This window comes from Prionailurus bengalensis, chromosome X (genome assembly GCF_016509475.1).
Source record: "Prionailurus bengalensis isolate Pbe53 chromosome X, Fcat_Pben_1.1_paternal_pri, whole genome shotgun sequence".
In the NCBI taxonomy this organism is placed as follows: Eukaryota; Metazoa; Chordata; class Mammalia; order Carnivora; family Felidae; genus Prionailurus; species Prionailurus bengalensis.
Genome location: NC_057361.1, coordinates 30,490,415 through 30,562,503, shown reverse-complemented (window position 1 = coordinate 30,562,503; position 72,089 = coordinate 30,490,415).

Genomic DNA, 72,089 nt, shown 5'->3' with positions numbered 1-72,089 from the left:
TTAAGGTAAAAAGCTTTACTAAGGTACTTAGTAAACCAGTCTTTGGAGGAATTCAAGGACTTCGGAAAGATCCAATTTGTTGAACCCCCTGTGGCTTATAAGATTTTTCTTTCTTGCTGATATAAGATAGTGGGACACAATGAACTTTTAAAACTTCAAGTTTTAAAGAATATGCAGGAATAAAAGAGAAGATGCTTATTTATTCACAGAAGTGCAAGTATATAGATGCAAATTGGACATGTGGATGGAGATGACATCTGGAGACTACGTTTATTTCCCATTACCAAACCATCTTGAGATCAATGAAATCACCTATTCTAAAGAATCCTAGAACTATCTTGTGGGAATTATGTTAGAATTTTTGAAGATATTGAAGGATTTATGAGTATGAATCATGTTGTATCTGTGACTGTCTTTGAGTGTAAACCTCAGGATATGCTAAGCTACCAAACACCTTAACCCTTGATGTGATATAATTTTAAGAGGATGTGCCCAAACTGAAAGCAAAATGTATTCACTCAAAGACATCCTTAGAAGACTGACACTGAGTATACAAATGCCAGGATCAATCTGAATTTCTGATGATCTAATACAATTCTGGAAATATCTAGGTCCACTCTCTGTCACAAAAATACTAAAAAGAAATTTGAGAACCTTCATCAGTGATATGACCTCAAGATAGAATTGATATGAAACTTGAATAAAAAGACCCTATTGTTCTCAACAATGGTTTTGTTTTATTTCCAATTAATTCTCTTTTTATTTTAATTCCAGTGTAGTTAACATACAGTGTTATATTAGTTTCAGGTGTATCAGATTAATTCCCTTTGAATTAGTAATGATTGTTCAATCAGGCCTATATTATGTGGCTTAGTATAACTAATATTTTAAAATTTTTTGGCACCCCCACAGAATGGTATTACTACTACTACTACTAGTAGTACTACTACTAGTCTACTACTAGTAGTAGTAGTACTAGTAGTAATACTACTGGTAGTCTACTAGTCTACTACTACTAGTAGTAGTATATGGAGCGGTGCCTATTACAAGCCATTAACTAAAACTACTACTACTAATAGTAGTTATTAACCAGAGTTAATAGTAGTAGTACTACTAGTATAGTAGTTTTAGTTAATGGCTTGTAATAGGCACCGCTCCATATATTTTCACCTACATTATCTCATTAATCTCCACAAGAGGACTCAGAGATGGGTAAAATACCTCAGTTTTTCAAACAATAGTATTGAGGCTCAGAGGGTTTAGTGGATGCTCCGAGCGACACAGTCAAAGCAGAGACAGGAAAAATCAATTCATATCTACACACATGCTGTGTTTCCTCATTTAGAATGGATGGACTATGGATGGATGGAGGGATGGATGGATGGATCTAAAGTAGTGGTGTTTTTGCCATGTGATGGTGTAGTAGGCAAAATAATGGTCACCCAAGGATGTCCATGTCCTAATTCCAGAAACCTGTGAATATGTTGTCTTACTTACATAGCAAAAGGGACTTACAGATATGATTAAGGATCTTGAGATGGGGAGATTATCTTGGGTTATCTGGGTGGGCCCAATGCAATCACAAGGGTCCTTGTAAGAGAAAGAAGGAGGCAAGAGAGTCAGTCAGAAAAGAAAACGTGATGAAGGAAGCAGAGGTCAGAGTATGATTGCTGAAGGATTCAGGAAACCTCTAGAGTCTGGAAAAGACAAGAAAATAAATTCTCTCCTGCCTTCCAGAAGGAACACAACTCTACCAACACCTTAATTATAGCCTTGTGAGAATCATTTTGAACTTCTAACCTTAAGAACTGAATGATTATAGATTGTGTTACAATACCAGGGTTCATGGTAATTTGCTAGAGTGGTAATATGTAACTAATAGAAATAAAATGAAATGAGTTTAATTAAATGTATAACACAACAACCATTTAAAAAAATCTCTCAATCTTAAATCTACAGAAAAAATATCTGATTTATAAAATTTTTACTGACATCACCCACACTGTCTCCTCTCTCATGTCCATGATCTCTCTCTCATGTTCATGTTCTTAGCTTTTCATCTGACTAAACCCTTACAATCACAGTGGTCAAGCATTTTCTGCCTAAATCACCTTTGATTATCCACCTATGGGCCTTTGCACATGAGAATCCCACCACTGGCAATGCCTCTCACATCCTTTCTGCTTAAATTCTACTACAATTTCAAGGACCAATGTTGAATCTGAGTCCCACTTTGTCCACTGTATCTTTGCTGAACACCAGAATAGTTCTTTGTGAACTCCTATTTCTCTCAAATACAGTATAAAGACTGTATGCCAGATGATGTGTCAAGCACTGTCAATAAAATGTTCACTTTGACATAATTTCTTATTTTGAATATCTGTCTCTTCTCTGCAATACATCTATAGATTCTTTGAGGAAGGTGAGGGGTACTCGTATCACACTAAAAGTGATTCCTGCTTCTCAGCTTGTGACTCTGTAAACTTCATTTTTCTCAGTTGTCAAAATTAGGAACTGTATACAGGCCCCCATGGGTTTCTGTGAGGAATAATAGATATGGTATATATAGAATGTCTTAGGATAGGCCCAGCAGAGATACTCCATAAATATTAGATTTTTACTTCCTCCCTGTTTATAACAAGTGATTTCAGAATATTTGCTGACTTGTAATCATAATCTGTTCATCATTCTTAGTAGGGTCCATCCAGATTTTTTAGAATAACATGTACCACAATTATTATTAAAGCCATTTCAGATCCTAATAAATAAAATTTAAAAAAATATGACCACAATCCTGCAGGAAAATATGTACCTAGAAAAAAATCTGAAGGTAAATTTTGAACTGTCCTTGGGAGGATTCTGAATATGCTTTACCTTTCTGTTCTACTCCTGAGATGGCAGTTCACTAGTTTTATAGCTCTGGTTTCAAAGAACATACAGGATGCACAGAGGACATGATATTTGACTCTCCAATTTCCAGTTTGGCATATGTCATAGTATCCTTTAAAGAACTTCCTGGCCTTGAAATTGTATTTGCAAAACAGTCTAAAGCCACTATTATTTCAGTTCCAAATTTTCTTATAATTCCCTCCTCTTGACTCCTTACTTTTTATTTGAAGGTGCTCAAGTTGGAGCATGACTGTAACATCAAATGTCAAGCAAATCTATCAATGGCGATAGATTTTGTCTGTTTTGTCTCCAGGGCCCACCCACACTCTTCATGAAATAAAACTGCTGCTTTAGGGACCAGGAGAGAGTTTTGAAATAATTTATCCAACTCTTTCCCCCCCTTAGAAATGTGAATGTGTCTCAAAAGTGAGACATAATGTTTATCAACTTGTCTTACATTGGAATTTGCATGACCTGTACTTAATTATTACTGAAAAGTTTTGTGGGCTTTTTAAAAATCAGAATGCTTTTATTATTAAATTGGCTGCAAAAAGATAATAAATTTGTGGGGTTTTTGGCAGTATCCTTAACCTGGGAACCTCATATTTTATATCATCCAGGGTTCTGGTAGAGATTAGAGAACCTGTTCGCCATTTGTCTCATCATCTATACACATCTAGTTTAGATAATTAAAGGCATTAGCTTTATTTTTTTTCTCCTTGAAATGCTCAATACAAAATGCAAATATTATGTTTCCTGGGGTCAGTATATAACCTCTTTGCCCTATGTGTGCCCAAGTCACACTTGTCCTCTCAGCATTGCCAAGAATTCTAGGGATTTTTGAAAGGAATATTAATATCGATTTAATTGATCAGTAACATAATTAAACCATTAAATTCCAGCACAAGCTTGGGGCGCCTGGGTGGCTCAGTTGGTTAAGCGACCAGTTTCGGCTCAGGTCATGATCTCACGGTTGGTGAGCTCGAGCCCCGCGTCTGGCTCTGTGCTGGAGCCTATTTCAGATTCTGTGTCTCCCCCTGTCTCTACCCCTCCCCTGCTCACGCTTTGTGTCTCTCTGTCTCTCAATAATAAATAAACGTTTAAAAAAAATTCCAGCACAAGCGTGAGGAATAGACAACCAAACTTAATAATGAGCTTCCAATAGGATTTAAAAAAATGCTCTCGTGTGTTTTCTAAGTTCTCCTTTCAGTACAAAGAAGTGGTATAGACAAAAGACACTCTGAACACTGCCCATGGAATAATTGGACCACATAGCTTAATGCTGATGAGTTGAGTTTAAATTAAAAGCTTAAATATAATAATAAAGTTAAAGAGTCATGTTGATGTCAATTTGTTAGCCAATCAGGTTTTTCTGATCCTTCTGTAAATTACTGTTGAGAGTATTTTGGGACAGATGTTAAATCTGCTCTGTAGACAGTTTGGGGGAAAAAAAGTCAATTGCTAAAAAATACTCCAATCCCTTCCCCAAACCAAATTTAGGCACCATCACCATCTTCAATTATCTACAATAGCCACATAATTGACTTATTCACTTCCTTGATGTACATATGTTGAATGAAATATATCTGCTTATGTGTTTCAAATAGTCTGCACTTAACTCACAAAGGGCAATGTTACACACCCACACACAGATATGGATGTAGGCCAGACTGAGGAGGTTCATGACTAAATAAGAATTGTAGAAGATGTTAGTCAATATTTCCTCAATACTTTAACTCCATATTATTTCTTTCCTTTTGGTATCAATGAGTTTTGCTGACTGGCTTGTACCAACATAGTGCTGGATTACAAAACACAAATGCCCAATTCTACTCCTTCTTGGTAAGTATGTAATGATGTTATGTAATAATCGCCATTATTCTACTAAGGTGGAAAAATCCTCTCTATGTTAGCAGCTGTAAAACTTCCTACATCATTACTCTGTTCAGAGAGCACAAAGCACTAGGTTGAAGTGAATGCGATTTCAGTGGAGAGAGAGAGAGTGAACCCCACGACTGTACAATTGGGCAGACTCTGAGGTAAGCAGGAAAGGCTCAGCATTATCTGAGATCTATGATAATTTTAACAGTAGTTCATACTAACAGCACTTATTGAATATTTACCAGACCCTGTTTTAAGTATCATCTTAGGCTATACTCCCTCAGAAACACACTGAGGCAGAAGTTGTGCACAGTAGTTTTACCAGATCATCTCTTGTTACCAACTCCTGTGAGATGCTGAGGGAAACAGGACTGAGCAACAAGAGAATTTGAGCATAGCAGCTACACAGAGGCCACAGCCAATGCCACAGGGAGCTTGGAAGGTGGACAGCACTTAAGAGTTGTCCTGGTTCAAGGCAAGAGGAGCAGACAAAACTGAACAACGTTTGGCCTTGTGCTGGCCCTCAAGATGGGGCACAACCTTGTTCAATGCAGTCCCTTCATGTGAGGGCAAGTCCCAAAGAAGGTCTCATCTGTGAGCCATTGGCAGCCAACTCCCAGCAGCTCTAAAAATGAGTGCCTCAGTCCTAAAGTGGTTATGTATGGTAACCCTCAGCAGCCTCCTTCTGTGTCTTGTATGTACTATCTCCCCTAATCCTCACCACCATCCCACAAAGCAGGCACTACTTTCTCCACTTTACAGATGAGGAAACTGAGACTCAATCAATAGTAACTTAGGGAGCCAGTACCTTAGCCCAATTCAAGCCTTCAGTCCACACCCACTGAAGGCATGGTGTAGCATTCTACTACTCTCAATTAATGTTTGATGAACTTACTGGGAAGACAAGAGGAGAAGTAACAGATTATTTCAACTTTATAACTTGGGTAAAATGTCTAGCTTTGGGAAAGGAATTGAAATCCACTGGTATTGTAACATTTATTTTAAAAATCACAAATCATCACTTGGTGCTTCAATTTCCCTCCCAAGCAAAGCTCCAATGTGAGATAAAGCTGGGTGTGGGTATGAAGAGGTTCATAATATAATACTTTGTACTTTAGTAAAAGTTTAAATATTTTCAAATGACCATTTTTTAAAAAAAAAGTCACAAGAACCAGAGTGGTTCACAGGTGATTTCTATATGGTATTAAGGGGGTAAAAGTTAATTTTAATGTGATCCCAAGTATTCCAAGTGAATAGAAAAAGATGAAAAGCTCTCTAATGCATTTTATGAAGCCAACAAGACGTTAATGCTAGACCTGATAACAACAGTTAAAAGCATAGCCCAATGTCACTTATGAATAGAGATGAAGCATTCAAAATAAAATATTAGGAAATAAAGGCAGAAGAATAGCACATTATGTCCAGTTAGGGCTTATTCTAAATGTAAGGATGGGGAAATTATCATCAAAGATACAAACAGAATCCATTCCATTAAAAGTAAGGTAGGAAAACCTCATGATAATATCAATAAATGGTAATCATTTGATAAAACTCATAGCTTTATTAATAAAAGTACCACATAAAACAGGAATAAAAGAAAACTACTTATGGTAGGCTTCTTACCAAAAACCAACAAAATATACTAAATGACAGTCACTGAAACAACGGCCATTATAAATTAGGAAATAGAAACACCTGTCTTTAGGGAAACTACTCTTGCAAGATGTGTTAGTTTCCTAGGTTTGCTATAATAAAGTCCTACAAACAATATAAACAGACTTAAAACAAGAGAAATGTATTGTCTCACCGTTCTGGAGGCTCCAAGTCAGAAATCAAGGTATCTACAGGGCCTCATAAGACCTCCTTGCTTCAAGTGGTTGCTGGCAAACCCTGATGTTCCTTGGCTTGTTGGTGGGTCACTCCAATTTCTGCCTCCATCTTCACACGGCCTCCTCTGTGTGTCTGTATAAATGTTCCTCTTCTTGTAAGGATAGAAGTCATTGCAAGAGGGCCCACCACTAATCCAGTATGACTTCATCTTATTTTGATTACATTTGCAAAGACAGGTTATGAATTCAGCGTATTTTTTAGAGGACACAATTCAACGCATACAGTATATTAAAAGTTAAAATTCCACTAATTTTGGCTGGCTTCTGGAAAACTTTCCCATAGAAATGAGAGAGAGAGAGAGAGAGAGAGAGAGGGCGAGCATGTGCTAATATATGCTAAGGTGAGTGTGGATAAAAATAATGGATTCAAAGTTGTTAATATGGATTACTTTCTGGGAGAATACATGAAGGTAAGAAAGGAAAGGAAAGAAAAAGCAAACAAAAATCAAAAGAAAAAATTGCATCAAAAATCCTTTTAAGAAGGGTGCCTGGGTGGTTCAGTTGGTTGAGTGTCTGACTCTTGATTTTGGCTCAGGTCATATCCCAGGGTCATGGGATTTAACCTCGTGTAAGGCTCTGAGCTGAGCATGGAGCCTGCTTAAGATTCTCTCTCTCGCTCCCTCTGCCCCTCTCCCCTGCTTGTGCTCTCTCTCTAAAATAAAAACAAAAACAAAACAAAACCTTTTTAAAAAGTCCTTGTAAGAACAGATATCGTTCACATTCATGTAAAGTTGTATAGTTTGGTGTGTGTGTACGTTTGTGTATATAACTTCACTCTGCAGGGATAAATAAACATTGAGTTAAAGAACTGTACATAAAGATTCCTAAAATGAGATTTGGATGACTAGTAGAGGGGGCAATTCAAGTAATTATACTCCCTCATAAAGTGTGGTTGAAATGTGCAACATACTACAAAGATAGGTGGAAAATGGAAAAAATAATAATGAATGTATATCAATGGCAAAACTTTGGAAAAATAAATTTTTTTTCAAATATATACAGTAACACTTTTTACCATGTGCTATTATGGAAAGTTGCCGGGAATGGGGAGCAAACCCTGTGCCAGTGGATGAAAGATTACTCAACACTTGGCTGAGAAAGAGAGGAGAGGGCTTGGGGGACAACATTCACAGAGGAAGACCCTCACTTGTACTCTCATTTATTGGAGTGTCAGGCCAATCACAAATCTCAGTTGGCTTGTTGTATACAGAGGGTGTATAACAAACAGTTCAGGCATGCAAAAACAAAGGGTGCATGACTTAAAGGTCAACAATCACAAGAGACTAATCAAATCAGAGATACACAGCAAAAGTCTTGTGTCCTATTGTTTTACTAAACTTTGTATACAATGTATAGATAAGGGAGTTCCCAAGGACTGCAGAAACACCTGGGAGGGCAGGCCCCAGGGAATTAATTCCACGCTCAGGGCAGTTATGCTTTCCTGGGCATTCCAAGAGACCCACAAGGCTCCCAAGCTTAACTTCAGCCCACCAGAATTTTCCATGTTACATTTTAGCTAGCCAAGCATTTTGTATAATCTCGTCATCATCAGTAATAACCCCAACACAACAAAGTAATATTTTAAGAAAGTTAAATTATTTCAATTCCTATAATGGAATTTAGTAGAAGAATATGCCATGCTGTTCTGCAGATAGCACTGTGATTTCCAGGTGCCCTCCCCACTGAATCAGTATGAAAACTTCAGTTCTACAATAGCCCACACCGTATAGGTAAAGTGCGAAGTTAAAAGTGGTCACATATTTTGGGGGAGAAGGAGAGTATAAGATTAATTAAGACTACTTAGTCACTGTATTTTATCAGATGAGAGCAGATAAGGGAAGGTATAGTCTGAGCTGGAAAAAGAAAAACAAAATCTTAAAGCAGAAGAAAGAACCCAACCAGAGTTCTTTGAATGTATGCTTTGGTGAATTTACCCTAATTCCCTTAAGTCTTTGGGCTGGGTATGCAGGAAACAGGACTTTTAAGATTTCTATACTTTTTTTTCTCTACTGCATCCGAATTTACCCAAGCAGAAATTAACAGGAGCATTTAAGGCTGAAAGGGTCTTGCAATGTTGGAAACATCTTTTTGAGAATTAGAACGTAATAAAATCTACTAAATGTAATACAAACAATACATTTTCCCCAAAGCCACAGCACTAGCAAATACTCATGCTGATAAGCCTTTTTTATTAAGTCCTAGAAACAAAGATGAATATGACATGATATACCTTTTAAAGTGTTTCCAGTCCTGGAAAATGACTGTGTGCACAATTAACCACAATTCAAAATAGAGACAACAAACATAGTAGCAAAGCAAATACTGTAAGAACAAAAAAGGAAATGTAATTATGTCCAAACTGTGAAACAAAAAAGCTTAGCACACATAGTTAATTCCAATAAATATCACCTATTACTCCAAGAAAGTCCAATAATATTAAATATTACAAAATATGTTCCCTCTTGTTCCTGTTGCGTTTCCCAGTGCAGTCTTTAAAAGTAACAGCATATGAAAGGTGCAACTGATCAATGGACCACAATTTTGAGCACTCATTTTGTACAGGAGGTTGCTCTGGGAAGCACACTCTGTGAAACCGAGAGGCAGGTGTGCATTCTTTTGTACTAACAATAGTGCAGGCAGTTACATCAGATTGTCAGCATCATGCTAAAGGCAGCTGGTTTCTCAAGTGGCAAAGAGTCTGTATGCAGGCTAAAACTGTAAGAACTGAGTTTTAGTCCTGATGTTTTCCTCTGTTTCAGCCCCCTGTGTTTGGACAAAACATTTACCTTCTATAAACTCCAGTAGGAATTCAAACCTCACTGAAAATAATCATTCCATACAACTGGATTATAAAAATAAAAAAAAAAAACTATAACATATAGAAAAGTGTTTTTATCTGAAGACATCATTATTAAAATAACTACTATGTACAACAGAAGGCTGATAAAGCAATTAAAGATAAATATGTTTAGAATGACAACTTCTGGGAATAAATGTGATGGCAGGTAATGTGTTTTTTATCATCCATACAGTAAAGAAATCAGGCAGTAAGTGAGACCTTCACCTATGTCATGTACTCTGAATGACCTTTAGTGGGTGATACAGCCAAATCAATTTGAAAATCTCTAACATGAAAGGGATGGGGGAAATAATCTAACATGAAAGGGATGAGGAAATAATCTCTAAATCCATCTCAATTCTCAACTTAAATATAATAACTAATTCGATGATAGGTAAATATTTAATGGATGTTCTATACTGGGGATTGGAATAATGAATGTTTGAATCTTAGAAGATAGTAGAACCTGAATTAGGAGACAAGTAATCATAGATTAATAATTTAAAAATAAGATGCCATCATTTATTAAAACTTCATTGCAAAACTTTGGTTTCAACTCAGACATATGAAGAGCTTAGAAGTCATAATTCCCATCCTTACGATAAGAAAAAGCTGGACAAGCTATCAACAACTTTTCTTCAACACATCAGAGAACTGAGATTGCAGACCAAACTACCTTCCCCAAATCTAAAGAGATGGTCTCCTCCAGGGAAGCAACTCAGGCATATAATTATCTGGAGCAGAGGCCACTGGACAGAAAGATACAATAAACTAGAAATTTTGATGAACCGCTGGAGACTGAGCATAGACCATCATGAGAGTGAGAAGCTCATGAAAGCCCAAGTCATGGGGAGGGACCCACACGTTTATAGGTTTTTCTTCCGGAAGCCAACCAGGCTCTCAGAGAATCAAGATTCCTGAGAAAACTCCCCTCCACCACATGGCTCTAGCCGGCATAGAAAAAGAGTAGCCATTGTGAAATCCACCCAGACCCTTCTCTCTTAGGGAACAAAAGGTTTCATCTCCAAGAGGTCTGACATTGACAGCTGGCATCACGGAAAGTCAATTCAAGATGGGTGAAGGGAGCTGTGCTTTGCCATAGCCTCCCTGTGTCACATAAAGAAAAAACTCAAACGTTAAATGTATAGGGGACAGGATCTCAATTACAGAGACTGGGGATACTGAAGGACAAGCAGTGTCCTGGAGTAGGCAAAGGATTAGAGGGCATGGGATGAAAAAGTTCTATGTCTAAAGAAGAGAGAGCAACACTTGTGAAAGCCACGTGCCCTAGGTACAGACCCATAGCACATGCCCAAACTAGAATTTAATCAGATGATTAGACGAAGCTTCTCCTTGCCTACACCCCACCAATACCATAATAAGGTCTCCAGGAACAGTAATAGTGGATTATGCCTGGGACAACAGAGACAGACTCTCTCTGAAGAGCAGTGTAAAGGGAAACCCTTAAGGCAAAAGGGGAGCTGGACAGAGAGGATGCTGGAGGAATTTGAAACCTCTGGTACCCATAACTACAACAAATGCCAAACAGAACCCAACTAGTGGCCGGATTAAAATAAATCCTCCCACTGAAGGTCTATTTAAGTCAGTATTTAACACACTATACCACATATCTGGCTTTCAGCAAAATATCATAAGACATGACAAAGGCAAAAACAAACAAAAAACAGCCTGAAGACACAAAGCAATAGGCAGAACCAGATTCAGATATGACACTAATGGTGGAATTATCAGAAAATTTAAAATAACTATGATTAATACGTTAAGGCTCTAATGAAAGGGTAGATATCAGGCAAAACCAGATATCTACAGAAAGACGGTAACCATGAGAAAGTACCAAAAGTAAATTATAGAAACAAAAACACCATAGTAACAGAAAAGAAGAATTCCTTCTAGGAATTTCTCAGGTTAAACTTTGACAAGGCTGAGGATGGAATCAGTGATATTGAAGATAGGTCAATAAATTTTTTTCTAAACTGAAATAAAAAGAGAAAAAAATATGAGAAAAGAACAGGTACCTAAGAATTGTAGGACTATATGAAAGAGTGTAACATATGCAAAACTGTAATGTTAGAAGGAGAGAGAATGGAACAGAATAAATATTTGAAGTAATAATAGCTGAAAATTTTCTAAAATTAGTGACCAACACCAAACTAAAGATCAAAGAGGTTCAGATAATACAAAAGAGGATATATACTTTTCCCCTACAAATTCCCCTACCATTATTATATACAAACTGCAAAAACTAAAGACAAAGACAAAACTTGTAAAGCAGTCAGAGAAAAGACCAACAGAATTTATAAAAGTCTAGCAACCAAGGCCAACCAAAGAAAATTAAAAAGAGCAAATATATAAAGCTTCAATATCTAATAAAAGAAAGGTCACTGGGGCACCCAGATGGCTCAGTCAGTTGAGCATCTGACTCTGGATTTTGGCTCAGGTCATGATCCCAGGGTCGTGGGATCGAGCCCTGTGTCAGGCTCTGCACTGAGCATGGAGCCTGCTTAAAATTCTCTCTCTGCCCCACCTCCTCCCACTTGTGCTCTCTCTATATGCAAAATAATTTTAAAAAGGCAATCACTACTGATCCCAAACCATTAAAAGGATAATAAAAGAATACTATGAACAACCCTATGCCCATAAATCCAGTAACTTAGATGAAACAACAGACCAATTCCTTGAAAGACACAAACAACCAAAATTCATGTAAAGAGAAAAACATAATCTAAATAAACTTGTGTCTGTCAAACAAATTGAATTAGTAACTAAAAATCTTCCAAAGAAAAATACCAGGCCAAGGTGATTTAACTTGTGAACTATACCAAACATTTGAGAAAGAAATAATTCCAAAACTACAGAATCTTTTCCAGCAAGTAGAAAGGATGGCACTTTGCAATGTACTTTCTGAGGCCAGAAATAACCTAAAACTAGAAAAAGATATGCACAAAAACAGCAATTATATCCTATGAATCTAGATTAGAAATCTTCAATAAAATATTAGTAAATTAAACTTAATAAGGTATAGAAGGTATTATGTACCATGGCCTAGTAGGGTTCATCCCAGGAGGCAATGCTGGTTTAACTTTCATAAGTCAATCAATTTATGTGACCACATTAACAAGGTAATAAAAGATATCACATGGTCATATCAATAGATGAAGAAAAGTATTAAATAACATGCAATAAGCATTCATAATAAAAATTTTCAAAAACCTAGGAGTGGAAGGAAATTTTCTTAACCCAATAAAGGGCAGGTATGAAAAACTTACAGCTAAGATTATACTTAAAAATGACAGACTAAATGCTTTTCTCCCTTTACCACTCTTACTCAACATTTTACTGGAAATACTCAACTAGTGAAATAAGGCAAAGAGAAATCACTAAAAGCTATACAAAGCAGAGAGGAAGAAATAAAACTGCCTTTATTTGTAGATGAGGTAAACATCTACTAAGAAAACCTCAAAGAACCTACAAACCAAAAGCAAAGAGAGAAACAAAAAGCAGCAAAACAAAACAAAACAAAACTTCTGGAATGAATATCCAAGCTTAGGAAGGGCCAGGATACAAGGTAAATATGCAAAAGTCTATAGCTTCCCCCAAAGCAATAAACAAATGGAATTTGAAATTTTAAAAAAAATGTATAATTTAAAATAATCCCCCCAAAAGAAGTACTTAAGTATAAAATTAACAAAATATGTACAAGATCTATATATGAAAAACTACAAAACACTGAAGAAAAAAAAATACATATATCCTTAGTTTTGTTCACTGAGAGCGCCAAGAGGCAATTACATCTCAGCAGCAATGAACATAATCAGCATCCAGATCTTGGTTTCTAATACCATTCTCCAATAAAAAGAACAAGGACTTCTTGAAGAAATGGCTGATGTTAGGGCAGAGGGAGAAAATATACAAGATGAACCTGAAGTGTCTTTTAGCACCAGAAGATAAGGGAGTGTTTACAAAACCAAAGTATTGGGCATGACACAGGAGCTAAGAAAAAAGAGCTCCCGATGGCCAAAGCTGGAAAAACTGGAGCAAAAAAACAAACAATGTAGCACTGGATTGTAACCTAAAATATAAAATAACTTTCCTTAAGTCCATACTGATAGAACTAAATGCTTGAATAGATGAGTAAATGGAGGAGAATAGACAAATCTCCCATGTAGAATTCTAAATAATTTACATATAGGTATTCTGCCTTCAAAGAGGTGGAATATAACTCTGTACTCCTTAAGTGTGGGCTGCACATGATGACTTCCTTCCAAAGAGTGCAGTGTGACAAAAAGGGTAAATGAGTAACTGTACAGTAGAAAAACCTTACAAATACCACCTCAGCCAGTGGATTAAGGTCACCATCAATAGTGATAAATCATCTTAACAGTATATTCCTTTGATATGATGTAATGAAAATGGCACTTTACCTCTGTGGTTTTTCTCCCCCAAACCCATAATCCCCATCTGACCATGAAAAAAGTATCAGACAAGCCCAATCTGAGAGTCAATACAAAATATCTGGCAAGAATTTCTCAATTCTGCCAAGAACATAGAAAATAAAGTCTGAGGAACTGTCATATATCAGAGAAGACTAAGGAGACATGACTGAATGTAATGTAGTGTCATTGATGTGATCCTGGAAGAGGCAAAGGATGTTAAGAAAAAACTAATAAAATCCAAATAAAGTATGGACTTTACTAATGTTGGTTTCTCAGTTGTAACTGGTATACCATAGTAATATAAGATGTTAAGGATAGAGGAAACTGGGTGTGGGGTATACGGGAACTGTCTGTACTGTTTTTACAACTTTTTTTTTTGTAAATATAAACCTATTTGAAAATAAAATGTTTATTTAAATTTTAAAAAGAGGAATGGGGAATGCAGGATAGGGAAGGACTGGAAGTTGGGGGTGGGCATCACTGATAAAGTACCATTTGAGCAAGACTTGAAGTTAGCCAGACACATTTCTGAGGAAGAGTGCCACAGGCAAGGCGAAGCATCAACGCAAAGGCCTGAGGCAGGAGTGTACCTGGTATATTCAGAGAATAGTAGCAAGATCAGCCATATATGCATCATGGGGACCAAGAGGGGTTGGAAGCAGAAGAGTTGAGCAGAGGCCAGAAAGGTAAGTGGCTGTGGAAGAAAAGGTGATGTAGTACGTTGTAGTCCACTGTGTGATGCTGGCTTTTACTTTGACGCACTGATGAATTTTGAGCAGGGGAAACACATCATGCAACTTAAGTTTTAAAAGCATCCTCTGATCCTCGAAGAGGAAAATACATTAATGAAAAAAACTGGTGAAATCTGAATTGGGTTTGTAAACTACAGTTCATTAACAGAGATACATTGATGTTAATTTCTTAGTGTTGACAAATGTAATATAGGTAGTTATGTAAGATGTTAACATTAGGGAGACTAAGTGAAAAGTATTGGGCACTGTCTGTAATATCTTTGCAACTTTTCTGTAAATTTGCAATTATTACAATATAAAAGACTTTATTAAGAAAATAAATTTCAGGGGCGCCTGGGTGGCTCAGTCGGTTAAGCATCTGACTTCAGCTCAGGTCACGATCTCACGGTCCATGAGTTCGAGCCCCGCGTCAGGCTCTGGGCTGATGGCTCGGAGCCTGGAGCCTGTTTCCGATTCTGTGTCTCCCTCTCTCTCTGCCCCTCCCCCGTTCATGCTCTGTCTCTCTCTGTCTCAAAAATAAATTAAAAAAAAAGTTTAAAAAAAAAAAAAAAAAAAAGAAAATAAATTTCATACCAAGAGGCCATATCGATTAAGTGTTTTTTTATAACCACAAAGCAGGGGGATGGGAAATTTAGAAGTGATGGATATGTCAATCAGTCTGAGTGTGATGATGGTATCATGGGTGTATGCATATATCCAAGATTATCAAATTATATACGTTAAATACATGCAGGTTTTTTTTGTATATCGGTTATACTTCAATAAAGCTATTAAAATAATAAACTATACTATCATCTTTTAAAAAATGAAATTGCTGGGTAGCTGGGTGGCTCAGTCAGTTAAACCTCTGACTCTTGATTTTGGCTCAGGTCATGATCTCAAGGTTTGTGAGATCGAGCCCTGCATGGGACTCCACACTGACAGCACAGAGCCTACTTGGTACTGTCTGTCTCCCTCTCTCTCTCTGCTCCTCCCACAATCATGCTCTCTCTCAAACTAAATAAATAAACTTTAAGAAAATTGCATTGTAGGAAGGAAAGAGAGATCAATTATTCTAGTCAGAGGCTTTGACCTATCACATGCCAATCCTAAATGCCAACCCTTAACACACCAAAATCACAGATTTCATTTCATACAGTAAGTTGGCAAAAGACCCATTCCAATACTTTATGTTGTGACCAGCAGTGGATGGAATCTCTACTAAGACTCAGACCAGGAGAGCAGCTTCTGAATACTCAGCAGGACAAGGGAGGTTAGAATTGTGTAGGTCATATGTAAGTAAACTTCGAAAGACTATGTGAAAGGAAACAAATAACATCCATGTACAGACCTCCTGGTAAGTAACCAGTAGAACATTAGGATGGTGGGAAGGAGGGGGTAGGGGTTGTTTGCCCAGGGGAGGGAATACTGAAATGCTCCTTGGTTGATTACTGCATTTCTTCAACTACTGAATTCAGATTCTCTCTAAACATCACTGGGCTGATTTCTTCATCACTTTACATTTCACCACTTAATTTGTAGCCTTGAGACTCTAACCACATCTTAGTTTAGATAAACTGCCTTATATTTAGTACTGGCATAATACTATAATACTTTATCGTTAAGAGGCAGGGATCTAAAATGGATGGCCATTAACAGTTCTTTCAAAGCTTCATCTCCTCCGTGTCCATAGTGTACAATTAAATAGTCACTTGCTTGAGGTTAAAGCTTTTCTGAATTCACTTGGGTCACAATTTTTCCCTTTGGAAAGAGATGCTTCCACTCTTGGAATCCCTTCTTTGGATGCTACATTGGTCAAATTTCTCATTACTTGCAATTTAGCAATAACTAAATAATGGCATTTGCACTAATATATCATTGATACCTATTTGTGGAGGGTGGTAAGGAAGACTATTTGATCACAGAAAATCCAATAGATCTTTTCTGTCAAACTTTGATGTCCTCCTCATTGTAAGCAGTGAAAAACCTGAACTTGTCCCACTAAACTCACTAAACTCACACTTACATGTGGCATCATGTATAAGTGGGTGACTGGTCACTGTTGCCTTTTCTTTTCCTGCATGCCACACCTTGTCCTGCTGATCACTTAGATTCCACACTTATCTGCCTAAATAACCCAGAAGACTAGCAGAATGGACTCTCTGGAGCCAAGCGTAGACAAGAGGCCCATGGAGGAGGGTAGGAAGGGCAGAGAGGCAGTGCGCGCTACACGGACTCAGGGGAGTGAGCCAGGGCAGTGGAGGGCAGCCCGCCCTGCAAGGCAAAGCCCCCAAGTCTGGCGTGCAAAAGTGGGGCGGCTGGACTGTGTAAGTTCTGACAGCCAGCAGGACTTAACATCTGAAAGGTTAAAGTCAACAGCTCTGCTCAGAGAGCGGAAGGGCTAGAGGACACCAGGAGGGAGAGTTGTTGAGCCCCAGAAGACAGAGCTCAGCTCGGTGGGGAACAAAGGCACTGGCCAGCGCCATCTCCCATCGCCCAGCCAAAATCCCAAAGGGAACCATAGATGCTGGAGAGGATGTGGAGAAACGGGAACCCTCCTGCACTGTTGGTGGGAATGCAAACTAGTGCAGCCACTCTGGAAAACAGTGTGGAGGTTCCTCAAAAATTATAAATAGGTCTACCCTATGACCCAGCAATAGCACTGCTAGGAATTTACTCAAGGGATACAGGAGTGCTGATGTACAGGGGCACTTGTACCCCAATGTTTATAGCAGCACTCTCAACAATAGCCAAATTATGGAAAGAGCCTAAATGTCCATCAACTGACGAATGGATAAAGAAGATGTGGTTTATATATACAATGGAATACTACTTGGCAATGAGAAAGAATGAAATCTTGCCATTTGTAGCAACGTGGATGGAACTGGAGGGTATTATGCTAAGTGAAATAAGTCAGTCAGAGAAAGACAGATACCATATGTTTTCACTCATATGTGGATCTTGAGAAACTTAACAGAAGATCATGGGGGAGGGGAAAGAAGAAAAAAAAAAAGGTTAGAGAGGGAGGGAGCCAAAACATAAGGGACTCTTAAAAACTGAGAACAAACTGAGGGTTGATGGGGGATGGAGGGAGGGAAGTGTGGGTGACAGATATTGAGGAGGGCACCTGTTGGGATGAGCACTGGGTGTTGTATGGAAACCAATTTGGCAATAAATTTCATATTTAAAATTAAAAAAAGAAATATTCTAATTACAGAATGATGGCTTATTGAAAACTGCATAAATTACTTTCCTTTTTTTAATGAAAAGGGATACATTTCTTTAGAATCATACTGATGTATCCCTAGGAACTCCAAAGGCTTCCAAAGACATGAATGAGTTTCACATTACCATCAGTATTTTTCTTAAAACATCTATTAGTTATTCAAAGTATGCTAAGGGATATTTCAGAGGCACAACAAAATGTTTTAGTAGATACTTCCAAATATCTTGTATGGTTCTTTAATATTTATCATGTGTTCTCACCTTTATAAAATGCAATGACCCTAGATATCTTCTATGGAACATCACTTTCCTCACAATAAATAAATGGATTGAAAAGCTGGACTAACTAGCTTAAGTTTTACACCATCCAATTTATCTTTCATAAGATTAATGTCTTAAAGCAATGTGTAGAATAGAGAAAAGGCTAAATCCATCTAGTATTAACAAAAATAGGACCTTATGTTTTCAAGGCTTTGTAAATTATAAACTGCTTTTTCATAAATTAACTTGTTTGAGCCTTACAACTCTGAGACATAAGTAAAATAATTGTCTTATCTCCATTTCATAGATGGGGCAACTGAAACTGAGACATGTCATAACTTCCCTGAAGCACATACATTAAAAAGGAGAAAAGGAATAACAAAAAAAACTAGTATTAGATATTTAATCCAATGATCAATATCAGGCTATAGGACTTTGAATGGAATTACCTGTACTAATATTAAAATTATATCATTCTGTTTTCTCCTTTCCCAGAAAAGGAAACTGTAACAGAATTTAAGGGAATGTTGTAATCATGTATCTCCAATCTACCTATTAGAAATTATTTGCAAGTACGCTCACTTTTTTCACACCACTGTTAAAAAAAAAATAAAAGACCAAGGGAATTGACTGTGATATTACTTTAAAGGATAGACAACTGTCTCCCCAAATTAATGTGTCCAGAAGAAACTGTACCCATCTCCTAGATATTCATCTTTTAAGCCCACAGATGCCCAACAACTGCTCTAAATTTAATATTTGTAGAAATTCTGGTGTAATCTGTGTATGCTAAAGGGGTGACTTACCCTTATAAACACTCTAATGGTGGGGATTAAAGATGAGAGAGGAGGGTGAGGCTCTCACAGTGGCCCCATTTTCCAGGTAGGGTGACTGTAAGGATAATAGAAATAGAGGATAATAAAAGGAAGATCAAGATTATTACAATGCAGTCTTTCAATTACACCTTTTCATCAACTTTCATCCTTCACTACTCAAATTTACCCCGGCTGTCTCTCCAAGCTTGAGTAGAAACTAAGCTACACCCTACCTCTTGTACATTCAAGACAAACACTTCCTAATATTTAGGTTAGCCCAAATAGCTCACTATCTAGTTACAAAGGCCTAACTTGCAACAAATGACTAAGTGAACACGAAATATCTTGCCACGAGCTCTAAGCACTTCTGAAATAAAGTGACAGATCGTTATTGCTCATGTATTATGTACAAAATACTGCCATTCACACAATAATTATCATCACTGTTGGTTTTCAATAACGTTAATTAACAATAGAAACAATGTAAATTCCTGATTATTACATCAAAGTTCATAATCAGCTAAACTAGGATAAAATTAAGTCTTATCTTCTAACCTTGGAATCTGCTGAATCTTGATTTTTCCCATGATGTGGCTTTAATTTGTAGCTGTGAGGAAGGGCAAGTTTTTACTTGTTTTCAGCAAATAACTGCAGGTTATAGTGAAAAAAGAAAACAGTAACCCTAAGTAGTTTGGGGTGATCATTGAAAATTCTGTACTCCAATACATGAACTAGTGGGAATTTATTTCATTATCCCTGTTTAGAATTCCATTAAAGAAGATAGTGGTGGAAGAATCCATTCTATGAATTTTTCATGTTAAACTCCCAATGCATCTTTTTAAAATTTAGAAATAAATGTCTGATCTAAGAAGGTATATATCCCTTCCTGAAGTTAAATTAAAGGATATAATATTTCTTAGTAACAGGTATGCTAAAGATAGATTTTAGTGGCATCAATAATATTGATTGTCCTTGTAGAAAAAAAAGTCTGTCTCCACTTACTAGGGAATATTACTCAGAGCTCTTCTCTGTCCATAAATCTAAAAAATTCTGTCAATTTATACAGATTGATTTATTAAGCTATGTTAATCTTTCTTTACTATTTTTCACCCTTTCAGTATTACCTTTAACAAGACCATCAAGGTTTGCCATCTGAATACTACATATAACTTCCTCATTGCTTTGTCAGTTCCCTAAGCATTTTCCAAATATACTCATTCCTTAGCATTCCCTTGATAACAGATATTCCCCTCCATGTACCACCCAATTTCTCCTTTCCTCATTTGGAAAAAAATTGGACTTTGTGTGTCTACTACTCCTCATTAATTCAATTGTCAAAGGAAGATGACTTCCTTACTGCTAAATCCAACATTCACATCTGTTATTTTTTATGTATCTCTCAACAGTAGTCAGTATCGTTGACTACTCCCTCCTTCTTGAAATATTTTCCTTCCCTGTCTCATTACACTTAATTCTGCTCTGTGGGCCATTCCAACTCACTCTACTTTGCCGGCTTCTCTGTAGGCCTCCAAGACTCAATCAGTTACCCTCTAGTTTTCTGTATCATACAGTCACATTTTGTTTTTTTTGGCTTTTAATACCACTTATGTACTTATGACTCCCAAAATTACCTGCCTGTGCCTGACACATGCCTGGTACACCAGAGTCATTTATGCATCTACAAATGTGATATATCAACTTAGACATTTCATGTGTCAAATTAGATATCTGGTTGCAGACACACTTCACAAAACATTCCAGAAGAGAACTCTTGATTTCACCATCTACCATAACTGTTCCTCCCTAACACTTTCTAATCTTAATGAATGTACATTGAGAGATTACTGCACCAAACTCCTTGAATAGCAGAAAGAAATTAGATCTGCACAAGTGGAAGTGTTAATCTTTGCTGGGAGAATCACTGAAATAGGAAGCAAGGTCTTCAGCTGAGAGTCATTGTGGAGAAAAAGTTGAACATGGCACCAAAATCACATCAAGCTCTAGGACAAAGTAGTGAATGTCCTGTATAGTTATGGGTCATCCTTTCTGCAAATGAGACATGGATCTACCACTGTTACCTATCACATGGCATACTTTTATAAACTTACCAAGCAACTAAACCAAAGTACTCACTGAAGACGAAAATCTTTCCATGCTTTGTCCTTGAAAGAGTGCTAGTTCATCAATGTATAAGAAAAATCTGTTGCAACCAGGATCAATGAGTTTCAAGCATATTCCTTTAGGAGATAAATGTCACAAAGGGTGCATGGGTGGCAGAGCTGGTTAAGCATCTGACTCTTGATTTTGGCTCAGGTCATGATCTCAATGGTTCATGAGATCAAGCCCCACATTAGGCTTGGGATTCTCTTTCCTTCTTTCTCTGGCCCGCTGTCACTTGCTCTCTCTCTTTCTCTCTCTCTCTCTCTCAAAATAAATAAACACTTTTTTTAAAAAAAGGGAGTTGAATATCATGAACCCAATTGAGCAGCTCCTCATGCAGACCACAGTTAAGGCATGAAAGACAAAGGGAAATTGTAGGAAAGCACACTGGTAAACAATGAGGAGTGCAGCATTGTTGGGTGGCATGAGGAATATATTCTCAGGGAGTAGAATATTAAAACAGGCAGTATTTTCATTGAACAAAGAAGAGACTGAGCTGTCTAGAAGATAAAAACACTAATTGGCCAGCAGTAGGGATATACAGATATCTCTCCTAATACAAATGAAAACACAGAATTTCTTAATATGGCCTAAAATAAAGATCAAATGTATTACTCTTAGCTTGTGAACTAATGACTATGCTCATAAGCTTATCTCAGAAGCATCAAAGACTCATAATAATAAGACAGTAAGTTGTCAAAGGTCACTTAGAACATTCTCTCAACCCAGGCGTTACCACTTTTAACAGATAACCATGGAGATTACATAAGAAAATTTCCAGAGATGATGACCAATAATCTATCTGGAGAGGCAGTATTAGCTCAGTGGTAAAGAGTATGTTTTCTGGAGCTAGACTGTCTGGATTCAAATTATAATTGTTACTTGCTAGCTATGTACCCTTTGAGCAGGTCTCTTAAACTTTCTGAGTCTCCTGTTCCTCATCTGTGAAAGAAATAACAATAGCATCAACTGTGAGGATTGTTGTGACAATTTTGAATTAATCCAAGACTTAGCTCAGTGTTAAATCTCTTTAAATGGAAAGATCAGAAAGATCTTCATTATACTGCTTTTGAAAGTTTGTCTTGTTCCTTTAACCCAATGTCCCTAGGTAATGAAAATTTAATAACTCCTTCTTCATATGACCTCCTACCACTTTTCATGGCTGTATTTTTGGTTGAATTTATATAATTAAAACATGAAGTGTAATTATTATGCATATTTCTTGAAAAGAGCACCCCCTTCTTATTCATAATTACTCCCTTCACAGCCCCGTAGTTGCTACCTTGATGTGGGATATCTGCTCAAGGACTGTATACTGAATGACTGGCAACCCTTCCAATTTTTAAAGACAGTTTTTATGTGCTTTCTAGGTGTTCTGCTCTCCCAGCTAAACATTTGCAAAATTTTCACTAATTGCTCACATGTCATCATTTCAACCTCCCACTCAGCTTCCTTTGAACATATTCCAGTCTTTCAAAGATCCTCATAAAATGTGGTACCCACAACTGAACCCAACATGCCAAACATGGCCTAACAAATACTGAGTATTCTGGAATGGTCACTTCCCTAATGTGGATGTTATTCTTCTATAAATGCAACAAAGAACAACATACGTTCTGAAGAATAGCTGATTTATTAGTATTCCACCACTAATGTTTCTCTCAACAGATATAGTTCATATGGAAAAGCATTCATCATCGACACTTCTGTTTTATAAAGGGTTGAGGCTGCCTTGATATCTACACATCTACATGCTTCTAATTCATCTTGTTAAGGTCACCTAGAGAGTCATATGGTCATGAATCACTATTAAAGTATCTAAAACTATAAGGTGTACCTCTCTTGAGGGTATGTCTTCTGCCACTAAACATACATATACAATAGATAATATAATTTTTATTGAAAAATTGGGCAATACCCAATATTGGCTCATGAGTTATACAGGCCAAGATCTAATCAAACAAGTTAAGGTCTCTTCACTTCTTTATTTTTTTAGCTTTACTAAGGTATAAGAGAAAAATAAAACCATATATATTCAAGGTGTACAACATGATGGTTTGATATACATATATAGTGTGAAATGATTACCACATGACCATATGAATGTCTAGGTGACCTTAGCAAGGTGAATTAACAAGCATGTAGATATATTTTTTAATGTATTAAGACCTTTTAAAAGTTAGTGATATCTTGTGAGTTTGAGCCCTGCATCGGGCTCTGCACTAACAGCTTGGAGCCTGGAGCCTGCTTTGGATTCTGTGTCTCCCTTTCTCTCTGCCCCTCCCCACTCACACTCTGTATCCCTCTGTCTCAAAAATAAATAAACATTAAAAAAAATTTTTAATAGAAGTTAGTGAATATAGAAATCCTACCTTGTGAATTTCTTTTGTGAGAAGTCAGAGCTTGGACCAGCAGCAATAAGATCAAAAGTGTCCTTAGAAGAGTAGTAAGCGTAGGCTGAGATAATGCTCTCATTATAATGCAGAAAGTTTTCTATTATTTTAATTTGACCAGATATAAACATCTATATCTATTTATCTATCTATATAATGAAGAACACAATATATATATTGTGAAGAACAAACTCAAAATCCCTCTGGGACCGTCATCTATAGTGACAAAACAGAATAGAAACCACATTACTTTGCAAACAGGCTTACGAGGATATTATTGAAGTGAAATCTTGTGTTAAAATCTCCCCTGGACTAAGAAACATGAAATGCTATAATCAGAAAATGACATAAGTGAAAAACGTTACATTTATGGGTGTTAAGCAAGCATTTCGAAAGTAGTATAGGGAGAAAAAAAACATAAAAGAGAAAATTAAAGTATCAATGCCTTTGGCATCCATTTAGGGCACTATGCATTGAATAATGTGATTTTATAATGATTTAGGTCATCCTTCTATATGATACCATTAGGTAGAATGACAGTATTTCCCCTATGTCACTGATGAAGAGATTTGAGCAGCATTTCAACAGCCTCACTTCAACTAGCAGAAAATGTAAGGCTGCTTCTTGTAGCACAGTGTGGTGAATGGCCCCAATGCCCCTGCAAGTCTAGGAACATGAAAATCCTGGACAGAAGTGTTAATTCATAGCTTAGCTATATAGAGAGAAAAGGATATTTCTAGTTTCCAAAAGCAAAAAGAAAGTTGAAGCCACAGTGTTAACTCTACAGGTTGATATCATGGTACTTTAGGATGTTATCAAACCTGAAAACAGGTCCTGGTAGCATGGGGCTAAGGTTGTAACACCCAGAGGATGTGGTCTTGTGCTGGTATGAAGTCTGATATGAAGAAATGGAACTGAAATCTCTAAATAAATCCCTGTAATAAAGGGAAGTGGAAAAACTACACTTTCTGGAATAGAGAGGCAGCAAGCAAAATGGTCATCTGCCCAATCTTCTGGCTAGGAAATAATTAAGACTTCTTTGAGAAATGAAAATCCTAGACTCAGCCACTCATGTGTGGAGATTCAAACTCTTATCTCCTGTGACATAGAGGAATCCCGTGGTTAGACATTAATGTCAAACACTCATCTATTATGAAAACCCTAAGGTCCCTGTCAGAAGACGAGGAGTACACTCACAAACCCAGAAACCCTTTCTAGAAAAATAATTGCTTTAAAAAAAATGTAATTTCCTCAATAAATTTACTAAAGCTAGGGTAATTATGATATTCCAACCATTAAGAGATAATATGGGTGGGGTGCCTGGGTGGCGCAGTCGGTTAAGCATCCGACTTCAGCCAGGTCACCATCTCGCGGTCCATGAGTTCGAGCCCCGCGTCAGGCTCTGGGCTGATGGCTCAGAGCCTGGAGCCTGTTTCTGATTCTGTGTCTCCCTCTCTCTCTGCCCCTCCCCCGTTCATGCTCTGTCTCTGTCCCAAAAATAAATAAACGTTGAAAAAAAAATTAAAAAAAAAAAGAGATAATATGGGAAAACAAAATAATTATACCAATCCCATTTAGGAATACAATGTTAAATCCTAAATGGAATATTAGGGAACCAAATGTATCACTCTATTTTATTTATTTATTTATTTAATTATATGAAATTTATTGTCAAGTTAGTTTCCATACAATACCCAGTGGTCATCCCAAAAGATGCCCTCTTCAATGCCCATCACCTACCCTCCTCTCCCTCCCACCCCCATCAACCCTCAGTTTGTTCTCAGTTTTTAAGAGTCTCTTGGGGCGCCTGGGTGGCGTAGTCGGTTAAGCGTCCGACTTCAGCCAGGTCACGATCTCGCGGTCCGGGAGTTCGAGCCCCGCATCGGGCTCTGGGCTGATGGCTCAGAGCCTGGAGCCTGTTTCCAGATTCTGTGTCTCCCTCTCTCTCTGCCCCTCCCCCGTTCATGCTCTGTCTCTCTCTGTCCCAAAAATAAATAAACGTTGAAAAAAAAAAATTAAAAAAAAAAAAAAGAGTCTCTTATGCTTTGGCTCTCTCTCCCATTCTAACCTGTTTTTTTTTCTTTTTTTTCCTTCCCCTTCCCCATGTATCACTCTATTAAATAAATCAAGGATTCCATTTCCATTAGTATGTTGAGAAACCCTACCATGGAAAACTAAACCTGAGTAATATTTTTGTTTCTTAATCATCACTGAGCTAAGGAAAAAGTAATAAATCCTCAAATGCCAAAAACAAATTGGAAGAACTGCAGAGAGGTGAGCAACCTCGTAGCGCAGTTTTTAAATGGAGGCCTTTCGCTGAACTTTTGCTTTCTGGAGAAGGAAATATCCGCCCCCCCCTTGTAATTTCTAAACACTTATTGTAAACAGGTGAGTGTAGAGCTGAATTTCACACTACTCCCAAGGAAACATAAAACCTCCCCAGAGGAATGAACTGTACTCCAAGCCTTAGAAATACCCACACAAATACAATATTTCGAAGAGTAGGTTCATATAATAAAAATTCATAAGATGTTACACATGGAAATGACGCACCGTGATCAAGTCAGAAAAAGGGTAGAATTAGATACACAAAAAATTCATACATAGGAATCATCAGATACACAACAAAAAATAATTATGTTTAAAATATCTAAAGAAATAAGAGAAGAAATAAAAAATATCAGCAGGAACTTATAAAAGTAATGCAACAAATTATAGAAAAACAGCCAAATGGACTATCTAGAAATTAAAAATACTATGCAATTTGAATTTTATTTTTTTTTAATTTTTTTAATGCTTATTTATTTTTGAGAGAGACAGAGGGCGAGCTAGACAGGGGCAGAGAGAGGGTGAGACACAGAATCCGAAGCAGGATCCAGGCCCTGGGCTGTCAGCACCGAGCCCGACGCCGGGCTCTAACTCACAAGCCATGAGATCATGACCTGAGCCAAAGTCAGCTGTCCAACCAAGTGAGCCACCCAGGAGCCCCTACAATTTGAACTTTAAATACTCAAGATCAGCTAAGCAATATATTCAATGGAGATGAGGAAAAACTTATAACTGATAGACATGAAGAAATTATCCAGAATGTATAATAGAGAAAAAAGGTAGTGAATATTAGAAATTAAGAGAAATGGAAGATAGAGTAAGAGGGCTCAGTATCTCTGAATAATGCTCTTCTATTTTCTCTACAGTCTACATCTGGAAATCGAATTCAAGATAATATTAACAGAGAATTTTCCGGAATTGTTGAAATATACCAAACCTCAAAGTCATTCAATTATATATGAAACATTCTTTAATGCCTATACATTTTATCATGAAACAAATAAAAATTTTAATAAATTGCAATCATATACAATATGTTCTCTGATACAAAGTAATTAAGTCAAAATTATCAATAAATGTTAATTAGGAAAGCCTTGTATATTTATAAATTATACAACATATTTCAAACAACTCATGAGTAAATGAATTAACCATGCTGGAAAGACAATTAGATGATAGATACATAAGAAAACTACTTAAAATGCGGTAAGTCATGTATTTGTATTGGGAAATAGGCTATAATTAATGATCCAAATATACAACTGAAAAGCTTCGAAAATAAACAGACTCTAAGGAAGATAAAATGAATACTTAATACAGGTATAAACACAACTTAGTAAATTAGAAATTAGAAAAGAATAAAACAGAACATCAGCAATATTATTTGAAAAGATTAATAAAAGTGACCAAAAAAATAAGAGACCCAAAATAAAATAAAAAAAGGGGGACATTAAAAATGTTACAGAAAATAGAGTCAAGAAGATGAAATAAACAACTAAATGTCAACAAACGTAAAACTTAGCTTACATAAAAACACTTACAAAAATATTAAACAGTACTGACACAAAACGATATGGGAAATATAAATAATTTTTCAAAATAGCTAAACACTCAAGGAAACTGGATCAGACCTTTAAAATTTTCCATGTTTAGCAAGTTTTACTGGTGAGCTCTAAGAAAATTTTTACCAACTTAAAAATATTCCAAGTACTGGAAAATGTTAAATAGTCCACTTGATTATGATAATCAAAATTATTATAAACTTGATACCATAAAGAAAACCAACAAAGCAAAAGAAAGTGCTTTTTAAAATGATCAATCTCAACATCAATCCAGATAAAGAGTCTGCAGTATTTTTCTGTAAAGGGCCAAATGGAAAACAGTTCAGGCTTTGTGGGCCAGATAGTCTCCAATGCCCTTGTAAGCACAACTACACCCTTGTAGCACAGAAGCAGCCCTAAACAATATGTAAATGAATGAACAGAGATGTGTTTCAGTAAAACTTTATTTACAAAATCAGGTTGTGGTCATGCCCTGCCATCTACCTGTCCTGCACCTGTGCTGTTCTACTGGGAGCAGCCAATGATGAACTGATAAATTACAAAACTCAGCCCACTTGTCTCAAAGCAGAAAGCCTCTGGAGAGGTGCTCCAAGAGCCAACACTAGGTGAGACTACATCCTTGCTTGTTTCTGTCCCTTTCCCTACTACAGAGCATTCTCTCAATAATTCATCTGTAACCAAACATCTGTCTGCTTTTAGTTTCCTGAACTAAGACACAATTGCATCAAGCAATGTGAAAAAGCATAGAATATAGTTAAATTAAGTTTGTTCAGGGATATAATTCACCCCAGTGACAGAATTAAAGAGAAAATCATATGAATTTCGATCACATTTAAATACATTTAATTTTTTAAAAATCTACTAGCAAATTTGGTATATAAAGGAACTTCTTTAAAAGCAAATGTCAAGGTCAAGGTGAAATGAAGGAAATATCCCTTTAAAGTCAACGAATAAGAATGCCTGCTATCATATCCTCTCTTTAGCATTATAATGGAGGACTCAGGTAGTATCACATATAAGGAAAAACAATTTAAACATAGCATGGTTGGAAAGAAAAACACAAAATTGTCATTATTCACTTAAGATAACTGCCTACATAGAAACTCAAAAGTAATTATAGTTAAACCTACACAATTAATATGAGTGTTTATCAAGTTTGCTGGGAAATAATATACAAAAAATAAACTATACCCCAATCTATACACACATAAATTCTATAGTTATTTCTAAAAACTTTACAATAGCAGCAAAAATAAAGCTAAGAATACATCTAACAAAAGTTTTACAAGGTCTTTTTAGAGGTAACTGCAAAGCTTATTATTAAGGACCTAAATGAATAGAAGAATGTGATACGGAAGACACAATATCATAAATATGTAAAATACCCTATTATTTTATAATCCCGATTTAATTTTAATCAAAATTTCACCTAGTAATGAAAGAATAGTGCAATATTTATTCATGTCATTAATGTTATTTCACCATTATCAGATAAAACATAAGAGGAATATGTTTAAGAGTATGGATTTGACAATTTGTTGGCCAGGATTAAAAGCCCAGCTCTACCACTGATTATGAAATTTCAGTAAAGTTATGCAACCTGAATGGACCTCGATTTCTTCATTTATAAAATAAATATAGAAGTATTTATCTCATAGGGATGTTGTGAGGATTGAGTTAATATGTATAAACCACTGTGACAGTTAATTTTAGGTCCACTGGATTGGTCCAAGAGATGACCAGATACCTGGTTAAATCTTACTTCTGGGTGCATCTGTGAGGCTGTTCCTGGAAGAGATCAGCATTTGAATTGGTGGACTTAGTAAAGCAGATGGCCCTCCCCAATGTGGGTGGGCATCTGCCATTCTCTTGAAAGTCTGAATACAAGAAAATGATGAAAAAGGTTGAATATTTTCTCAGGGCTTCAAACTACACCACTAGCTTCCTTCCCTAGTTCTCCAATGTACAGGCAGATCATGAGACTTCTCAGTCTCCATAATTATGTGACCCAGTACCTATATCCTATTAGTTCTGCTTTTCCGAAGAAGCCTAATTAATACAAATAGAGGAGTGCTGTGTACTTCCTGTTTGCCCCAAGATCCACTCTGGATACTTCTACACTCTGCTCTGTGCTCCAAGTCCATTCTTTTTTTTTTTTTTTTAATTTTTTTTTTCAACGTTTATTTATTTTTGGGACAGAGAGAGACAGAGCATGAACGGGGGAGGGGCAGAGAGAGAGGGAGACACAGAATCAGAAACAGGCTCCAGGTTCTGAGCCGTCAGCCCAGAGCCCGACGCGGGGCTCGAACTCCCGGACCGCGAGATCGTGACCTGGCTGAAGTTGGACGCTTAACCGACTGCGCCACCCAGGCGCCCCTTTTTATTTATTTTTTTTTTAATTTTTTTTTTTAAGTCCATTCTTTATGTACTGAATCCATAGCTTCCCTAGCCCTCAGGTTTTCAGTGGGGTTCAGCCAGTGAGAGATACTGGCAAGAAAATGGAAGGCAAAAGCAGTGTGAGGGCAGAGTACTGTTTTCCCTGGTGCACTCCCCAACCTCCCTCCCACAGACTCATGTGGATTGCCTGCTTTCCTCTATGGAAATCCACAGCTCCTCTGAAACAGCTATTTCCATATCCTTCAAGCCTGTGGCAGTATGAGCTCTCAGAGGTATGGCACTATTACATCTTGTTTTGCTTAAAGCATATTCATAACTTTTCAAGTAGTCAATTGTCATTCAATAGCATCAGAAAATGTATACAACCAAATTAGACCTATTATTTATTTATAGATGTATTTTTTTTTTCAGTAATCTGTGCCCAAAGTAGGGCTTGAACCTACAACCTCGAGATCAAGAGTCATGTGCTCTACTGACCAAGCCAGCCAGTTGCCCCTAGACCTATTATTTAAAAAAATAACATTGGCAATATTTAAGAGACACCCAGGGATTCTCTCTCTCTCTCCCCCTCTGCAAGCCCCTGTTCAGGTTCGCTCGCTCACTCTTTCTCTCTCTCTCTCTCTCAGAAATAAATAAACTTCAAAAAAATTTTTAAAAAAGACTCCCAGGAATAAATCTAACTAAAAATGTCAGACATAATGGATAAATTAATAAAAGTGTATTGCTATAGATAGACACCATAAATGCTAACATTTTTAGATAGATTATGTGCGTGGACAAAAAGACCACATACACTGTAAAGATGTCAACATTTTCTTAATCTATGAGTTCAATGCATTTCAAAGAAACAATGTTTTTGCAGGAATTAAAAAACTGATCTGATAATACATATGGAAATGTAAAAGGGCCATAGTGGCAAGATAATTTTGAAGAACTCTAGGAGGGATACTCTGTACAAGACATATAGCTTATTAAAAGAATATAGTAATTTTTAAAATGTGATGTTGGCAAAAATTTAGGGATAATCAATAAAACAATGGCAAAAATAGTCTATATATAAATATTTTAACATGCATATACACATATGCATACACACCAAGAATTTGGTATAAGACAGGTTACATTATGAATGCATGGCAGGGAGAATGTTCCATTCAATTTTTTTTTAAAAATTAATGTTTACTTATTTTTGAGAGACAGAGACAGACCACGAGTGGGGGAGGAGCAGACAGAGAGGGAGACACAGAACCTGAAGCAGGTTCCAGGCTCTGAGCTGTCAGCACAGAGCCCAATGCAGGGCTCAAATTCACAAACTGTAAGATCATGACCAGAACTGAAGTTGGACGCTTTAACCAAATGAGCCACCCAGGCACCCCTGTTCTGTTTGAATTTCTAAAGGACACCAATACGTCTGGCTATTCATATGGAAAAACACTTTTTTTTTTTTACTACATGCACTACGCAAGACTAATATTAATTGAAACCTGACGAGAAGAATTAAAACATAAAAATATTAAAATAGGAAATATAGTAATGACACTGAGATAGTAAAGGAGAAGACAAATAGACCAAAATAAGGAACTGAGAATAAATAAAAATTATGAATTTATCTTTGGCAAAATTAAAATCTTCTTTCAAAAGATGCCATAAATAAAATTAAAATATAAGCCATAGTGTGGACAAGATGCTTGGAATGAATCTAATTCTAATGAGTTCAGTATCACTATATAAAATAAAGATACAGGTGTAAATATATAGATAAAAAAAATATTTACTGTATGTGTATGTGCACGCACACGTGTGTGTTTCACAGAAGAAAAATCCTGAATGGCTAAAAGCATAAAAAAGTTACTCTATGTCCTCACCAACCAGAAAAAACAATTGTTATAAGAAAATTTCATTGTGTATCAATCTGATCCACATCTCCTTAAAGTGCTTGATGTGACCAAGTGTTGATAGGAAAATACAATAACAGAAACTTTTATACTGTTTTGGGGGATGTAAAATGGTTGTTTTATAAAATCTATAGCCCAAACTTAGGGAAGATCTCTTTCTCCCCTCTGAGTCATAAATTAAATATTAGGTTCTTTTAAGGCATTGAATACAAGCTTCTAAGATATAATTCTAAGATACAGATATCCATCAGAGAGGTTTACAAATAGATTTTTTGTTTGTTACTCAAGATAACATTAGGTAGTATTATGACCTTGCACTTTTCAGCTTTCTCTTGGTGAGGTCCATTTCCTTTAGTAATTTTATATTTGTGAATTGTAGAGTTGTTTAGACTTTACTTTTAAAATCAAATAACCTGATATTTATAATCAGGTAACATTTATTTTTGATCATCTCATATTTATAATGTGGCAAAAACATAAAAGACAATTAAATGTTGTGGACACATATCATTTACACTAATAATGCATAAGTCAGAATAGAATATAATTAAATCCTAAAACAAAATAAGTGCTTAAACCAAAATTATTCTGCCTCTCAATGCTGATATGATGGTAGTAATTTCATAAGCCTCATTGAAAAACTAATTTGAATTTGAAAGAAATTTCCATTACTTTTCTTCTAGCTCCAGAATGCAGTACATAAAATGGAAATATTCACTTGTCAAAAATACTATTTCCCATCTTCAGTTCTGTTCTAATTTCCTTCCTAAAAGTCATTCTGTGTGTGTGATACCAGAGCAGGACTTCGAGTGGTGCAGCCTCTGACATTAACAGAAGTGAAAGACATCAAACTTGACAAAGAAGAATGTCTCCCTGGCACAGAAGGCATTTCCAAAAATTGCAGGACTCCTCTGTCAAAGTACCATTTAAACAATCCTTTTAATAAATGTCAATATATACCACTCGAGATAATATTTTCACCTACATTTATTTCCTGAGCCCCAGCAACAAATTACAAAAAAGCAATAAAATCAACGAAACCCACCATATTCCACTTACCCAGCTTGAACAAATTCTCCAGACAGTAAGAGGTTTGCAGATGTACTTTGAGATGTCAAATCATTTCAAAAGGCTCTTAACAAGTTCAAACAGAACAGATGAAAATGGAGTCAAAATGTAAAATCACCCTTTCTTCGTGGTAACAACTCAGCATTACAGTCAAAATGGTTACTGTAACAATCTAGTGAGGATTATCATTAAAACAACCTATGCATCACCAAGCACACTGTTAGTGATTTTTTTAAGAGTGGTGTTTGTTTGTTTGTTTGTTTGTTTGAAGTAGGCCCCATGCCCAATGCTGGGGCTGGGACTCACAACCCTCAGATCAAGCCACTTGCTCTAACAACTGAGGCAGCCAGGCACCCCACTGTTAATGGTTTTTAAGGTAGATTTCCAGAACTGGAATTGCTGGATCAATGCACATCCATTTAAAACTTTAGGAAATGTTGCCAATATCCCACACAGGGTTTGTACCAAAATATACTTAAATCAACACTATATGAGAATCAGTATATGCTCGTCCCCTTGCCCATACTGTCAATCTTTAAAAACTCTTTACTGCGTGATAGGCAAACATGAATATGCATTCTTGGTCTTATCTGTGATGTTGAAGATCTTTCCAGAAATGTACTGGCCCTTTGAAAACTTCTACTGATCTCTTCCTGATTATAGCTTTAACCAACTGTCTGTTGTTTCAACTCATGGAACTGCACTGAATCTTACTGCTTTCTCTAGTGTAGTTAAATAATGTCTCAAAAATGTTATTAATGCTTATCCTTTCCTGAGTATGTAGCAAATATTTTTGTTCACTTTACATGTAATTTTTATCTTTGTGTTTGCCTGGATCAGACAAAAATAGTTCCTTTTTATATAATCAAATTTAAAGCTTTGTTTTCCTTAGATCTTTGAGATTTGGAGTGTCACTTAAGAAGATGAATTCAAGGATAGTAAAAATACTGTCCCATATTTCCATCTAATTATTTAAGCCCAGAATCTACCTAAAATGTATTCTCACACATGGTGTGAGGTAGATAATGAACACTGTCTTTCCAAGAGTATGGCCAGATTATTAAAACACCACTGAATATCCCCTCCTTTGCTCACTGATAAAAAATAGCATCTTAACCACTTATTAAAATTCATATATACACTATACATAAAATATATATGTGTGTATATATGTGTGTGTGTCTTTACAAGTGTATGGTCAAATTATTACAACACCATTTAATAATATATATATATATATAACATATGTATATATACATTATGTGTATATATATATGTATATATACACATAATGTATATATACATATATGTTATATATACATGTATATGTGTATATATATATACATATGCATGAGTGCATTTTCTACTGTTTCATTGCCCTACTTTTCATATTTAGTACTATCAGACTTTTAATAATGTTTCTTTATAAAATCTTTATACATTGTAGAGAAATCTTCATTTTTTCATTATATATAGTTAGCTTTATGTATTCTTTACGATAACTTCCGAATCCTATCAAGTTGTATATAATATTCTTTTATTAAAAATGCATTTTTCACAGATTCAACAGTTCCATTTCCATTTCATTTTAATACAAATCATGGCATTTGCAGCACATTTAAGCCAAGGAGCTTGAATTTTGCCAAGGTTTTGATAATGGGTTAAGCCTACTTTCAGTAAGTCTCCTATCTAAAGCTATGTTTCCTCTTCTTGTTTTTAAGTCTTTCCTTTACACCCATCAATAGGGCCTTATCCATATAGCTATAAAAGTCTTCCACAATTTTGGTCCATTTCTTATGTATGTCATATTTGTTATTTAATTCCAAATTACATTTTTAATAACTATTGGTGCTAGTATACAAGAAAAGATGCTCGGTATATTTGTCTTGTACAGAGGCATCTAATCAATTTTTATAAGAGTTGTAATCATTTTTTCACTTAATTCTTTTGGATATCATACATGGAAAATCATACAATCTGCAAAGGATGCCAGTTTTGTCTCTTCCTTTCTAACATGAATGCTCCTCTTTTATTTTCCTTATTTTATTTCCAGGAGTTATGAAGGTAATATTTGAAAACAGGAATCAGGTTTGTGTTCCTCCTGATTTTTTAGAGGAAGTATTCTTTAATGTTATAAAATTTGATTGTAGTATGTGATCAAATTTGGTAGATATGACTGATCAAATTAAGAAAATTTCCTTTGTTCCTGATTTTTCCTAACTTATTTTAAAAATAGAGATAAGGGATATTTTTAAAAGATATTTTTTTTAACATTTGTTTTCCCCTCTTTTAGTTTCAAAATGTAGCAGTGCACATTAATGGATTTCTCAATATTGAGTCAATCTTATATTCTAATAATAAAATTCTTTATATTAATACAGAGAGGTTTCAGTGTGTTAGTTTTTTTATTTAGAACATTTTGCCTTTATTGATATTGTCTGAATGGTGTATCTGTCTGAATGTGTGCATTTGTGTTTATGTGTATATTTTGTGTGATCTGTCCTTATCGATATTATTGTCTCAGTCATAGGCAAGCCTCAAAGAATCAATGTGCAAAATGTCAGTCTCTTTTTGTATGCTCTGAAAAAAAATTATACCTCACCCTCATGAAAGGATTAGTAGGACTGACCTTTAAACACTCACTGGGTTTGCTGTCTATTTAGGGAAGAAATTTTACCAACTTTTCCATTTATTGCCTGGTAGCTTATACATTCAAGTGTTCTGTGACGTCAGCCTAATTTGAGTGACTGATATTTTCTCAGGAAAAAAAGTAATTTCTCTAAATTTTCACATTCTTTAATGATATACTAGAAGGAACTATTTTTTTTATTTTTATTTTATTTTTATTTTTTTTAACGTTTATTTATTTTTGAGACAGAGAGACAGAGCATGAACAGGGGAGGGTCAGAAAGAGAGGGAGACACAGAATCTGAAAGAGGCTCCAGGCTCTGAGAGGTCAGCACAGAGCCCGACGCGGGGCTTGAACTCAGAGACCACGAGATCATGACCTGAGCCAAAGTCGGACGCTTAACCCAATGAGCCACCCAGGCGCCCGGGAACTTTTTTTTTTTTTAATGTTATAGTATATTCTGGGGTGCCTGCGTGGCTCAGACCATTAAGCGTCTACCTCTTGACTTCGGCTCAGGTCATGATCTCATGGTGGTTAGACTGAGTCTCTTGTCCGGCTCCACACCCGGTGTAGAGCCTGCTTAAGATTCTCTCTCTCCTTTTCCTCCTGCCTTTCTCCTGATCGTGCATGTGCATGCACATGCACTCTCTCTCAAAAACAAAATGTTACAGTATATTCCATACATTTGGCTAAGTCATTTCCCATTCTGATTGCGTTCTCTTTGCTCATCCAGATGCTCAAAATAAACCCAATAAAACTTAACTATTCTAATGATCTTTCCAAAGAAACAACTTTTGGTTTCTCTATCAACTATTTTTCTAATAACTCATTTATCTTCTTACTAATTTGTTTTTTTTAAGTTTCATTGTGCTTGTATATCTTATATATTTGAAATATACTTTAATATGTATTTGAAGCTATATCTTTTTTTAAAACAAAAGTGTTTGAGGCTATAATTTTTTTCCCTGAAATCCTCTTTAGCATTACTTTAACATTTCAATATGAAGTATTCTCATTTTTCTTCATTTTTATATTTATAATTTTCATTATAAACAATTTTATTATTATTATTATTATCATTAGATATTAATCGTTATAAAGGACAGTTTGGAGTTTAGAGTCATCATGTTGTATTTTCCATTTTTATTCCATTACATTAAGTGAATATAACTTTTAGAAGTTTTTCTTTCCTTTTTTTCCTTTTTTCTAATTTTTTGAGATTGCTTTGAGTTATTGCCCAGAGTTGATTTTTCCAAACATGTTTGAAAAATTTTTGTTCTTATTACTCATATTTCTTACTCATATTATTTAATTCCTCAATATCATTAATAATTTTTGGTCTACTTAATCTATCACTTTTTAATACACACTAATATCCTACCAAGATGGTAGATTGGTTAATTTCGCCTTAAAATTATTATTCATATTTCACCTTAAGTATTTTATTTTACTTAATATTTAGTTGTCTTTTTTTTTTTTAGTAGACTCTACGACCAATGTAGGGCTTGAACTCACAACTCCTAGATCAAGAGTCTGAGTCACAAAAGATTCAAGACCACTGTGTTTATTTTCTTGAAATGAAATTTTATCAACACGAAATTGATGTCTACTTAGTGCACTCACCATGAGTTCTAACTTGTCTGAGATCAATACTTAACTATCCATTTTCCTTTTGTAAGCAGTACTACATATCTTGTGATTCTTTTATATTTATCAACTTTATTCCATTTTAAGCTCTTTACATTGAAATTATTGTACCCTATTTTCTTCTAGTAATTTCTTGTTCCACTGTACTCATTTGTCTTATTTTTAAATTAACATACTTTCATTTTAAATTATGCAAAAATTTAAATATATGTGAAATTATACAACAGATTACCATATAACAACCAATTTGGTTTAACTGCCATTTATAGAATAAACCACCCAGCATCAGCAGAATACACATTCTTTTCATGTCAGATGGAATAAACACCAAGACAGATCATGTCTTAAGTCATAAGACAAACCTTAACAATTTGATAAAACTGCAATCATCCAAAGTGTGTCCTCTGACCATAATGGAATTAACTAAAAATTTTTAGGATTTTAGTGAATGATCAGAGAGGAAGCCACAAGGAACACCAGAAAATATTTTAATGGAATGAAAAATTACTTTATGCATACTTACCAAATTTGGAAACAGCTTTAATGTCCGTCAACTAATGGAGGAATTAACTATGAAACATCTACAACATGGAATACTACTCAGCCATAAAAGGAATGAACTTCAGATGTACATGGCTTCTGATCTACACAATAATGTGCCGAATCTCAGGTGACAGATGCCAGAATAAAAAAACTACATACTGTATAACTCCATTTATAGGACATTCTGGAAAAGGTAAATGTATAGAAACATTAAATATTCAGTTCTCCAGGGGCTGGGGGGGAAGTGATTTTAAACAAGCAGCACAAGGCATACCATGGGGTTGAGATAACCCTTGTATTTTATTTCTGGTGATAGTTATGCTACTGTATTCATTTGAAAAATTCCTAGAAAAGCATAAGAAGTATTAACTGTAGGGTCTCTACATTTCAAAAATGGATAAAATTTAAAAATACATATGGGTGGCAAAAATATCCCCAAATATCTGTGCAAAAGCATTTCAAATTCCTTTTCATTTTCACTCTCACTTATTAGGGAAACTGAAGCCAACAACCCTAGAACAAAACTAAAAAACAAAAGAGAAAAGGGCAGAGAAAGAATGGTCATACCTTCATGACAGTTTCCAAGAAAAAAAGAAGAAATATGGGAGCAGAATAAATCACTGGAATTCTCTTAAAGTGCTTTTTCAGCCCTATTTTATTATGGGGAATCTTTTACTCCAGCATTATTTCAGCAAAACCCAGTGAGGAATGACCCATTTGTTCATTATGGATCTATAGCCCCTTCTGTTTCCAATCTGTTCTTTGAGATACCCCCCAGTTCTGAGTGGGTTCCCGCTCTGCTGTTTCACTTGGCCATGAGAATTCCTTTTATCTTTACAATCACCCTTATCCTGGCTGACACATCAGCTCTTTGTTTGGATGAATGACTCCAGCTTGAGGTGGCCCAGCTCTCGCTCTGAGAATCAGCTGTTCATTCCCATCTAATAGGCATGAGTAAATTTCTCTGATCCCTATACCCTCCATTGGTAAACCCAGCAGCTGTAGCATGAAGTCTTAGATTACAAACCAGAGTCTTCAGCCCCAGTGCCTCCTCACTGTAGCAGTAGGACAGAGACTAAAAGTACCAAACCAAGTATCAAAGAAATTAAATAACAAGAGAGTAAGGGTAATTTGTTTTTAAATAAGGGAAGCCTCTATCTTCAGTGACCAAGTGCAAATCCATGTTGCTTTAAAAATGGTTTTAATAATTTTTAAATGTAACTGTGTTAAATTTTCTAGGTGTTACTAATAGAGAAGAAATATAGGTCAGAATCAAACAAACCAAAGCTTATCCAAGATCCCTTCAATAGAAGCTATCCTCCTCTGGGCCCACTGTCTGCCCCTACTGCTTAAATGACATGGGCACAGCAAGCCAGCTGTGATGTGTGACTGCCCAGTAAGGGCTCAGTGATGCTATAAGAGAAGAGATGGTCCAGTACCTGTCACATATTTACCCTCCTCCCTTCTCGCTCAAATTCTTACTGAATGTTAACTACAGGAGTTAACAACTCTGTGGAACATAGGGTAGGAGTTTCTGAGTCATATTTTAGTCATACTTCAAAAGAGTAAGAAATGAATCACACCACAGTTCCCTTTTCGTGTTATTCTTTTGCCTTTGATGAACCCATTAACCAGTTACTTTGTAGATTACATCAATTCACAGATGTAAATACTAGATTTTCAAATTCAGTTCAGTGAACTGCTAAGCTTCCTTTCTATCTGTTTACATGGAAATTTTATAACTTTCTGGCAGATAACATGAAATACAGAGTTATCTGAGGATATGGGAGAAAATATTTGAGTGGCAGCGCAGAGACCATAAATATTCTGCTTATTATTCATATTTTATGTTTTCTCCTCCACACTTTTTCCATAGGAAACATCAAGCAAGAAAGCTTTCCATAGTGGAAAAGCATGACATTGTTGCCATATGTGAAGCCGTTAAAAGTGATGTGTCAACTGCAGAAATATGGCAGAAACATGACTAATGATGGGGGAGGAGGGTTGCACAGGGTCATGCCATGAAGGAATTGCAAGTGTCTTAAGCTAAGGCTCCTTAATCATTTGCTCATATTAAAGACAACATACAGGTAGACAGGCTTTGGTTTAGGAATCTCCTATAGTAAAGCTATTGCATATGCTTTAGAAATAGATAAAATTCATGTGGTGAAATATCATAGCGAACCCTGAATTTTTTCATCCTTATCTCTGCCTAAATTCTACACATTACCCACCCTCCCAAAAACTTCAGCATGCCAGAAATTACATGCTAAAAAAAAAAAGAAGCCAACTATGTTGCAGCAATCAGCTATGCAACTAAGAGCTAGTCACTAAGAGCTTTGCTACAAATATAACAATACAAATACCCTGCATTTTGAGTATAGTAATCCCCTCTTATCTGCAGGGGATATGTTCAAGACCCCCAGTGGATGCCTGAAACCATGTATAGTACCAAATCCTACATATACAATGATTTTTCCTATATGTAACTACTTCTGATAGAATTTATAAATAAGTACAGTAGATTAACAAATAAAATGATTACAACAATATACTGTAATGAAAGTAATGTGAATGTGGTCTCTCTCAAAGGAGCTTATTATACTGTACTCATCCTTTTTGTGCTGCTGTGAGACGATAAAATCACTGCATAATGAGATGAAGTGAGGTGAATGACACAGGCACTGTGATGATGTAACAGTAGGTAGGCTACTATTGACCTTGTGACAATATGTCAGGAGGAGGATCATCTGTTTCCGGCGCAACTGGCTGCTGCTAACTGAGACCATGGAAAGCAAAACTGCAGGTCAAGGGAGGAACTAGTGCAATCATGCTGGTGGGGTTCAAGGCAGGCTGCCCCAGAACAGGCCACTTCAGCATGTTGATTATTTTAAATTAAAGCTATTTAAAAGCAGCTGGTGCAAGAAGGATACTCTGACCTTCCTTTGTCCCCAAGAAAGCATGAAACAATCTCCATGTGAAAGGTCCCTTCCTGAACCAAGAGGTAGAGAGACATCCTTATCACCAGAGATAGAGAATTCAGGCTGAGAAGGCTGTTTAAAGGAACCTTCTTACTTCTTCACCAATTTACTTCTCCTAGCCCAAATTTGTCTTGTTAATTCCTCACAAATTTATGGTTTATCTAAAATGTATAAGAGCTGCCTGCTCTGGTTATTTCATTGAATTTCATATTTTTATGAGCTCCTGTATGTACAAAATTAAATTTTTCTCCTGTTAGTCTGTCTTATCAATTTAATTATTAGAACAAAGACCCTAGAAGGAAAGAAAGGAAAAGTTTTCCTCCTCTACAGCATCCATATTGAGAAGAAAAATGAGCAAAACTCTTCTTTTATGAGCCAAACCCATTTCTTGGGGGGGCATATACATTGGCTAATATTAGGATTTAAAAATGAGAGCAATCTGGCTTCTGTGTGTGTGTGTTTGTGTGTGTGTGTGTGTGTGTGTGTGCACGTGTGCATGCGCGCGCGCGCACGCGCATGCGGACAAGCAGAAAATGAACAGAGGGGTAGAACAAAAATGGAAATAATTGGAAGCTACTGAAAGACCTGTGGCTGCAGTGAGGAGCGTAATGTGCTGAACAAGGGATATTTCCAAGCAATCCAGAATTTTGCTGCCCAAGTCTCATTCCCACCTTCCTGCCCCCAATGGCCTGTGTTCATGAGAGATGAGCCACAGTCCTCTGGAGAGACTAGATCCTCTGCCCAACTTGCTGGTGTTTTAGTCTGGCTGTTTTGAAATATGCTCCTGTTGCTGCCGTGATCTCAAGATGCATGAGGAATGTTGATTTTTCAGTGTGTTCTTTCACACTGGCCATTTCTCTGGCAGGCTGTTTCGGTGAATGTAGTAAGAACAAGTGTATTATCCAAACAGTGGGAAATAAAATCACAGCTGGGCGTTATCTCAGCCGCAGGCATCGCATCGTGAGCGCTCCGGTATTGTCTGGCTGATGGTACCCGAAACTGCCAGAAGGCCGAGAAACTTCTGTCACAGATAGCACCGTGAATTGGAATGAGAGGACTTCTGGGATCTCAGAGATACTTGGAGCTGCGTCTCTGCACGGCCCTAGAAGCCTCCTTTCCTGGACCTAACCTGGCTCAGAGTCCGAGGTGGTGACACGTTTACATTTATTGTCTTCCCTGAGGAAACAGTGACATTTCTCCTCCCTCTCTACCATGGAAACACAGGTGCCTGGGGTGTTTATTGGCTCCCATCAGTCACACACATATGCAGCACTGGAGCATGAAGGTGGGTTATGCTCTTTGTTCTGAAAACAGTTTAGTAATAGAACATCTTGGGTCTGACTTAGGAGTTCAGCTTGGCGAGTACAGTGGAAACCTGAGTGAAAATCTGGAAATAGGCATGACAGAAAGAAGGGCAATCACATCTTGCTAGGGTGGCAAACCCACTCAGATAACTGTTATTTGCTATTTTTGTAGTGTCACCCACCCTCACTATGGCATATCTTGCTCTACAATTTGTGCTCCTGTTCAAATGTGTGACGCTCTTGGTCTCCAGCAAGAGAATGTGTTTGCCATTTAGTCAGGCTCACATGGCTCATAAGATTGGATTGATGGAGGGGAAACATATCATGATTTTAACAATGCCACTTTGTGCAACTATCTTATCACATTTCATTCATTAGATTAAAATTAAATAGAGACATTTATTTGGGCAAAAGAGAATCTGCAGCTCTCTCAAAATAATAAAGGTTTTTGGCTTTATTTAAAATCATTCTCTGTGGTAATCTCTGTCTAGAGAAAGCTGTGGGTTGTAGGGATTTAGAAGAAGAAAATAGAGGTTTCCAAAGAAGTAAAGCCCAAGGGCTAGTCCACATCACCTTTATTTACCCACAAAATTTCTAGACTCCCAATATGGTTCACAGCCCAGATTTATACTCTGGAGTCCATAATGAAAATGAAGGAATGAATGAACATTACTTCTTTCCTATGCATTTAGACTGATTTCTAAGAGACCATAGAGCCTATATTACTGAGAATTTATTAAATCCTCTCTGGCCTTCTATCCCTACAGCCCTCCCATCAAGGGGCAAGACAACTATACCCAAAACTATATCCAATCATGACATTAAACCCAGATTTCCCTGGCTCTCTGAACTCTCCAAAACCTAACAATCTTCACTTGCTCAACTCTCCTCTTCAATACGACATCCTGTCAAGTATTCAACTTTTAATTCAATGTCTCTACACTTTTTTTCATGATATATGACTCACCTGAAACCAACATCGTCAGCCAAATGCATACCATATCCTGCCTGAACCTATTCCCTTAGCCATATCTCCTACAAATGTCAAGGTGCAGCTCAAGGTTGAGTTTCTTTTCAACAGGCTTCATTTTTTAAATTTTTTTAATGTTTATTTTTGAGAGAGAGAGATCAAGACAAAGTGCAAGCAGGAGAGGAACAGAGAGAAGAGAGAGACACAGAATCCAAAGCAAGTTCCAGGCTCCAAGCTGTCAGCAACAGAGCCCGATGCGGGGCTCGAACCCACGAACCAGGAGATCGTGACCTGAGCAAAAGTTGGATACTCAATTGACTGAGCCACCCAGGTGCCCTTAGACTTCTTTTTTTTTTTTTTAGAGAAGTGTTAGGCTTACCAAAGCTGACCTTTTCTTTCCTTACACATTAATGTCTATGTGACTATTCTAGTCATCATGAAACATTCTGAGAACTCTGTACCACACTGTTTAGCACTTTGTTATTGAATCTTTTATTACTCCTTAAACATTTCACACACATACAATCACACATATAATCTTATCCTCAAATTATGACCGTCTCCACTCATTCATTCTTTCAATAAATATCTACTACCATCCTGCCATGAGATGGGTACTAAGAACTACAGATCACAGAAAATTTAAAAGACCTGATCCCTGCTTTCAAGGAGATCACAAACTATCAGTCAAGATTAGGTACATGCACCAATAACTAGCAGGAAGTATTAAGAATGATGTCATGATGAATAAGTGGAGAGGCAGGCGTTATTCCTTAAATTTCTTAAAATCACCCCATGGTGATTTTATTACAGAATTATAGCAACCCCTAATTTAAATAATTTCTAATTTTAAATTTGACAACTTATTCTAAGTTTATAATAAGGTATATCAAAATTGTCATTCTAAAATCTTTTTTGTTTATTTAACTTCATTTATTACACAGTAGCCTTTCTCTTATATTTGGATGAATCTATTTTAAGACACCTCCCCATAGAAGGCTTATTATTTCAGTATGGCTTATTATTGCAATGGTTATCAAATTTGGCATATGGCAATATAACCTGGGGCAGTTTAATAAAATAAAATATTCAACTTACTGAGGCCATACTCCCAAGTATTCGGATTCAGTAGGTCTTGGTTAGAGACAGATAACCTGCAGGTAACTCCTCAGATGATGTGGTGTCAGCAATCTCTGGAGAACATTTTGAGAAACATGGATCTAATTACATGGAACAATTCTTGAAATACTAGTTTTCCTCCATACATATAATTAAGGTGACAAATTTTCCTAGTTGATGAAACTCCTGTGTGAAGAGAAGATTTTTTTCATCATTGCTTTTCATAACATTATAGAACAAAATACCAACTTTGGCCTATGGTTAAGGCTGAGCCTATTTTTCTGGCTCAAAAGGACATGGGTCTTAGAAGTTCAAAGCCAGATATTATAACTGTTAATGTGTCACTTTAACAAATAATATGAAAATGGAAAAAATTTCAGACCTAAGCTAAATGGACATATATTTTCAATAAAAGTTATTTTGATGAATTCTGTTATAATGAAAAAATGTTGACACAGTTGATTTGAATGAGATTTTTATCATTTCTCAGTTCTAATCTCTGAACTTTCAGAAATGCAACCATGTATCAGCTTCCCAAATCCTTACAACTATATTCTTTAAACTGAGATTTTGCAAAGGCAAACAATAACTAGAAATTCTTGAGTGCTGGAAATACTACATGATGAAAATTCCCCGGCTTAAAATTGGACAAAATCGGATTTAAATGTAGTAATCATGTTGTACATATAAAAACAACAATAGATAGAAGCATTTATTAAGCACTTATTATGGGCTATGTATCATGCCATACAGGAAAGGGTATGAGTCAGTTTCCTGGGAAGAAGCAAGAGTCAGACTAGAGATGGATGATTGAAGAGATTTAATAAAGGGAATAAATACAGGAGAATTAAGAAAAATCGATAAGGGATTGTAGAGGAGCTCAAAGACTGTAACAAGAGAGCACAAACAGCAGCAAGGCCTGAAGAGGGAAGTGGAGTTAGCCACTAGATCCCTAAAAAAGCCTATAGGTATAAGTGAGGAACATGCACCAGGAAAGGAAATCCTTGGCAGAGGAAGCAGCCACTGCCAATTCTTGGCCCAGGAGGGAGGAGACTGAGAGAATAAATACCCTAATCTTCTGGTATCTCTTTGTCAGAGAGCAATGGAGACCAACTGATGCTGTCCGCTAAGGTCACCCCCTGGGGTCACAGAACGTGGTAGAGAAGGAAGGAAAATGGATCTGGAGGGATAGATGGAGTATACAACATAGTGGCACAAATGAATAAGGCATTCTCTGCCTGACTCCTTGAAATGGGCATGGAAATGTGTGGCCTCTTGTGGAAATATCAAATTGCTCAGGTGGGAGGTTTCCTCACAGAATGCATAAGGGACAACACAGTAGTACCCATCACTATTATATGATAATCCTCTCATTTATTAACTTACTTTCATACCAAAAAAAAGTATAAATTCTTTTAAAGCAATGTATATTATATTTTTTTCTTACTTCTGGGCTCTGGCTGAAATGTTGGTGTTTGAGGACAGTGCTTACTAAGGTTTCCAAAAGTGCTACAGCACCTGTGGCGGAATGAGCTATGCTTGAATGATACGCATTCCCACAGTTACTGTTGTTCAAACTGAAAGGTTGCTTTCTCCTCCCTCAGGCTCAGCCATATCCAAATAAATCTCAACATAAAGATCATCTAGTCATCCAGCCCATTTTCCAAAGAATTTTTTACCTCCCCTATTATCAGCATTTAATTTTCCTAATAGGCATCAGATTGCAAACTCCTTTATAACAACATCTATTAGTCATGTCTCACAGGATGATTAAACCATCTCGGATCCACGGTTACTGCCAGCTAGGATGAAGAGTAAAGGGTTTTTACTGATCAGGAGTTGGCCCAAATGTATGAAGTTCCTTGCCATGACTTCTCCAACAACAACAACAAAATGTGTATACCCTCACAGAGGATGATTACTTCATGGGGGAAACTTGGAGCTGGGTTTAGTCCCAAAGAAGCTCTAGATCCTTGAGTAGCTTCAGACACTTACTAGCTTTTCAAAAAGACCATATAGGACTGAGATTAACTTGGGTTTGAAAACTCATTGCCTCCTTATGAGGTAGAAAAAATTTTGGCTCTAGGCCTTCCACACTTCTATTTCTGGGAATTAGCCAAAACTGGGGATCAGGCTCCAGGGACTACAGATGGATGGAGTGATGTTCACAGGGCCAATCTCTGAACTTATTTGAAAGGGAACCAGAAAAGAGAAGGTGTCCCTATGATAAACGGACATTTTATGGCTGCTTCCTCCTTGATCTTGCCATTAACATTAGCAGCCCAATAAGTCCTCAGTCACTAGACTGCTAATGAACAAAAAATCCAGTTTAAAAGCATGGCTTTAAATCCAAATGCCTTCAGCTCTTAGAAATTCATTTCTGTTTAAGACTTCCTATCCATTTTACAATGAGAGAGGAGGGGGAGGGAAAAAACAGAAGCATATATACAAGAAGAGCTCAAAAAAAAGATCCTATTGAAGTTGGGTGTACAAACTTGGAATTCTAAATCCTCCCACTGGTCCAGGTAACCTAGCTGCTGGGTCTTTTCCTCATGTATATGTCATTAATATTAACACAGCATGTTTCTGTTCAAAGTATGGCTCTAACATTACTGTGTTTCGGGCATCTGGACATTTAGAATGGCTTGGGAAGCAGAAAATGACTGTTACCCAAATGGTTGATTGTTATCCCCAGATGGAAAGGAAGATGGCTGTCTCAGTACACCTCTCTGTGAGGAGCAGGATGTACCCTGTCCGAGCCCATCACCAGGCCTCCAAGCTCTCAGTAGTAAAGCTAATGCAGGAGGAGGGCTGGGAGGCTCTATTCTGGCACACACATTTGTCAGGTAGTTTGAGCCCGCTTTCATGGTGTATGGTCCCTTCTTTTTAGAGCAGATTCTCTGAGCTCTTAAGTGACTCACAAAATAACCACCACCACAACAGCCAGGTCATTTCTTTGGAGAAATAATAATTATAATCGTAAGAAGTAGCATTTGTTGGACATTTGCCATATGTTTGTATGGACTATACTGTTTAACCCTCAATATAGTCCATAAAGTACTATTACTTCCCCTTTTACAAATAAGGAATGTGAGGTGCAGAGAGTGGAAGTACTTTCCCCCAAAAGTACCTGTGTTATTAAGGCAGAAAATCTTGAGACTATTAGAGTACATCAAACTAGCCATCAACGCTGTCATTAACTGAGTATCACTTGCTGCCAGACCATGATGTGTAGGGCTTTACATGCATCATCTTGAAGAAACTGATGTTAAAAGAGATTAAGTTAAATAAACTCTGAAAGAACATGCAGCCTTTAGCATCTAATCTGTCAATCAGAGTCCCAGTTTTCTACACTTTTTACTCTACCACACTGGCTCATTTCACAACTTCCTCTAGGGGGCCCTGTGTGTGACTATTTGTAGTTTCACCAAAAAATCCTCATTTTGAAAGAATGAAACACAGGATTATTTGGGGGTTTTTTGGTATTAGGTTTGATAAGTTCTTTATAGATTTTGGATACTAACCCTTTATCTGATATGTCATTTGCAAATACCTTCTCCCATTTCAAAAAACAAATAATGCAGTGAATGGGTAGAAAATATGAATAGACCCTTTCCAAAGAAGACATCCAGATGGCTAACAGATACATGACAAGATGCTCAACATCACTCATCATCAAAAAAATATACATCAAACCACAATGAGATACCACCTCACACCTGTCAGAATGTCTAAAATCAACAACTCAGGAAACAACAAATGTTGGCAAGAATGTGGAGAAAGGGAAACCCTTTTGCCCTGCTGGTAGGAATGCAAACTGGTGCAGCCATTCTCGAAAATAGTATGAAGGTTCCTCAAAAAATTAAAAATAGAGCTACTCTATGACCCAGCAATTACACTACTAGGTATTTATCAAAAGGATAAAAAAAATGCTGATTCAAAGGGGCACATGCACCTCAATGTTTATAGCAGCACTAGCAACACTAGGCAAATTATGGAAAAAGCCCAAATGTGCATCAACTGACAAATGGATAAAGAAGATGTGGTAGGTATACACACACACACACACACACACACACACACATATGTATATACATACACACACAATGGAATACAACTGATGATCAAAAAGAATAAAATCTTCCCATTTGCAACAACGTGGGTGGAACTAGAGTGTATTGTACTAAGTGAGATAAGTCAAGCAGAGAAAGACAAATATGACTTAACTCAGATATGGAATTTAAGAAACACAACAAATGAACATAGCGGGGAGGAAAGGATAAATATGATAAAAACAGAGAGGGAGGCAAACCATAACAGATTCTTAAATACAGAGAACGAACTGAGGACTGCTGGAAGGGAGGTGGGTGCGGGGGGGGATGGGCTAGATGGGTGATGGGCATTAAGGACGGCACTTGTTGGGATGAGCACTGGGTATCATATGTAAGAAATGAATCACTGGGTTCTACTCCTGAAGAGTGTACTGTATGTTAACTAACTTGAATATAAGTAAATAAGTTTAAAAAAAAGAATGAATGAAACAAAAAGGAATATAACTGTTAATGCTCAGCTGTACAAGAAAGGATGGGAAAGAGTATAAAAAGGAACTAATATTAATGGTATACTTTAGTAAATGCCAGAGACTCCCCAAGGTGTTTAACATATGTTGTGTTCTCTAATTCTGACAATATTTCAACATGGTCTGTCAGTAAAACACCATCATTCAAATGAAAATCACAGAAAACTCAAGGTTTTCTGTCGTTTTGCTGTCCAATGGGCACCTCTTGTTGCAATGGAGCCTGAAGAAGCAAGTATTTTAGTAGTATTTTAATACTGCTACTATAGTTCTAGGATTCTTTAATAATATCCTTTCTTTCTCCTATGACCAATTGTTTTAAGCTCACCTCTTATATGCCCAGATAAGTAATGAGCCATTCTACAAGAATTTCTCATTTTAATTTTTTTGTCTCTCTCCTTTTTTTGGCTTCTGTTTCCATAGACTTTGCTTTTTCATTTATTTCCTATCGCTGTGCTTTCTGTGGTGGCTGTGTTTCAATGTACTACTTCTAATTTAGTCTTCTCTTTTAGAATTTTGTTTTTCTATTCAACGACTTAGGCTGATACACATTTCATATCCTGCCTTCAGGCCATCACTTCCTGTTTTCTGGTCATCTATTCTTCCAGATCTTCTATTTGTGCTTTGCGGTGCTCCTGCCTAAGTATAATTACTTTCAAGGATATGTTTATGCTAGTTTTCTGTTGACTTTTTTTTAGTTCTTTCTGTAATGTTAAGGTATAATTTTCACCTGCTTTGCAGAAACCATTTGCAGATAAATATTTCTACTACCTATAGGAATTGATGTTGCTCATTTATGATTTATTTTAGGGTATCCTGTGTGCAGGCAGAGCTTCCTAACAGGATGGATTTTCCTAGACTTCTAGTAGGAAATGTGGTGGGGAATACAGGGATGTGCCATGATATCATTTCTAGCTTCCCAGCTCACACCTCCCTCTTCTGTCACTACAGTGTCTTAAATATGGTAAACTCTGTAGCCAGCCCTGCTCTCCCAGAGCCTACCCTGGTTCTGGTGACCTTCTCCCACCAGCCCTGGTTTCCACAGCCCTTTCTTCCACTATGATGCACTTTCAGACACTATTTATTTCCTTTTTTTTTTCTTTTCTTTTTTTTTTTTTTTTTTGAGAAGGAGAGAGAGAGAGGAGAGGGAGAACAGGTGTAGGAGGGCAGAGAGAGAGGGAGAGAAAGAAACCCAAGCAGACTCCTTACTGTCAGCACAGAGCCTGACACAGGGCTCAAACTCACCAACCGTGAGATCATGACCTGAGCTGAAATCAAGAATCTGACACTTAACACAATGAGCCACCCATGTGCCGCTCAGACACAATTTCTTGATGGGTACGTCTGCTATCTGCAACCTCTGGGCTCCTGAACACTTTCTGAACCTGGTCTCTCTTTCCCCCAGTGCTCCTGAGGTGCTCAATCTCAGGTAAACTCACAGGAGTCCCCGCTCATTTGGGAAGCAGCTATCTGCTGGAGAGATCTGAGATATGCCAGCCCTCAGGAACCTCTCTGCCTGCTCTGCCCTAACAGTCTTTACAATCATCAGTTTCTATGTTGGCCTCAACTTTGTTGTAATCTATACACAACTGGGAGTCTGTGAGTTTTCTCTGTCTCCTAGTTTCAGTGAAAACACAGCTTAAGGTTTGTTTTTAATTCCTCCTTTTTTCTCCACATGGTTTCTATCAGAAAGGAGATGTTCCAAAATACGTTGCTTCATTATAAAATTCTTAGTTCTAAGTTTGATTTCCAAACTTTTTTACATAGTTGTAAGAGTAAGTATCACTTACTAAGGGCTGCCAAGGCCCAGGCTCAGTGCCATTGACTCTAGATATAATGACTCACTAGAACAAACCAGAGTGTTAATTGCTGCCATTATCTCATTTTGGGTTGGAGTAACTGGGGTCTGGAAAGGTTAAGTAATTTGCTTAACCTGCTACAAAGAGGATACGTTAGAAGAACTGGGATTTAAAACCAATTTGCTCTAAATCCAGAGCCCAAACTCTGATCCTATGAAATGACTTGCCACTTTTCTTGCATATTTTACTATCTTTCTATAGTAAAATTATTTATGTACATTTCCTATTGCACATACAATAGTGCATCCCATCATGGTTTAATGTGGACCAAGCAGAAAGACCTGATTTATAAACTGTACTAAGTATGGTTCCCTGAGAGGGGTGTCTGGGCAGTGAGTCCGTTAAGCATCCAACTCTTGTTTTGGGCTCAGGTCATGATCTCTCAGTTTGTGGAAGCCTGCTTGGGATCCTCTCTCTCCCCTCTCCAAGTCCCTCCTTTCCTCTTGCTTTCTCTCTCTCTCTCTCTCTCAAAATAAATAAACTTTTCAAAAAAAAAAAAAAAAGTATGGTTCCCTGAGAGCTTCACATATTTTTCATTTAGCCTTGAAAGTGGAAATCTGATCTCTAATTTTAATATGAAAACATAAATATGGCCTAAATTGCAGTTACACACCTAATTTGAGATCTTTGAGATAATCTGAGAAGTTTAAGAACATAACCACTGGTAACACAGATAATCTTGTTACAATTTTAAGAATGTCAACACTACAAATGGAGTTAACTATACATTGTGCATGTCTTTTAACAAATGTAGGTGTATGGTTCGATATTTTGATATGTTATCCTCTGGTATAAACTTTTATTAAGTACGCCCTATGATAACAGGTAAATGTAACCATGAAGTGTCATTCAAATATTTGTTTTTCATGAAATAAGAATTCTTTCTTGAATAAAATTTAAAGAATACCAATTAGAACAATAAGTCAATGTCCAGTATTCCTTAAGCAATGATTAGTGATGTCCCTATTGAAATTACTCCAATGTTTATAGCAGCACTTTCAATAGTCAAATTATGGAAAGAGCCTAAATGTCCATCAACTGACAAATGGATAAAGAAGATGTGGTTTATATATACAATAGAATACTATTTGGCAATGAGAAAGAATGAAATCACGCCATTTACAACAATGTGGATGGAACTGCAAGGTATTATGCTAAGTGAAATAAGTCAGGCAGAGAAAGACAGATATCATATGTTTTCACTCATATATGGATCTTGAGAAACTTAACAGAAGACCATGGGGGAAGGGAAGTGGAAAAAATAGCTATAAATAGAGAGGGAGGGATGCAAATCATAAGAGACTCTTAAATACAGAGAACAAACTGAGGGTGGATGGTGGGGTGGGGGAAAGGGGGAAATAGGTGATGGGCATTGAGAAGGGCGCTTGTTGGGATGAGCACCGGGTGTTGTATGTAAGCAATGAACCACGGGAATCTACACCCGAAACCAAGAGCACACTGTATACACTGTATGTTAGCCAATTTGACAATAAATTATATTAAAAATTTTTTTAAAAATAAAATTCAATTTCAGGAGCTCTCCTTTATTACTGGTGGGAGTGCAACTGTGGGAAAGCCACTTTGGAAGAAAGCTAGGCAGTTTCTTCCAAAACTAAACATACTTTTACTACATGATCCAGCAATCGCACTCCTTGGTATCTATCCAAACGAACTGAAAACTTCTGTCCACACAAAAACATGCACATGGACATTTATAGCAGCTTTATTCATGAGTGCCAAAACTTGGAAGCAACTAAGGTATCCTTCAGTAGTTGAATGGATAAATAAACTGTCACATCCAGAAAACTGAATGCCATTCAGTGCTAAAAGGAAATAAGCTATCAAGCCATGAAAAGACATGACGGAAACTTAAACACATATTGCTAGGGGAAAGAAATATGAAAATGCTACATACTGTATGATTACAACTATGTGACATTCTGGAAAAGACTATAGAGAAAATAAAAAGACCAATGGTTACCAGGGGTTGAAGAGAAGGAGAGAAGAATAGATGAAGCTCAGCAGATTTTTAGGGCAGTGAAACCTTTCTGTATGATACTGTAACAGTGGACACATATCATCATACATAGGTCAAAACTCCTACAATGTATAACAGCAAAAGCGACTATGGACTTTAGGTGACAATGACGTATCAACATAGGTGCAGGATGTTGATGGAGAGGCTGCACATGTTGGGGGAAGAAACAGGGGGTGTCTGGGAACTCTGTACTTTACCCTCAACTTTTCTGGAAACGTAAAACTGCACTTTTTAAACAAAGCCTATTTTAAAAAATTCAATGTCAGCACCAATACCTGTGGAAAAAGTCTAGTCACTAATAGGCTACAAGTTTGGAGCGTGTGGCTCCTTTTCTACTGGAAAATTAATCCTAGGACATGGAAGAATATTTAAGTCTGTGTGTGACGGTGAAGAGTAAATGGTCTAGTTGAAAATTCCTAGCAGTATCACTACAGTACATGCTCAACAGATCTGAACTGCAAAGTCATTAAGGCATCTGTATGAATCACCTGGGAAGATTATTAAAATGAAGATTCTGATTCAGCAATTCTGGGGCAGGGTCTGATATTCTGTATTTCAAACAATTTCCCAAGTAATGCTGATGTCGCCAGTTCCTCAGACCACACTTTGTATGGTAAGAATCCCTTTACAAACTGGTATGTGTCTGAAGAGTATTTCTGGTTAATGGTGGTTGGCAAAGGGAAAATTCTTCTAATGAAATTGGTTTGGAAAATGATGAATATATGGCCACATTCTTGGAGAGTCAGATGTACACAGAGATTATAAAGGCTCTGGGTGAAGCAAACTAGTGAAGTTGGCATAACGTAGCATTTTCCAATCATATATGACCATAGCACCTTATTACCTGAGTAAAAGCTATTTATCATCTTAATATTTCACAGTACACATTTAACAGAATGCTGATTTACATAGGTTTGGAAAATAAAAAGCACACAATTTTATCATACGGATGATTTAATTCCTATAAAAATAGTTTAAGTCTCAATTACCCAGCCTCATTCATCTGATTCTCTGTAAGTACAGGAAAAGACCACAGCAAGGGGCAGGTTAAGCACAGCTAACAGTGGCTTACCTAAGTAAGTATACATCAGGAGGACAACAAGCAGGGCACAAAAGTATATTTTGGAATCTCACACAGTACACTTGCTGCAGAATGCTGAAGATACAATATTCCAGATTGGGTGGACAGGTGAGTGTCAGAGATGATTAGTGAAGGAAAAAAAAGGGAACAAAGTCCTTCACATTCTTGACATAAACTGTCAGGTAAAGGAGAATAATATCACCTGTTTCTGCTGACCCAAGAATGTTCTTGACCATCCATCTCTTCCCCAAGCAGAGGTACCAGTATGTATTTTCTTTAAGGTCACAAGTCTAAGAGGTATGGGCTGTCTGGCCCTGTCCTTCTTTCAACCCGAGTGGAGGTGGAGGATAGTGATGGTTTTCCTAACTGTGTGTATCCAAAAGGGGAAGTACACAATTACATCACTTTACATAGTGTGAACTAGGGGTGGGTAAGCCACTAATATCTTTATATATCATGGTCTGACAATTACACTAGCATCCTACACTCCCATCTAAGGCTAAAAGGAAAAATGCACTATGAGGAGAGCCCTCAGAGTTGGTCCCAATAGGCTGCAAGAGTGAACTTGAGACTGACACATAAATGTTAGTTTCTAGAGCTCTGTGCCTTCTTTCCGAAAATAGTAAATGGAGTACAAAATATCTGAGAAAACAGAAATACTGAGCAAACATAAAAAAAAAAATACATCACAGAATATGGTGATGAAAAGTTAAACAAAATGAATTATAAAATTCTTTTACCTTTACAATATATTTGAAATTTTTCATAATAAAATTTTGGGAAAATAAAAGATAATCATAATCATTAAACTGAACATAACTTTTTTTTAACATTTATTCATTTTTCAGAGACAGAGACAGAGCGCAAGCAGAGGTGGGGCAGAGAGAGAGGGAGTCACAGAATCGGAAGCAGGCTCCAGGCTCTGAGCTGTCAGCACAGAGCCCAATGTGGGGCTTGAACTCACAAACCGTGAGATCATGACTTGATCGCTTAACCAACCGAGCCACCCAGGCAGCCCATAAACTGAACATAACTTCTAATCCTATGACTCAGAGATAAACACTATTAATATTTTGGTGTATTTACTGTCAGATTTTTATTCTCTGCCTCACACATTATTTCCTTTATATAAATGGACTCATCCTATGTAATGTTTTGTAACTTAAATATTTTCTATTATTAAATATATATTTAGAGTATATATTTAGAATATAATTCTATGCCATGTCGTGTGTGTGTGTAAAATAATTTATTTAACCATAATATTACAGTTTTCACACAGGGTTTTATAGTTTCATAAACAATAAAATCTTTCCCCAAATGGCCATGAGAATAAAAATGATTATTTTAATATTTTCAATCTTGCAGATGTTTTCTGGTAGCAGCAAATTTTACAGAAGAATCAGAATATAAACAATAGGCTTAAGAGACTGTATGTTTTTTTAACCACATGTTTTTCTCATATAGAAAGAAGAGGGTGGGTTGTAGTGATCAGGATTCAGGCTTTGTTTAGAATCAGGTAGAACATGATTTCATTTCTAGCTTTGTCACTTACTGTGTGACTTCAGGCAACATGTTAATATACCTAGGCCTCGGTTTTCATATCTGTAAATTCTGAATAATAATAGTATATTCTGAATAATAATAGTATAAGTATGCTTAAAAGAAAGAACTTACAGTGATAAAAGCCTTAGTGATTACTGAATCTATCACTTGATGTGAGAGCTACATAAATAATCCAACCTCTCATAAAAATATGTACAGCCACAAAAGACACCTAAGTGGGGTTCCAGGATCAAAATCCACTTTGCCCTCTGTGAAGACATGGTGATAACCCTTAAGCGATGTGGAGAGAGACCAATCTCTGGACTGCTGACTAGATTTCCCTCTTTTTATATTCTCCTTTTCCTCTGTGTCCCATTTCACTCTTGAATCACAGAAGTTGTTTTTGTTTTGTTTTGTTTTCTGAAATACTACTTTGCTGGATGAGAACTCCACTTACTGTATACAAAAAGTCTCTCCCCTTTTTCATGTGAAGTGTCCATGACATGGCCTACAAGGACTGTCTCCATCCTTGGTTTCCTACTGCAATACACTCTATCCAGACACTATGCAAAATGCAGATTGCCTCCTGTCATCCAGCTAGCCAGCTCTTGATCCCTCCTTGAGTGACCTCTGCATTCTAAAGCTACATTTTCTAGCTTGTTGCACTGCATATTTTACTTCACTTTTAATTAAAATAAAACCATAAATAAATAAAATCAATTCTTGATTGGAATCTGAATCAGTAGCATAAATACCACCAAATCTCCTGTGTAACTGCCCTGAACATCCCTTTTTAGGCAGCAGAACTCCAGGAATGTTCCCATGGAAACAATCATGTTCAATATTACTTCAAGTACATTAGTGCTATGTCTAGTCTCAAAGTCAATTATATTTAGCTGAGGATAATCTGCCATAACTCCCATTAAATTAACTCCTTTTACTACTAATAATATTTATAACATCTGACTATAACATATATTTGCATTTCTTCTAAACTCCAGAGCCACAGTTTATACTTAAAAAGTGAACAGATACATTTTTAGACAATTTATATTTCCTGTTCTTTTAAAGGATCTGTTGTTAGATTCTAAAAATATTCCATATATTTTTAAGAATTTGAGTCCTGTAATTTACAAAATGACATGACCCTTCAGTATTTCAAAGAATCACTTGTCCCCATTCTGTTACAGAGTAATAAACTCAGTTCTCAGGCTCCAGAACAGCACTGTCCAATAGAACTTTCTGCAATGATATAAACGTCCTGTATCTGTTCTGTCCAACATAGTAGCCACTAGCCACAAAAAGCCCTTCAGAAATGCGGCCAGTACAACTAAAACTGAATTTTTTTAATTAATTTAAATTTAAATAGCCATACATGGCTAGTTACTACTATATTGTACAGCACAGCTTCCAGAAAACTTGATAGAAATGTCTAGCATTAAATACACTCTGTTTAATATCCTATGTCATAATAGCAATGTTTCAATTTGGAACCTTGAAGCTCAGAGTGCACATTCAGCCATTCACATTCTGCACCTCATTATCTCCTTTGCATCAGAGTTATTTATAAGTATCCACATCTTCTCCAAGAGGCTGTAAACTCCTCAAATGCAGGAACCACATCTTTCTCAATTCTGTATGCCTCACTGACCATGCTACAGCACGCTGCATATTATAAGTACTCAATGTTTGCAAATAATAATGATAACCCTGTCTCATTTCAGTTTTGAAAACATATTCTGAGGGCATGCTTCCCTTAGTACTGCTCTCTCACCTGGTATAACAACCCCTCCAGAGTTTAAACTCTGATCTCTCTGTTGTATTATAAGACTCCCAGAGAGGGCATGTTATTGCTCTGGGAACAATCTAAATCAGAACTCTAGAAGAACTTTGCTGCCCTGATATGTTTTGAAAGAACTAGAGTCGACCTTTTCCTGGCAACAATGCATCAAGAAAAGGAACTGAAGGTGAAAGAGATAGGTCTACACGCAGAGAAGTAAAAACATGAGTTCCTTAAATGCACCCTTCCTCTCTCTACCTCTGCCTCAAGGCATTGTTTCATTGATCCTTTGTGACAAATACAAAAGAGAACACTAACTGATCCTTTGTGACAAATACAAAAAGGATACTATAGCTGGAGAACTATATGCGACTCAGTATAATGGCACATTTATACCAATTCAAAAGGGAAGGGGGCAAGAGGGAAAAATTGGTCATTCATCTGTTTTACTATGATAAATTTTAAAATGACTTCACTATAGACAATTATTTAGACTGCTCATGGTTAGGACTAAGGGACATTAGCTTGAATTACTAATTGTACTAAATCAATGTGAAGAAAATAAGGTTTTAAGCTTAAAATAAAAGCTCTAGGTGACACCGAACAGGCTAAAAATGATTATAACTAATTGCTAAAACATACACCATGTATGGCTAATTCAATTTTATTTATATAAAATTTCATTTTGATTTTATTTTTCACTCTGGACAAAATGCATACGAACTGAACGGCAATTTTGGTCTCATCTACAGACTCTTGTGTAGTGATATGAGAGTAAGGACCTTCTACAGCCTAGAAATCAGCAGCACAGCTAATAAAATCAACCATTGTTTCAAAAATAGTTTGATTATGCTCTTTCTACTCTCTTTTTTTAGATCCCAAGTTGTGGGTCTATGTTTATCAGAATATTCTAGGTTGGCTTCTGGTAGAAAAGAACTTGTGTTTCCCTTAGCATAGGAAGACTATAAAATTCAGAGTAGGTATCAAAATTATGCCTTCTGCCCTTAAATTCACAAACTAGAGTTCCAGGCTTTGCATTTCTCACATCCTGTATCATTTGCAATTATGAGGTAGAGGAGAGTTGCTTAGTGGATGAATAAATCCTGTTTACTAAAAGGATTTCTTCACACTAGTACCAGAAAATATATAGTTTTCTGACTACATAAAAACAACCTCCAATTGACCTTTGAACACCACAGATTGGAACTGCATGGGTTCACTTATATGTAGATTTTTTTCAATAAATATAGCGGAAAAATTCGGAGAGATTTGTAACAACTTCAAAAAACTTGCAGAAAACTTCATAGCCTAGAAATACCAAAAAATTTAAGAAAAGGGTATAACATGAATGCACAAAATATATGTAGATACTAGTCTATTTTATCTTTTGCTACCATAAAATATAAAGTTAAAATTTATCAAACCTTACGCACACATTTACAGACTCTACATGGCCCCATTCATAGTGGAGACAAACGTAAACAAATGTAAAGATGTGGTTTTAAATCATATCTGCATAAAATTAACTGTAGTACATACCGTGCCGACTGTAGTGTTTTCGTAGCCACCTCCTGTTGCTACTGCAGTGAGTTCACGAGTTGCTAGTATCCACTTAAAAAGCCACGTGATGCTAATTATGTCTGCAGTAAATTGCATATCGATACAAAGTGATCTCTCGCAGTTCTCACATATTTTTTTCATTGTGTTTATTTAGTACAATACCATAAACCTTGAATAACACCATGGGACCCATACGAAGTGCCACTAGTGAGGCTGGGGCTGCTCCCAAAAAGCAGAGATAAGTCATGATATTGCAAGAAAAGGCTGAATTGCTTGATATCTACCACAGATTGAGGTCGGCAGCGGCAGGCGCCCACCATTTCGAGATAAATGAATTCAGCTGAAGACCTTTGTAAAAAAAGGAAAATCATGAAGCCAATGGTGCAGCTACGTCAGCAGGCATGAAAACCTTGCACTTTTGCAAAATACTTTTTATCTTGTTTTAACAATGAAGCTATTATGTGGGTGCAGGATTGCTATAAGAAAGGCATACCTAGAAACTCTAATATGATTCAAGAAAAAAGAAAGTCATCCTGACCACTTAAAACAAAAGGAAAGTAAAAGATCTAAAGCTGGAGACAGCATAGGCATAGGCTAACTACTGTTTTGTGCAAAAAAAAAAAAACCCAAAAAACAAAACAAAAAACCAGCACTCTAACCTGTCGTAAGGGTTAACTTGCTTCAGGTTAACACACTCCTTGCTTCGTAACCTAAGGCCCTTGACCTATAACAGAACTCATTTACTTTCTTTGAGATTTGCAGACCACTAGCCTTGGGGAATGAAGGAGCAGAATTCTCCCAGGCTATAGAGGCCAACAAGTCTATTTGAAGCTGCCTTGGCTTTCTGATTAGCCCAGCAATCTCTTGTTTTTGTTTTTTTTTTTAAATTTTTTTTAATGTTTATTTATTTTTGAGAGCGATAGAGACAGAATGCGAGTGGGTTAGGAGCAGAGAGAGAGGGAGACACAGAATCGGAAGCAGGCTCCAGGCTCTGAGCGGTCAGCACAGAGCCTGACACGGGGCTTGAACTCACGAGCTGTGAGATCATGACCTGAGCCAAAGTCGGATACTCAACCAACTGAGCCACCCAGGCGCCCCGCCCAGCAATCTCTTAACAAAATGTTTTTTAAGGTCATACAAATGACTTTACTGACCTCCCTTTGCGCATCTATAAACCTTGCCCTCCTTGCAGAAGGAACAAGGTGCTCTTGCCCAACCCCCAGGCACTAAGGGACGAGATCCCCTTGCACAACCTCCAAATATTAAAATAATGTCTATAGCCTGGCACCATCAATTCTGAACATAATCAAGAAATGTTAGGGACCACTACACTCCCTTTGCTGATTAACTACCTAAAACCCCTTTAAAAATCCCTGGGCCAGGTAAAAACTGGGGAGTTGGCTTTTGGACAAGGGTCTGCCTTCTCCTTAGGTTGCCAGCCTCCTGAATAAAGCTCAGATTAGTTTCCCATCAAAACTTGTCTCTTGAGTATTGGCCTTTTTAGCGATAAGCAGCCCAACTTGGGTTTGGTAACACAAATGCAGTGGAGTTTATGATCAGGACTGCCCTTATCTGTAAAGCTGCTAACCCCCAAGGCTTGAAGGGAAAAGATGAACACCAGCTGGCAATCTTTGTGTTGTCCAAGAAAGCCTGGACAATAAGAACCTTTTTTTCGGACTGGTTCCATCGATGCTTGTCCCTGAAGTCAGGAAGTACTCTGCCAGTAAGGTACTACTTTTTAAAGTTCTTGGAGCCTGCTTCAGATTCTGTGTTTCCCTGTCTCTCTGCCCCTCCCTGGCTTGCATTCTGTCTCCCTTTCTCTCAAAAATAAATAAATGTTAAAAAGTTAAAAATAATAATAATTTGATTGGAGAAAAAGTGAAGTCATTATATGACAACTTAAAGCAAAAGGAAGGAGAAGGATGTAAAGGTGGAGTATTTACTACCCGCAAAGGGTGGGTTGATAATTTTAGAAAGTGGTCTGGCTTAAAAAATGTCAAGATCACAGGAGAAGTAGGTTCTGTCGACCAAGAGGCAGCAGACAGGTTCCCAGACGCCATTAAGAAAATCATTGAGGAGAAAGGATATCTGCCTGAACAGGTTTTTAATGCAAAGTTCTCCATTCTGAAAAAAAAAAAAGCCACAGAGAATATTTATTAGTAAGGAAGAGGCACGAGGACCAGGATTGAAGGCAGGAAGGGGTAGGCTGACTCCTGTTTTGTGCACATGCAGTCGGGTTTCTGGCCAGGACTGTCCTCATCTGTAAAGGTGCTAACCCCCAAGCCTTGAACGGCAAACCTAAACACCAGATGCCAGTCTCTGAGTTGTGCGAGAAGGCCTGGACAACGAGAACACTTTTTCTGGCCACCGAGGACCCCATGAGTTCAACACCAAAGGCATCAAAATGGCTGCCCCCAAACACAATTTCTCTAATTCAGACTCTAGATCAGGGGGTCGTGAGGACCTTTAAAGCTCGTCACGCACGTCCTCCATGGGAAGGACTATCAAGGCTACAGAGGGGAACCCCAACAGAGAGAACACCAGGAAAGTCTGGAAGGATTACGACATTGAAGATGCCATCGCGGTTACCGAAAAAGCCACGAAAGCCATCAGCCCGAGACGGTAAATTCCTACTAGAGAAAACTGTGCCCAGACGTTTTGCGTGACTTCGCAGGATTTACACAGAGCCAGTGCAGGAAATCATGAAAGAGACTGTGGCTGTGGCAAAAAGGTGGCAGGTGGGGGGAGGGTAAAGCGTTTCAAGCTCTGGGTCTTGGGGAAGTTCAAGAGCAAGGAGACATCACACCAGAGGAATTAACAAGAGACCACTTGCTGGAGGTGAGTGCGTCCAAACCGGTGCCAGCCGATGAGGAAGGAAGAAGACACAGAGGGAGTGGTGCCAGGCTGCCAGAAGGGTTTCAGTGGTTCGGAAGTGCTTTTGACTTCTTGTACACCGTGGACCCTTCTGTGATACGGGCACTGCAGCGAAAGCACACGGTGAAAGGATTGGGACCATTTGAAAACGTTTTCAGATGTTCCCAGAGACACGAAGAAGCAGAAAAGTCAGACGGAAATTGTCACGTATTTCTATAAAGCTCTACTGAGCGTGCCTGACTCCCATGCCTCTCATTTCACTCCCCCCCCCCTTCCGCCTCTGTCACCTCTGACACAGCAAGACCACCCTCCTCTTCCTCCTCCTCCCCAGCCCACTCCTGAGGACACCAAGGATGAAGACCTTTATGTGATCCACTGCCACTTAATGGGCAGGAAGTCATCATCATACTGCATAGTTAAGAAGCTTACCTGTTGTGTAGGTGTGTGTTTCTTCATCTGAAAATCTAGTCACTGTATGACAAGAAATGCATGTTTTTTATCATCATCATTGCCTAAGTATTCATCATTTAGAACATCATATGCAAGTCTTGTATGGAAGTGGTTATTAGCCTATCCTTATACAGGAATAAGGTGAGTGATACTTAATATAAAATTAGTAATGTGTTAGTTTTCTTACTGTTTTCCAACTTTGCTTTCAAAGAATTACATTAACATACACTATGCCCCTCTCTTGTAATTGGAGAAACTGTGTATCAGCCTATCATCATAGGTAAGCGGTTTTTAATGTAACAATGTTTCCAATATTGTATTACGAATATGACTGTAATACTATATTCCATAAAACTTTTTACAATGATTCATTCATTATTGTATAGGCTAGGCTACCATAAAGCAATCAGATTGCTGCTTCTTTGTTAATGCATGAATTATAATACCTACAAATACATATATTTTTTCACATTATCTTTTCACTTTTGATACCTAGTGTTAGCTATAACACTACAGTGTTTTATGTCATATAAGACAATATTGATGTAGATACTGACAATTCATCTCATGAGCAGACAATGTAAACTTATGGTATCAATAAACACAGTACAGTACTATAAATGTATTTTCTTTTCCTTATGATTTTTGTAATAATATTTTATTTTCTCTAGCTTACTTTATTGTAAGACTACAGTATATGATACATAAAACATGCAAACTATGTGTTAATTGACTGTTTATGTTATTGGTAAGGCTTCCAGTAAACAGGCTATTAGTTAAGTTTTAGGGGAGTCAAAAGTTATATATACATTTTTAACCCGTGTTGTTCAAGGGCCAAAAGTAGATTTAAATCAAAATGAAGCATATCATAGAGCATTTCTCCTCAAGGAATGAAGATCCCTGTTAGTTTATTGTTTTCCAAATAGGGTTTGGCACTTTGTAGCCTTGAAATTGAAAAAAATGGCCAATGACTTGCAGCCAACCATGAAATTTAAGCCTCAACTTGGTTATCCTAAGAGTAACAGAGGGGCCAGTTGCTAAAACTGATTATGGGTCAGTCTATTCACTGTATCTCTGGGTAGTGGAATGTGATAACTATTATCTGCAGTATCTGCAGTTTTTAAGTCATGTAATTTATATTTATGATCATAAAGGAAAATATTGAAAATCAGAGCTTAAGATTTTTCCAAGGCATAAGTCCTTATTTTGGGATAACCAAATACTAATCCAACTGTGAAGATAAATGAACTGCTTATTTAATATTCAAAAAGTTGAGTCACAGATTGCCCGGGTAGCTCAGTCAGTTGAGTGTCCAACTCTTGATTTCAGCAACCTGAACCAAAGAGACAGCATACGTCCCCAGACCCAGTGCCACCACATGCCCCCACAGTAGGTGTCCTGCACCACTAGACCCAAAATCCCAGCATGTTCCAGGGCACCCCCTCCCACAGGTGAAAGAAAGTGTTCCTTTTTCAACGTCAGTCCACAAAGTCTAACAGAGTTAACTGCTTCTTCCAATGTGCAGACTCTTACACAAGGCTACAAAGTCACAAAGAATGAGGAAAATATGACTCCATCAAAGGAATACAGGAAAACTTCAGTAACTGGCCCCAAAGAAATGGAGATATAGGAACTGCCTGACAAAGATAAGCAATTAATGATATCAAGAAAACAATGCAAAATGAGAAGTTTAATAAAGAGAAAACATTAAAAGGAACTAAACAGAAATTTTGCAGCTAAAGAATTAAATGACTAAACTGAACATGAACAATTCAGGAGAGAACTTATACAGCAGGCTTAACAAAGCAGAAGGAAGAATCAGTTATCTAGAAGGCAGTGCAAAAGTTTTATCCAATAAGAGGAGCAAAAAAAAAAAAAAGTTGGCGGGAGGGGTAGAAAGCTTACTAAAAAAAATAGTGGCTCGCAATGTCCCAAACCTGGGGAAAGATTTGGACATCCTAATTTATGAAGCTAACGGTTCATCCCAAAAATCCAACTCAAAATGATACTCACCAGGACACATTCTAATAAAACTGACTAAAATAAAAAAGAGAGAATCTTAAAAGCAGCAAGAGAAAGAAAATGTATCTCGTGCCAGAGAACCCTTATAAATTTATCAGGGGATTTCTCAGTAAAGACCTTGCAGGCCAAGAGAAAATGGGATGATTTACTTGAAGGGCTGAAAGAAATAAACTGCCAACCAAGAATGCTTTATCCAGAAAGCTGTCCCTCAGATATGAAGGCAAGAGAAAGACGTTCCCTAATAAACAAAAGCTGAGGGAATTCATCACCACTAAACCTACCTTATAAGAAAGGCTGAAAGGAGGTGTTCAGACTGAGAGGAAAAGATACTAATTAGTAACATGAAAATATATGAATATATAACACACACTGGATGGTAAAGACAAACATAGAGTCAGATTCAGAATACTCTCATACAGCAGTGTAGTGTGATAATTAATTTAGAATAAAGGATAAAGGGTAAAAGTATTAAAATACACAATATAAAAAAGCATAAATGATGACATCATAAACATAAAAAAGGAGGATTAAAAAAACAGCATTTTGGGGCACCTGGAAGGCTCAGTCGGTTAAGCATCGGATTTCAGCTCAGGTCATGATCTTGCAATTTGTGAGTTCGAGCCCCACATCAGGCTCCTTACTGACAGTGCAGAGTCTGCTTGGGATTCTCTCTTTCTACCTCTCTCTCTGCCCCTCTCCCACTTGCACACACTCTCTTTCTCTTAAAATAATAAATAAATGAACTTAAAAAAAGGATAGCATTTTGTAAGTAATCGAAGTTAAATTCTTACCAACATACAATAGACTTTTATTTTTAGAGAGAAGGCATAACAATCATAAATATGTATGCACCCAACGTCAGAATACCTAAATATATTAAGCAAACACTAAAAAATATGAAGGTAGAAATAGACAATATTATAGTAATATTAGGCATCTTTAATACCCTACTTTCAATAATGCAGATCAGATAGAAAAATCAACACAAAATGTTGAACTTGTATCATACTTTAGAGCAAATGGACCTAAAACATATACAGACAATTCCATTGAACAGCAGCAGAATATTTGTTCTTTTCAAGCACACACAGAATGTTCTATACTATAAATCATATGATAATTCACAAAACAAGTCCTAGTAAATTAAAAACATTTGAAGTCATACCAAGTATCTTTTTTGACCATAATGGTCTGAAACTAAAAATCAGTGACAGGAAAAAAACTGGAAAATTCACAAATATGTGGATATTAAATAAAATATTCTGGAACAACTGGTGGGTCAAAGAAGAAATCAAAATTGAAATTAAAAATTTCTCAAAACAAATGAAAATGGAAGCATGTTATATTAAAATCCATGTGATGTTGTAAAGCAGTACTTAGAGAAAAATCTATAGTGATAAATGCCTTCATTAAGAAAAATGTTCTCGAACAACCTAAATTTCCACCTCAAGGAACTAGAAAAAGAAGAACAAACTAAGCCTAAAGGTAACAGAAGGAAGTAAATAACAAGGAACAGAGGAGAAATAAATTAAATAAAGATCATAAAACAATAGAAAAGATTAACAAAGCTAAGTGTACAGTTTTCTGAAAAGATAAAATTGACAAATCTTTAGCTAGACTAATAAAAAAAGGGCCTCAAATAAATAAAATCAGAAATGAAAGAGGAAACACTACAACTGATACCACAAAAATATAAAGGAACATAAGAAATTACTGTGAACAAATATATACCAACAAATTAAATAACCTAGAAGAAATAGATATATTCCTAGAAACTTACAACCTACCAACACTGAATCATGAAGAAATAGAAAATCTAAACAGATGAATAAAGAGTAAGGAGATGGGGAGGGAGGCAAACCATAGAGACTTTTAACTATAGAGAACAAACTGAGGGTTGCTGGATGGGAGGGGTGGGGGATGGGCTAAATGGGTGATGGGTATTAAAGACAGCACTTATTGTGATCAGCACTGGATGTTATATGGAAGTGATGAATCACTAAATTCTACTCCTGAAACTAATATACACTATATGTTAACCAACTGGGATTTAAATTAAAACTTGAAACAAACAAACAAAAAGAGTAAGGAGATTGAGCCAGTTATCAAAAGCCTCCCAACAAAGAAAAGCTCAGGACTAAATGGTTTCACTGGTGAATTATGCCAAATATTTTTTTAAAAAGTAAAGACAATCCTCAAACTCTTCCAAAAATTGAAGAGGAGGAATATTCCCAAACTGACTTTACAAGGCCAGCACTATCCTGATACCAAAGCATGGACACTACCACAAAATTATAGACGAATATCCCTGATGAATATATATGCAAAAATCTCAACAAAATACTAGCAAAACAAATTCAACAGCCATTAAAAGTATCATATACCATGATCAAGGGAGATTTATACCTGGGATGCAAAATGGTTCAACATACAAAAATCAATAAATGTAATACACCACATTAATAGAATAAAAGATAAAAGTCATATGACCATCTCAATAGATGAAGAAAAAGCATTTGAAAAAATGCAACATCCTTTCATGGTAAAAACCCTCAGCACAGTAGATACAGAAAGAATATACCTCAGCACAATAAAGGCCATTCATATATGACAAACCCACAGCCAACATCATACTCATTAGTGAAAAGTTGAAAGCTTTTCTTCCAATACCAAGAACTAGACAAGGGCACCCACTCTCACCACTCTTACTCAACACAATACTAGATGTCCTAGCTAGAGCAAGCAGACAATAAAAAGAAAAAATGCCATCTAAATTGGGAGGAAGAAATAAAATTGTCTTTGTTTATAGAGATTATATGATGATATATATATATATATATATATATATATATATATATATATATATAACATCCTAAACACTCCACCAAAAAGCTGTTAGAGCAAATCAACAAATTCAGTAAAGTTGCAGGATACAAAAATCAGCATACAGAAATCAGCTGCATTTCTATACACCAACAAAAAGACATCTGAAAAAAGAAAGACAACAATTGTATAGCATCAAAAACAATAAAATACTTAGGAATAAATTTAATCAAGGAGGTGAAAGATCCATACACTGAAAACTACAAGACATTGATGAAAGAAACTGAAGAAAACACAAACAAAAGGAAAGATATCTTGTGTTTATGAATCAGAAGAACTAATACTGTTAAAAGGTCCATACTACTCAAAGACACCTGCAGATTCAACACATTCCCTATCAAACTTCAAACAGCATTTTTCATTGAAATAGAACAAATGTTCCAAAACTTTGTATGGAATTACAAAAAAACACCAACTAGCTAAAGCAATCCTGGGAAAGAAGGACAAAGCTGGAGACATTACCCTTTCTTATTTCAAACTATACTACAAAGCTATAGTAGTCAAAACAATATGGTACTGGCATAGAAACAGACACATAGACCAATGGAAAAGAATCAAGAGCCCAGAAATAAACTCTCATGTATACCCTCAACTAATATTTGGCAAGGGAGCCAGTATAATCAATAGGGAAAAGATAATACCTTCAATAAATGGTGCTGGGAAAACTGGACACTCACACACAGAAGAATAAAACAACATCACTATCATACATCACTCACAAAAATTAATTCAAAATGGATTAAAGGCTTAAACATAAGGATTGAAACCATAAACGACAAAGAAGAAAACTTACGAGAAAAGTTCCCTGACATTGGTCTTCATGATAACTTTTTGGATATCACAGCAAAAGTTCAAGCATCAGGAGCAAAAATAAGTGGGACTACAAAATAAAAAGCTTACATAGCAAAAGAAACCATCAACAAAATGAACAGGTAACTTACTTAATGGGAGTAAATACTTGCAAATCAGGTATCTGATAAGGTGTTAATATCCAAAATATAAAGAACTCACACAGATCAATAGCATTAAAAAAAGTCTGATTTTTAAAATGCACAGAGGATCAGAGTAGACATTTCTCCAAAGACACACAGATGGCAAACCGGCACATGAAAAGGTGCTCGACATCACTCATCATCAGGGAAATGAAAATCAAAACCAAATGAGTTATCACTTCACACCTGTTCAAATAGCTATTACCAAAAAATCAAGAGGTAGCAAGTGTTGGTAAGGATGTGGAGAAAAGGAAACCCCCATCCACTGTTGGTGGGAGTGTAAACTAGTACAGCCACTTTGGAAAACAGTATGAAGGTTCCTCAGAAAATTAAAAATGAAATGAGCAAATGATCCAGCAATCTCACTTCTGGGTATATATGCAAAGGAAGTGAAAACTGGATCTCAAAAAGATATTTACACTTGCGTGTTCATTGCAGTATTATTCATAATAGCCAAGATATGGAAACAGCCTAAGTAACTGCCAACAGATGAATGGATAAAGGTGTGGTATATATTTACAGTGGAATATTATTCACTCATGTAATAACATGAAAGGACTTTGAGGATATCATGCCAAGTGAAATAAGTCAGACAGAGAAAGAAAATACTGTATAATATCACTTATACGTGGAATCTAAAAATACTGATCTCAGGGGCACCTGGGCAGCTCACTTGATTGATTTCAGCTCTTCAGCTCATGTCATGATCTCACAATTTGTGGGATTGAGCTCACTTGGGATTCTCTCTCCCCCCCTCCTCCTGCTTCCTCTCTCTCTCTCTCTCAAATAAATAAACATTAAAAATAAGAATAAATAAAATAAAAATACTGATTTCATAGAAACAGCAAGTATAGTAGTGGTTATTAGGGGCTGGGGTATGGGAGAAATGGGGAGATGTTTAAAGATTACAAATGTCCACTTATAAGATAAATAAGTTCTGAGGATCTAATATACACCATGGTAATTATAGTTAATAATACTGTATTAAAACTTTAAAGTTGCTACGAGAGTAGATTTAAGTGTTCTCACCACAAAAAAGAAATGGTAATTATGTCACATGAAGGAAGTGTTAGTTAACACTGTAGTGGCCATCATTTTGGAATATACAAGTTTTTCAAATCAATGTGTTGTATACCTTATTTCAATTATATCTCAATAAAACTGGGAAAAAATGAAAAGAAAACAAACCTCATCTGTAATATATAAAAAAATTCCAAGTCTGAAATATAAGAAAAATTGAACTCTTTTTCTCTAATACGATAAAATTTTAAAGAACAAAAATACATTGGATAGATTAACAATGTACTTTCTGCCATTTATATCCTTTATTACAATAATCCATGAATAATGGTTGCAGTGAAACCTTTGTGGAAATATATATATGACATTCACATTAATATCTAATGAATCCGTTATGATTGGTGCTATTTTGATGAATACTAATTCACTTCAGAAGGCTAAGCTACTCAGTTTAATAGTATGTTTAATTAATGTAAAGCTGCAGTGGAAATCTCATGAGACTAAATATGATAGTTACATGGTGTCAATTATATTAATATTGATCAGTGCCTTGACATTGAGTATGAATAGGTGACATTTTTATGATTAAATATCAAAAAGTTAGTGAGAAGTCTTTGCAGTATATTTCAAATTATTACAAATTCATGACAATATCAACAAATATAGGATAAATCAGCATTTTACACATCTGGATTAGTAATCCATATTCACATGCCCCTTTTTAACAACAACAACGATGATGATGATGATGATGATGAATTATAGTTAATATCCATTGACTGCACACTTTATACCAGGAACTACTCTCTGCTCTAAGCAGAGAATATATGAATCATATTCTTTATATGAATCAATTCATTTAGGTGGAATAATTCAAGAACTCTCTATGTAACTTACATACAATTAAGAAAACTATAGTGATGCTCTTTTGCAAGAAAGGGAGACTATTTATGAGCAGATATTTTACAGCTTTGTTGGAATTGAAGACTCCCTGGTATCATCTTCAAATCCATCAAAGTAGATGAATGTTCACTCAGGAAACTGTTTTTAAAGAAATAATGAGACTGGTGCTTCATTTTTCTTTTCATTCAAAGGAAAAGCATCTTTATAAATTACAGTAGTGATAGACTACATTTAAATAGTGATAGACTCTACATTACATCTTTATAAATTACAATAGTAATAGACTCTACATTACTTTGTGCATTTTTATAAACCTTACATGTAAGTACATATACATCACTTACTAAAACGTAGATCAGAAGGAAAAAGTGTCAACATTGTGTTGATCTTAATTCTTTCACGTGTGTTAGCCAACTCCTTTCACTCCCTACTTTGCACAAAATGTCACTAGATGATTGTAAGCACATGATTGTATTTCCAACTTGACTGAGATTTTATTTAACATGTGATTTCTCGCCTCTACTCCATCCACCTCCTTCTTTTCTCTTAGTTTTCCTTCCTGGATCAGAAGACAATCCATGTGTATTTCTAGGGCTAACACAGCCACGTTGCACTTCGATGCATGGGGCCACTCCATGCATGAGCCACCCTCACTTCTAAATTTTTTGTTTCTTCCTGTAAAATATATCTTGCTTCATTTGGGGTTATGATTCATTTTTTTGCTCTTCTCAAACATTCTTGTCTAACCCTCGCTACTTAATCTATTATCCTTCCACATTCTTTCAAGTTCTTCCAAGCTACCAGTCCACCCCACCACAGTTATAATTTTTCTTTTGATAATTAAAAGCTTTATCTCTTCCTCTTCCTCAAATTCTCTGCAGTACTTAAAACTGATGATTAACTTCTCCAAAATTTAACATGTTAGATCATGTTACAGTCCATGGAAGTTTGCTCCTATTTCTCCAAACAGTCTTTGATTTTCCCATGTTTTTTAGTTCTCATGCCACCTTTTAAAGTAACATTCCCTAAGATTCCATAGGAGCCTCTCCTTTCTTATCTCACAAGTTCCTAGTTGATACGTTTATCTTCTCCTTCAGGGCATGACTTTCAAACCTTAAGCTTTAGCCCTGACTTCTCTCTCAAGTTCCACATCCTCATGTACAAATGATTTTTCAACATCTCCACATGAGTATTTCCCAAGCACCTTAAACAACATATCCCGAATTCAAAGGATTATTTTTCCAAATTTCCAATCTACTTCAGTGTAATTCACTAAAAGCAAAACAACAATATCTCACTATTTTCTGTCTTCTTTCTGTTTGTTGATGCCACTAACATTCTTTCAATTACCCAGGCCTAACATATGAAAATCATATTTAACTCTTCCTTTTCCCTTAACCACCACTTCTATTCAGTTACCAAATAATTTGCTTTTTAGCCTCAATTCAATAAAATACACAGCCCACCTAAAAAAAATCTTCAAGTGGCTTTCCATTTCCTAAAGTCCATGTGAATTGTCTAGGGCTCTCCACATCCTGATTTGTATCTCCCTTTCTAGAACCATCTCTTGCTACTACTCCTCTCAAGCACGCTTCAACCAAATATGGTCTTCTCCCAAACTAGCTAATTTTTCTTGTTTCCATGACATTGTTCATAATGCTCCTTTGGCCTGAAATCCCTCCCCTCATATTCATCCACACATTCATCAACTCACTTAGTGAGTACCTACCGACCACATGCAAGATGCTGTTCTAGATGCTAAACATGTGATGGGGAAGAAAACAGTGTCCCTCCCTACACTGATCGAGCCTGTATTCTAGTGAGAAGATAGTAATTAAGTAAGTGAACATAATAAAATGTCAGGTATGGGGCTCCTGGGTAGCTCAGTAGGTTAAGTGTCCTACTCTTGATTTTGGTTTATGTCATGATTTTGCAGTTTGTGGATTCAAGCCCCACATCGGGCTCTGTGCTGACAGTGTGGAGCCTGCTTGGGATTCTCACTCTCTCTCTCTCTCTCTCTCTGCCCCTCCCCACTCATGCTCTTCCTCTCAAAATAAATAAATAAACTTTAAAAAATTTTCCTTAAAAAATAAATAAAAATAAAATGTCAGGTATGAAAAATAAAACAAAAGAATAGAGGTTACTACCTAAAATCCAGTACTTAGGGAAGCATTGCCTGAGAGGAGTGACATTTAAACAGTAATCTAAATGATATGAGAGATCTAGACACATTATATTGGGATCTGTGTAATAGTAAGTAGGTACAAAGGCCCTTGACAGGATAATGTATGAAGTTTTAGAGGAATAGCAAGGAAAGCTGGGTGGCTGATGCATCCTGAGTGAGGGGTTTCAAAAAATCAGAGTAACTAGAAGTCAATCCTTCAAGGTTATGGACAATAGTAAAGATACGGGATTTGTTGTGTGATAAAAAGTATTTGGAGGAGTGAGAGCAGGGGAGTGACATGATTTTAATTTTCAGAACGATCACTTTGCAGGAGTACAGAGACTGCGGGGGTGGTGGGAAGA